This window comes from Molossus molossus, unplaced genomic scaffold (genome assembly GCF_014108415.1).
Source record: "Molossus molossus isolate mMolMol1 unplaced genomic scaffold, mMolMol1.p scaffold_m16_p_19, whole genome shotgun sequence".
Classification (NCBI taxonomy): domain Eukaryota; kingdom Metazoa; phylum Chordata; class Mammalia; order Chiroptera; family Molossidae; genus Molossus; species Molossus molossus.
In genome coordinates, this window is record NW_023425354.1 from 30645157 (window position 1) to 30713248 (window position 68092).

General features: G+C 56.9%; 4 protein-coding genes across 4 annotated transcripts; all 4 read right to left on the minus strand.

Moving 5' to 3' along the window:
• Positions 1-10681: 10681 nt before the first annotated feature.
• LOC118634074 (keratin, type I cytoskeletal 14) lies at positions 10682-15030 on the minus strand. Its single transcript, XM_036268387.1, has 8 exons — positions 14455-15030; positions 13178-13260; positions 12456-12612; positions 12139-12300; positions 11929-12054; positions 11619-11839; positions 11486-11532; positions 10682-10934 (listed from the first exon to the last, which is right to left on the minus strand). Exons 1-8 carry the CDS (start codon positions 14980-14982, stop codon positions 10837-10839), a joined length of 1422 nt encoding a protein of 473 aa, XP_036124280.1. The 5' UTR covers positions 14983-15030; the 3' UTR covers positions 10682-10836.
• Positions 15031-33564: 18534 nt separating this feature from the next.
• On the minus strand, positions 33565-35972 carry LOC118634078 (keratin, type I cytoskeletal 16). Its single transcript, XM_036268391.1, has 6 exons — positions 35451-35972; positions 34881-34963; positions 34583-34739; positions 34308-34469; positions 34090-34215; positions 33565-33789 (listed from the first exon to the last, which is right to left on the minus strand). Exons 1-6 carry the CDS (start codon positions 35970-35972, stop codon positions 33565-33567), a joined length of 1275 nt encoding a protein of 424 aa, XP_036124284.1.
• Positions 35973-42926: 6954 nt separating this feature from the next.
• On the minus strand, positions 42927-47873 carry KRT17 (keratin 17). Its single transcript, XM_036268390.1, has 8 exons — positions 47395-47873; positions 46348-46430; positions 45830-45986; positions 45063-45224; positions 44359-44484; positions 44047-44267; positions 43931-43956; positions 42927-43151 (listed from the first exon to the last, which is right to left on the minus strand). The coding sequence occupies exons 1-8, from the start codon at positions 47821-47823 to the stop codon at positions 43057-43059; spliced, it is 1299 nt and encodes a 432-aa protein (XP_036124283.1). The 5' UTR covers positions 47824-47873; the 3' UTR covers positions 42927-43056.
• Positions 47874-49809: 1936 nt separating this feature from the next.
• Positions 49810-56457, minus strand: LOC118634107 (keratin, type I cytoskeletal 42). The gene is made up of 8 exons (XM_036268421.1): positions 55984-56457; positions 53740-53822; positions 53473-53629; positions 52263-52424; positions 51542-51667; positions 51084-51304; positions 50026-50075; positions 49810-49907 (listed from the first exon to the last, which is right to left on the minus strand). Exons 1-8 carry the CDS (start codon positions 56440-56442, stop codon positions 49810-49812), a joined length of 1356 nt encoding a protein of 451 aa, XP_036124314.1. The 5' UTR covers positions 56443-56457.
• Positions 56458-68092: the final 11635 nt, after the last annotated feature.

Genomic DNA, 68092 nt, shown 5'->3' on the forward strand with positions numbered 1-68092 from the left:
GGATTTAAAGCGGATGGCTTCAGTACAGGCCTGCTCCAGTCTCAGCACAGAAGAGGTCCAGTCGCAATAATGACAAGGATGGGGTGGAGGTGGAGGAAGACAATGACAATGAGAACTAAGTTGTTATCAGTGGAGCACACCGCCCAGCCGGTGTGGCTCAGTGGTTGAGCGTCGACCCAGGCACCAAGAGGTCGCCAGTTCGATTCCCAGTCAGGGCACATGCCCAGGTTGTGGGCCCGATCCCCAGTGGAGGGCATGCAGGAGGCGGCCAATCTATGTTCTCTCTCATCAATGTTTCTATCTCTCTCTCCTTCTCCTTTCCTCTCTCTATAAAATCAATAAAGAAAAAAAGTGGAGCACACCCCTGGAGAGAAAAGGGGACCCATTCAGGCACAGCACTCAGCTGGGGGCTGGGGAGGCCTCACCAGCGACACAGTGTGATGGGCACACATGACACATGAGGAGCTGTTGAAACAGTGACACGACCTGGCCCTTGTGGTTCCTTGGAGAAAGCAGGTGCTTGGAGTTTGATGGGTGACACTCCCCAACTCCAGGGCAGCTTTCAGTCCGATGGGGATCACTTGTCGTCTTGCCAGACACCCCTCTTCCAGGAGGATCTATCCGGAACCAAGACGGTGGGCAGTGCCTGGCCCATAGAGCCTTGTCCCCACCCCAGGGCTGGGAAAAGTGAGAGCGGAGGGGTGCTGGCCGATCTGTCTCCTCTCTGTCACAGCAAATCCTCCATGACTTGCTCGCCACCACCCTCCCCAGCCCCTCCTCGGTCTGCACTGTAGCATTTTCCAGTTCTCTCATTGGTGCCACTTTCAAGGTCACCTCCAGGCCTTCCCAAGTGCTGCTCCCTGTTCCCAGAACCCTCACCGTCCCCAACACACACACACACACACACACACACGCACACCAACTATCACCTGGACAAATCCAATGCATCGCTCAGGTCTTATCCAAGCACTTTCTCCATGGAATGTTCCCTGAACTCCAAGGCTGGTTTAAACACTCCTGCTGTGTGCCCCAAAGCCCTTGGACTTCCCCAGAGTGCCACTCAGCATGTCGTGTTGTGGTTACTCACTGGTGGTCTCCGCCGTGAGACTCTCCAGGGCAGAGCCTGCGCCTGCCTGGGTCACTGTGTCATCCCAGCAACTAGCTGTGCGCAGGTGGGGAGCAGGCCCCAGGAGTAGGTGCTGAACGAAGGGGTCAGGGACTTGGTAAAGGTAAACAATGGCTGCCCTTGGGACTCCCAGTGAGTGGAGAGGTCAGAGGAGCGAACCGTCCTCTCCGTCCCTACCCCACCTTTGGACCTCAAACGGGACTCTTTCCTATGGGTTTTGTGTTTTCTTGATTTGCTTCCCTGAGATTTCCCTCTGTCTTGATGAAAATGTCTTCTGACCGTTCCCAGCATGCCCTAGTCATGCTGAAGGGGACAGATGAAAGGGATCATGGTTTGCTGGGTTTGGCCTGAGTCAAGGTCAAAACGGCATGTCCCTGAGGCTCAGCGCGCTGGTGGCAGCAAAGACGGATGGAGAGATTCCTGGGAGAGAGTCCCGAAAGTTCGGGAAGATCAGAGCCATCTGCAGACGTCTGAGTGTCAGACCCGCATAGCGTGGGGCGGAGAGACTAGTGCCGGTCCTGTCTCGCATCCTCAGTCCTTCCTTAGTTGTTCGGCCACTTCTTCCTTTAACAAGCTCCAAGTGCCTCCGCGGGGAAACAGGCCGGAGATAGCCGCGCTCACTCTGAGGCTGTTGCCGGGTTGTTTCAAAACAGCTCTTCCCTGCTCTCGGAAGCCCATCTCCGACCTGAGCAAGAGCTAAAATTGTTCGAGTGCGGATAGAAGGTGCTCGGAGGGCAAATTCTGAAGCCAGGCCAACTTAGGGCGGGCTACTTCCCTTCTCCGACCTCGGTTTCCTCACCTGTAAATTAAAGCCCCGTTATCTACTGCTCATAGTTGTGAGAAATAAACAGTATGACGCACCGAGTCTGCCCCACGCGTCACAGAAAGCCTCTCCGCCACCGTCGCTGTCAGGATGCCCGTCCCCTTCCTGGCCCCTGTCGCCTCCTGTCACCGACTGCGCTCTGCGCCATTCAGCAACTCCCACCCTGCTGACCTGTCTCCAGCACCAGACTGTGCGCCCCGTGGAGAAAGACGCCTCGTCTGTTTTGTTCTCAATGTTATTTGTTTTCAATCCCTGACACAGAAAAGGCACCCATAAATCGTAGTTGAATGGACGAACAGATAAATGAATGATGCAAAAAAGGGATTAGAATAGCAGGAGACCCCCATTCGATATGTTTGGAAAGAGGCGGTGTTGGGGCTCCCACCCCAGCCTTGCCCCCCCTCACTGTATCTTTAACGGCACAGTACACTGTTTCTCCTACTTTTTATTTGTTGTGGCTACTGGCGGCTCATTTCCTTGAACTTCCCTTTCGGAATCACGAGAATCCCCTTAGGGAGGCCGAGTGGTTCTCAGTTTAGTAAGAGGAGCAGAGAAGGGAACCGACTTTATTCCTGTTTGGGCCTGAGATGGGGAGAGAGCAGCAGGCCCCGAGGCCAGGCGGCCCAGCAGCAGCCTTGACATGCAGCAGAGACTCGGGGGAGGAGAAGTCGGGGGATCAAAGTGCTGGAATAACAGGTGTTGGAGCCAAAAGGATTTTCAGAAACCATCGGCTGTCACTCACCCTCCACGATGCTCTCATTCACCCTTGTCTCCCTTTGGGAAGCACAGACCCAGGGCCTGCTCGGGTGGGAAACCGAGGCCCCAGGGAAGAATCTACATGTGCGAAGTCACCTTTTTCTCTGTTTTTTTTTTTTTTTTGTATAGTCATTGCTTCCCACAAAGCGCATTTCTGATGGGCCTCTGCTTACAGGATTTGCTCTCTCCATATTCAGTTGGGGCTTCATCATCACTGCAGGCCAGAGAGCTCAGGAAGAAACTCCAGCTTTGAACCAGGTCAAGCTGGAGTTGAGTCTTTGCTTGGTCCCCGATAAGCTGCGTCACCTCCGCGAGCTAGAGTTTCTCCATCTAGGAAGGGGCACGACAACCCCTGCTTCGTTGGATCAGACTCCCCAGGTTCAAATCCTGGTTCCACCCCTTAGAAGCTATGTGATCTTTTCTGGCAAGTAATTTGATCCCACTAGTCAAGTTTCCTCATGTAGAAAATAAAAAAATGAACAGAATTATGAGGTTGTTGGGAGGACTAAATTAGGTAACAGATATAAAACTCTTAACCCAGTGCCTGGCCTATGTAAGTCCTCAGTAAGTATTTGTCCCTGCCCCTTCCTCTGGTGGACGCTTGTTCTTATTCTTTGTCACCCAGGTCTTTGAAGAGGAATTCTCCATGGGAGGGCTGTGCCTCCATTGTCCACGCCAGAAGTTAGCCTCCCAGCTCCCCCGCAGCTGGCGCCCAGACACCAGGCCAGGCTCTCCCACTGTTATGAGACCACCACGCCCTGGCCGGAGCCTGCGGGCTGGCAGCTGATGTCCTGCAGGAGGTGCCCCGCACATCCCGTTGGCGGGAGTGGCCACAGAGACATCCAGCTCTCAGAAGCAGCGATGCCACAGGCGTGGCAGTAACACTAAGTGGAATGTGCCACCAAGTCTGTGCCCACAGATGGCGCCAGGAGTGGGGCCTCCTCTGGCCGCACAGCCAGCCCTCACGCCGCATTCCTGGGGGGTCTTCCTGGAGAGTCTATGACTTACCCGAGGTCCCTGAACTAACTGGCTTCAGGGAATGGGTTCTGGTCTCTGCAGGTCAAAACCCCGACTGATCCACGAGTTAGTAAAAGAAGTGGTTGCGGGCATGAAGGTCCTGAGAGATCCCCGCCTGGGTGTCTGTCTTGGTCTTGTAAGGCTGTCATAACGCACACACAGACGGGGTGACTGAAACAACGGAAGTTTATGTCTCGTGGTTCTGGAGGCTAAAACTCCAAGTGCGGTTTGGTCTCCGAGGCCTCTCTCCTCGGCTTGCCAGGGGCCACCTTCCTGCTGTGTCCTCCTGTGGTGTCTGTCTGGTGTCCCTCTGGGTCCAAATCTCCTCTTCTTGTAAGGACACCAGTCAGACTGGATTAAGGCGCAACCGAACAGCCTCATTTTAACTTAATCCCCTCTTTAACCCCTTTCTCCAAATAAAGTCACATTCTGAGGTACTAGGGGTTAAGGCCTCAGCATATGAGTTTCGAGGGACACACTCAGCCCATAGCAGGGTGTAAAAGACATGGTAAGTTCAGCTCGTCCGAAGGGATCCGTCTTCACCCCCACAGCCTCTACTCACAGCCCCACATCGCTGGGTAAGAACTGTCCCATTCCTCGGAGAAAAGACACAGATGCTCGACTCCTTTTCACTGACACCGACATGTCGCCCTTCAGAAACCCCGTGCTGCCCTCAAGGGCCCCGGGGTCCACCGCCTCGACCATCTGCGCTCTGAGGGTCACCGTCTCGCCTGGACTCCCGGCTGCTACCCATGCGCCCTCGGCCTTCGCCAAACAGCACGGAGATCCTTCTAACACCCTGCACAGAGGGTGCCGCTTCTGTGCTCGAAGTCCTGGGTCTCGGTTATGCTCACCACGGCGAGATGTCATGACCACCTCAGAAATCTCACTGGCTTGCCCTGGCCGGTTTGGCTCAGCGGTGAGAGCGTCAGCCCGTGGACCAGAGAGTTCCAGGTTCAGTTCCCGCTAAGAGCACGTGCCTCGGTTGTAGCATGTCCCCGGCCCCGACCGGGGTCGTGTGGGTGGCGATCAGTCTATGTGTCCCTCTCACATCGATGTTTCTCTCTCTCTTCCTCCCTCTCGCTCTATCTGAAGATAAATGCAAAAATGTCCTCGGGTGAGGATTAAAAACAAAATCTCACTGAGTTAATGGGACCCCCGCTTGCCCCTCCCCATGGAGGAGCAGACTGGCTGCTCCTGGTTGGTAGGTGCCCTGCAGCCTCCCCTCGGCAGTGGGCTCAGGCCCCCAGCTCCTCGGGCATCTGCCGTCCTGAAGCCCTTCGCTTTCAGCTGTGCTGTTGGAGGTTCCCATTTCACCGAGCATAAAAGCCGAGCTCCGTGGAGGGACCCGCAAAGCCCACTGAGGTGTAGCCACCCCTGACCTCTCTGACCTCACCGCTGCCTCACTCACTCACTCTGTCCCAACTGCAGTGGCCTCCTTACAGCCAGAATACACCTTTACGCACCCAAACCCTGAGTCACCTCCCACCACAGACCTGCCTGACGTCCTCTTCACTCTGGCAAGTCGTTAAGTTTCACCTTCCCAATGACCCTGACCTTGGCCACCCTGTTGGCACTGCGGTTCTCCTCCCCGTCGCAGCACTCGGATCTCCTCACGCTTCCTCTCGTCTCTTTGCACTCATCGCTTTCGAATACACTACAATAACTCATTTACTTACTACATTTCTTGATTTCCCCTCCCCAACCTGGAACGTAACTTCCATATAGGCAAGAATCTTTGTCTCTTTTGTTCATTAAATAGTGTTTGTCACAGAAGGAACTTAATACAGATTCATCCAATAAAAGTTGTTGAATGAATGCCAGGAGCATCAGAATGGTTATCTGGCCAGGGCCTGACAGTGGTGAAAATATAACTGATATGAAAGTTTGGGGTCACCCGGCTGGTGTCGCTCAGTGGTTGAGTGTCAACCCAGGTACCAAGAGGTCTCCGGTTCGATTCCCAGTCAGGGCACATGCCCAGGTTGTGGGACCAAACCCCCAGTGGGGGTCATGCAGGAGGCGGCCAATCGATGTTCTTTCCCATCGATGTTTCTATCTCTCTCCCTCCCCTTTCCTCTCTCTCAAACAATAAAGATATACATATGGGGTTGTAGAAGCCTGTGGCACCCCGCGGTGTATTCAGTGGGCAGTCAGAGGACCACCGAGATCCTGATTCAGTCAGAACTCCATTTTAAGTAACAGAAACAATTCTCCCTTTCCAAACAGAAAGGGGTTTCATACAGACCATTGGCTGCTTGTAAAATCGTTAGAAGGCTCGAGGAGCAAACTCTGCATTGAGTCTCTGGGACTGACTCTCAGGTGAGTAGAACCAGTCCCTAGGGGTCTCCTGGTCTGCCACCCTGAGGAAGCTCAGGGCGCAGGAGCACACCGCCAGATCTGTCGGCTCGCAGACCGTGCAGTGCCCGGTGTATCGATACCGACAAAATACAACCCCCCACCCCCGCCCGCTCTCTCCCCACTCTAATCATGTCCCACGGAAGTGCCTCTACTTTAAACACCTAGATTGTACCTAGAGCCATAGAGGTGAAGGAGTCTGGAAAGACAGGTGAAGACGACCAGCCTCGAGAGCCCAGGGAACTCTCTAGAAGAACGTGGGAACTGACCAGAGCTAGGCCGCCCTCTGTCTGCCAGCCTTCTCCGCCACGAAGATGGGCAGAGGCGACTTCGCTCTCCCGACCAGGTGCGAGACTTCCTTTAGGATGGAGGCATGTGGGGGACTGGGCTCCGCGGACAGCGTGGTTCTGAGGCTCATGCCTGGAAGCTGTTTCTCAGGTCAGCAGGCCACATCCTGCCTCAGAAACGTCCTCGTCTGGGCAGAGGCAGCGCTCCGTGCTACTGTGTTGTTTGGGGAGATAGTAGATTTTGTCTTCAGCCCTCCTAATGATTCTTTGTGTTATCTAGAGCACTTATGAATCCCTTACTTGTCCAAACAGCCAGGGTCCTTCAGTTGGCTGCAGCTGGGACTCTGACCAGTACAAAGAGTCAGGCGGCAAATGGAGTTTTGACTCTGCTGCTTCTCGCGGGCCCACTGGGACCCTGGACCCATCCCGTGGTTATCTCCCCGCATCTGAAATGGGAGAGGCATAGTCAGTAAATGGCTCCCTGGCCCATGGAGTAGGGGTCATTTTGGTAAGAAGAGCCCACAACGCTACATCTCTGCGAGAATGACAGAGATTCGTGCCACGTAAAAGACTGGATAGATTCGGGGTTCATGACTCTGATCGCCTCTCAGTTGACTTGCCATTTTCCCGGTGCAGCAAAAGGGACCGGTGTTAGGGAATGATTCTTTTGCAAGTTACCACATGGCTATTCCAGTTACAATCACTGATTCAGATTTGGTCTACTTTCTAGAACAGCTCACTCCAGTCCCTGGCACCTGACAGGGAAATTCTTCTCTCTCTATCCCAAGAAGCAAAGAATGCCGGAATATGTTTGCTTTTACCTACAGGGAACGCAGTACATTTTTTTCCCAGGATGTGCAGAAAAATCTGATGTGGGAGCTACAGAAACAGTGCCCCAATCACACTGAAGGATTGCCCCAGGGGGACAGCTCTGCTGCGGGTGCCTCAAACCCCTGCTGCCGCTCGGATCTCCCTGCCCGCACCGCCGTGACCGCTGCCTCAGCTCTCTGCGTCCGCCGAGCCCCGCCCGCCAGATTAGAGCCCACTCAGAACCTCCCCCACGCCCACCAGGCCACGTCCTTGCTGCAAGGGAGGCTGGGAAACCGAGGTTCTGGCTCCTCCCTGGGGATCCTCAGACTCAAGATGGAGACTTCCCCGAGTAGGGGTAGGGAGAAGATGTCAAGTGGGAGGAGAGGAAGCCAGCTGGGCGCAGGAAGGCACCCTGGAAGAGAGTGAGCAGTGGCCCGTGAACAGTGGAGCGCCGGAGGGGAGACCACACACTTGCTGCTCAGACTTCCCGCTACAGCCGTCTTGAGCGCAGGGACACCGTCCAGCTCCCATCTCCATAAATCCCAGGGTCTTCGGGTTCTCCTGAGTTTCTGTCCCTCAGTGTCCTAAGTTTACCCTACGTAACCCCTCCCCCATGCTTTGGCTTATCTGTGGCAAACTGTGTTTTCCGAAGATCAGTATATCCATTCCACAGGCTGTTCTTTTGTGGTGTTTTTTTTTTTCTTTTTTGGATAGAGTCGGGAGAGAGGGAGGAAGAGAGAGAGAGAAACATCAATGTGAGAGAGACACATCGACTGGCTGCCACCCACACGACCCCAACCAGGGCCAGGGACAAACCACAACTGAGGGACGTGCCTTAGCGGGAACCGAACCAGGACTCTGGTCCGCAGGCCGACGCTGTGACCGCTGAGCCAAACCGGCCAGGGCCACAGGCTGTTCTTCAGTGTGGCATTGATACTCCTTGAGATGTGGCCTGTGTGTGTTCTATTTCCACTGAATAAACCACTGCAATCATAGCAGCTTAAAGCAGCATCCATTGTTAGCCCTCACTTCCGCAGACGCAACTGGGTTTCAGTGCAAAGGTGTTGGTCAGGCTGAGTTCTCACCTGGAGACTCGGGGGAAAATCTACTTCCAAACTCCTTCTTGTTCTTGGAAAACATCTGTTCCTTGCAGCTGGGAGGCTGAGGTCCCCTTTTCCTTGACCCTCAGCTTCTAGAGGCCACCCCCACTCCTTGTCACACACCCCCTTCCATCTCCAAGCCACTGATGGCACGTGAAGTCTCGTGCTTCACAACTCGAACTCCCGACTCCTGTGACAACCCGAGAAAACTTCGCTTTTAAAGAGCTCATGTGATGACATCAGGCCCCCTCTCTCTGTGTTCCCTCCAGACAGTGATGGCAGCCATTCAGGAGGGGGAGACGCTCACCCACCACACCTGAGCCTAAGAAATCTCACGTTACTGTATGCCCCTAAAGCAGACCTTCTTTGGGGGTGAAGACTTCCATCTGCGCTACCCCCGGGGCCAGAGTGCAGCCGGGGATTGTTACCAAGTGCAGAGTATGCTGGGCTCAGCCCTCCCTGACTGCTGATGTTTTGCTCTGTCCAGGCCACGAAGCCTCCCAAATGTGGACTGTCCCCCAGATGCCATGCTGCACCCGAGCCAGATGCCTGGCTAGAAACGCCAGTCCCCAGGGCCAGGCTCCCCTGGGAAGTCATAGCACCCCTCCCCCAGGATTTTCTCACCTCTAGGGCCACAAACCATTGCTTCCCAGTCTCTGAAGGAGCAACTTCAAACCCCCTCCTCCTTGAATTGTCCCCCCATACACCCAAAACTCTAGTCATTCACTCTGGAATGGCCCACCCTCACCCAGCAATCACCCCAGATCAACCCTTTTTAATGCCCAAACTCAGGTAAAAAGATGTCCAGGAATTAAAAGGACACAAAGCAGGCCTCTCTACCTGGAGTGAAGATGGGGGTCACAAGAAGCCAATATCACTTTATTCCTCTTCCTAATAACCCACCCACTTGGGTTACCATTTATAGAGCACCAATGATGTGCCAACCACAAGGCTAAATTCGTCACCTGCATGAGATCATCGAATCCTCCATCTGCCTTATATTCTAAGGGTTTTATTCCCCATCTGTGTGTGTGTGTGTGTGTGTGTGTGTGTGTGTGGTATGTGCCCTTAGAGGGAACCAAACCCGGGACTCTCTGGTCCGCAGACCGACGCTCAACCGCTGAGCCAAACTGGCCAGAGCTTATTCCCCATTTTTCAAAAGAGGGTTTTGGCCAAACTCTTCTAGGCTAGTCAGTGTAGGAACCGGGACTCCAACCCAGAATGTCTGATCCCAAAACTTAGCCCCTTTGCCCTCAAAGACTACATCTTTCTGTAACCCCAGTTCCACCCTCGGCTCTTCCTAGAAGCTTCATTTGTGCAACTCTCTCCTAGCTCGGGGCGGTGAGCCCTGCCCACCTTTGGAATCTCCACTGTTCACTCAGCTGCGGTCCTCTTCTTACCCCCTCCTTCTTCAGCCCCCCAAAAGAAAAGACGTTCCCCACCAGAGGAGGCTGCTACAACCCTGGCTCTTAATGTGTACTCTCTCCTGGGATTCCCGTATCAACACCAGGAGGCGGAGTTTATGCTTACTGGACAAGTGGGGAAACTGAGGCTCTTCAAGATTACAGAGCTAATGCAGAATAGAACCAGGGCTAGAAACTAGGAAGTCTGTTCCCAAAGCCTTAAAAGGGGCCTTGTCATGGACAGAGCATCAGCACGCAAAGAGGGAGCTGCCCCCGTGTTGCCCGCAGAGCGTGCCCTGAGCCTGCACTGTGCCATGTGAGGGACCTCACACGCATTCTTCCAGGAAATCCTCACAACAGGCCCACGTGGAAGGCACCACCAGGATGCTTACTTTTCACACGTGGAAACTGAGGCTTGAAGATGATCATCAACTTGCTCCATGTCGACTAAGAGCAGTCAGGATCCAGACCCAGCTCTGGAAGCAAGAGCCAGTGGACGGAGGGAAACAAAGTTCTCAGCAAAGCGTGTGTTCTTACTAGGTTCACAGACTTCCGATGAGGAAGCTTCAGGAACCCACACACCTCGTGAACTGTATGCAAACGTGAGTGTGCTTCTGGGGAGGTGGAAAGAGAAGAGCTACAGCTCCAATGTTTTCTCAAAGAAACCCTTCATGACAGTTCCCAGCACAGTGCCCAGCACACAAAAGATGCTCAATAATATCTGGAGAACGAATGAACAAACAAATGAATAAAGGAATGAGTGAGTGCGCCCCCATGCCTTAGGAGACACCACACATGACCTGGCACACACGTCTATCTGCACCTTTCGAGAGGGTGAAAGCCATCCCAGGACCTGAGCCCGATCCTCTCCCAGGCCCTTTCTCCCAGGCCCGGAGGCAACAGCCAGGTGCTATGACGAGCTCCAAAGAGATGCTTCCCCCGCTCTCTCCCGCCTCCACTACTGACAATGACCAGGCAGAGGCAGGAGTTGTGCAACTCAGATAACAAAGCTTTATTGAATGCCAGGAGAGGGTAAGGGTGAGGCAGGGTTTAAACGTGCCTGGGGGGTTGCAGGAGAGGGGATCCCCCAGTGAGCGCTGTGTCCACACGGTAGAGTGTGGGGGGTGCGTTTCCTAGGCCTGAGCAACGCTGAGCAGCCTTAGTTCTTGGTGCGAAGGACCTGCTCGTGGGAGGACACCACCTTGCCATCGTGCACATCCAGGACCTTGGTGCGGATCTGGCGACTGGAGGAGGACACTGGGCAATAGAGGAGAGAAGGCGTTAGCAACAGTGACTAGGCAATGAAGACATCAGACGTGGGAAGGCCAAGGAGTTGGGGGAATGAAATGAACTGTCTCCCTGCTGCCCTCTCTCCTGGTTATCTCTTCATTCACTCACTGCTCTTGAACTAGCGCTGATACAATCGGCATGTTTCTTTCAAATTAAGGTCCCCTGTTGTCAGAGGTACAGGCTGTGTCCTGAGACCAGAGCCTCCTAAGAACTCAGATAGAACTGGTTGGGTCCCAATTGACCCAAACAAACCCAGACCCATGGCAGACAGAGCCACGCAGGGCCCTGTCCATGGTGCTGACCACTAAAACCATGTGGTCTGCCACAGACACTGGTGACAAAAGTAAGAAGTGGGGAACCACTAGCTCCTAGCACCGAGAAGGGTTTCAATACTGGTTTATAAGGGATACAAGGTGCTAAAACTCTAGCTCAACCTCCCGAGAAGCCCCTATCCAACACCTGAGACCTGCTGGGAGACCAGGAGTGGTCCTGAGGCTTGATGAGGAGGAAGGTCTTACCATCTCTGGATGACTGAGAACCAGAGGAGAAGTGGGAGGAGGAGAGGCTGTGAACACAGAAATGGGAAAGATCAGTAAACACATGAAAAGGGACAGTGAAGGGATGGACAGGGAGGGAGGGCAGGGCACTCACTGGGCGTCCTCGCCCTCCAGCAGGCGGCGGTAGGTGGCGATCTCCTGCTCCAGCCGCGTCTTCACGTCCAGCAGGATCTTGTACTCCTGGTTCTGTTGCTCCATTTCGCAGCGCAGCTGGGCCAGTTGCTCCTCCACGCTGCCGATCATCTCCTGGATCTGGGCCAGCTGCATGCAGTAGCGACCTTTGGTCTCCTCCAGACTGTTCTCCAAGGATGCTTTCTGTGAGGGAAAGAGGAACAGAGAACATTGAGTTGGTCAGTCTCTTCCTCCTAGAGATGGGCCCGCCCCAGGCCCAGCAGCGCCCCTACCATGCTGAGCTGGGACTGCAGCTCGATCTCCAGGTTCTGCACCGTGCGCCGGAGCTCGGAGATCTCGCTCTTGCTGCTCTGCACCAGCTCGGAGTTCGTGGCCACCTCGCGGTTCAATTCCTCCGTCTACAGAAAAAAAAAAAATCACTCACCCTGGATGTTCCTGGGAGGCAGGTCCCCTGGGTCCCCACCGCCCCAAACAGCACCCACCTTGCTGAAGAACCAGTCCTCGGCGTCCTTGCGGTTCTTCTCCGCTATCTTCTCGTACTGGTCGCGCATCTCGTTCAGGATGCGGCTCAGGTCCACGCCGGGGGCGGCGTCCATCTCCACGTTGACGTCTCCACCCACCTGGCCTCGCATGGAGTTCATCTCCTGCACAACCGAAGGACAGTCCACAGTGGGAGCCTCTCTATGGCAACTGATTGGGGTTCCCCAGCGAGAGGTATTCCTGGCCTGAACATTGTCCTCCACCATCTCAATTCCATCTCTTCTCTCCCAGAGAAGCTGGCTTTTCCACCGACTCTCACCTCCTCGTGGTTCTTCCGGAGGTAGGCCAGCTCCTCCTTCAGGCTCTCGATCTGCATCTCCAGGTCGGCCCTGGCCAGGGTCAGCTCGTCCAGCACCCGGCGCAGGCCGTTGGTGTCGGCCTCCACGCTCATGCGCAGGTTCAGCTCCGTCTCGTACCTGGAATGACCGGAGAGAAAAGGAATGAGACACCCAGCCTGACCACACTGAAGGCTTTGTTCTCTTCCCCCTGCAACCTCTTCCCATAGTTGGCACCCTGTGGGTGGTTTAGGGAACCGATCTTGAAATGGCATGGTTGGACACAGCACCCACTGATTGCTCAGATCTGAACATTCCTGGGGTGGGAGGTGACAGGGAATAAGGCAGTTTATCTTGCTACAGAATTCAGGGAGGGGAGATGCTTCTAGCTTCAGTTACAATAGCACACAAGGCCTCCAAATATGACTACTTCCTTAACTTCAGGGGCACGTGGGGCGTGGGGAGTGCCTCTCCCTGAAACGGGGGCTCCCTAATCTGGCTGTGGATCAGAATCACCCAGGGAGCCTGTTAAAATAACTGAATCAGAACTCCAAGGGTGGGGCCCAAAAATCTTCTATCTTTATAAGCGCCCTAGCGGGTTTTCACATGACCATCCTGGCAGTCATCAGCTTGTTTGGGGAACACTGTTCTAAAAACACCCCATCCTGGGGCGCCTGGACACTCTGGGCCACCACGGCAAACTCACTTGGTGCGGAAGTCATCGGCAGCCAGGCGGGCATTGTCGATCTGCAGGAGGACATTAGCATTGTCCACAGTGGCCGTGAGGATCTGCAAAGGGAAGGGCACAGGTCATTGGTCAAATGGACGTCACCAGCCAGGCTTCGCTGCAGCCAGCGTTAGGCCTTTGCTTTCACGCCCTTGCCTGAGTCCCCACCTCCTCCCACAAGCCTTCACCACGCAGCCTAAAGGGCAGCCTCCGGTGGTCCGGCTGGGACCCAGGATGTCGCTGGCTCAGGGTCAGGGGGCGGGAAGAACGTGCCCTGGCCTCAGAATCAAAGGCTCTTGAGTTCTGGTCCTGGTTTTACCACTGACTTGTTGCGAAACCCAAGGCGGCTCCCGGGGCTTCCAGTGCCCTGGCTACAGATGAGACCCGATTGTCCATGCGACCCTCTCTGCGCAAGCCAGCCCTGCCAGGCCGGCAGGCACACCCGTTCCTTCTCAAGCCCACCGATGGGGCCTCAGGTGGAGCCTTTGCAGAAGATGAGACCCGTTGGCACAGGGATCAGAAAAGAGGAAGCAGAGGAGGAAGCCTGACTGCACCCTGGGTTGGCCGAAGTTCCCTCCCTCATCACCTCATTTCCCTAATCCACGGAAGGAGGCACCAAGGGAGCACCGTCCCAGGAAGGGCTCCTGGGGGGTTATGGGAGCGGGGGGTGGGGGCTGGAGTCAGATGGCAAAAGCCTCCCCAGGCTCCTTCCTGCGCAGGGCACGTAAGGTGGGCTGCCACTGATTGTGGGTTTTCCCTGCCCCCCTGGCTGTGGGGAGGGGCCGGCTGGTGCCAGGGCTCATGGGCGGCAGCAGCCACAGCCCAGACTAATGAGCTAATGAGTAGTTTGGGTGCCGAGCCCGGTCCCGTTACAGCCTCACTCCTCCCCTGTGCTGGAGAACAAGTAGCTGTCTTCTGCCCTGGCAGGGGGGGCACAACTTCTAGCCTGGGCTCTGCCATTCTTTTGCTGTGTGCCCTTGGGCAGGTCACAGCACCACGCAAAGCTGTAACTTCTTCCTCTGTAAAATGCATGGGTAAGAATGCCTGGTCTCACACGGTCTGAGGACCGGAGCTCAGGAGGCCATGAGCAAGGCAGGGGGAAGGGAAACCACCTTCCCACTGCCCAGCTCTGTTGGGGCATCCAGGGCCAGGGTAAGGGACCTGTCCTAGGAATCTAAAGGTGCCAGCGGCCTGTGGCATCTTTGCTCTAGAGTCAGGTAGCTGGAATGGCAGCTCCTGCTGCCTGGCCCACCCACCTTGTTCCTCAGGTCCTCGATGGTCTTGAAGTAGGGGCTGTAGTCCTTGATCTCAGTGGGCCGCTGCCTCTGGTACCAGTCTCGGATCTTCACCTCCAGGTCGGCGTTGGCCTCCTCCAGGGCGCGCACCTTGTCCAGGTAGGAGGCCAGGCGGTCGTTGAGGTTCTGCATGGTCACCTTCTCACTACCCACCAGGAGCCCATCACCACCGCCAAAGCCACCACCCAAGCCAGCACCCAAGCCACCAGCAGCATACGATCCTCCAAAGCCACTACCCAGGGCTCCACCAAAGCTGCTGCTGCTGAAGCCACCGCCATAGCCGCCCCCCAGTCCATAGCCGCCCCCCATTCCAAAGCCACCCCCGGAGGAGTAGCGGGAGGAGGAGACCGACATGCCGCCACCAAAGACACTGGGGGCCCGGCAGGACCCTCCGGCCAGGACAGAGGACATGCGGCTGGAGCCACCACCGATGCCACAGGAGCCCTTCATGGAGCTAGTGGAGGAGAACTGGCGGCTGCAGGTGGTCATGGTGCCGAGGAGGGAAGTGAGTGAGCGAGTGAGTCGGCAGGGAGAAGAGAAAGGTGCTCAGGTAAGTTGGAAAAGGAAGCAGGTGCTTTATAGTCGTGAGTAGGGGGCGGGCCTGGCATTTTCCATTCCCCTTGGCTTTCATCACCTACTCCCAGCACCAACTCCCAGCCAGATCCCTCCTCTCCTCTGCCTTGTCATGTCTATCATATTTTACTGGAAACTCATTGTTTGGGGTGTTTGGGGTTTCTTGTCCCGCCAGGCATGATTCACATGAGAAGGTGTGGGCCTGCAGGCTACGCTTTCCCATCAGGCCCTGGGAGCTGTGGCCCTCAGGAGCCCACATGCTGGGCTCAGTCAGGTGGCAGGGAGCAGGGACTCTGCATCACAAACCTGGTGAACTGTTAACTCCCCATTAACTACGTGAGACTTACACAACCCTCTTACAGGAAACTCACAACTCAAGGTGGCCCCTGCCTAGAGGGACACCAGCATAGGAAGGTCACATCAAACGCAAGGGTGCCCCCTCAGCATTACCATCTATAAAAGGAGACGAGAAAGTCTGGGGCCCTCCAGGTCTGACCTGCTGGACGGTGCCAAGGAGACTGTCACATCCCTGAACCATGCCCAGCCAGTCTCAGGCTTCCACCCTGGCACCCCACTAACGGGAAACCCAGGCAGCTCTCCCCAGCCCTGAGCAAAGACCCTAAGATCCTCCACACACCTGTGGACGGGCCCACGGTGCCAGCTGCGCAGTCTGGGGCGTCGCAGGCACAACCAGACACGTCAGGAGAGAGCATGCAGCCGTCAGTCTTGGTCCTGCCACTCACCCCTGTGTGGCCCGGGATCTGACGCTGCTCTGAGCCTCAGTTTGCTCCTCTGCAAAGTGGAAGCAAGCCCCATGCAGCCCGCCTGCTGCAGTCAGCTCCCAGACCCAAGGCAGCCCCGGATGTGAGAAGGTTCCCTGAGCCCAGTGCGGCTCCAAGTGGCTTAGCACTGCGGTAGCCTGCTCTGGGCTCCCAGCTGAGCAGCACCGGAGCAGGCCTGGAGGGGCCTTCTGCTTCCAGCCAGGGCAGCCCTGGAGGGAGGGGCTGGCTCCGGTCCCCTACGAAGCCCCTTGTGGAGCCGACCCCACGGTTTTGGGGCAGAAGGAAGGAGGAAGTGCAGGTACCTGGGAGTGGACTGGAGGGTCCCTGACTCCTGAGGCCCTTGGACCATTTCCAGAGGTCCATTTGTTCTGCCTTAAAGGTTTGACAAGGGGACCTCAGCGAACCCACGTCTCCCAGACAACTCAGGCACCCCTTGGGCCCGCCTTCCGCCAGCCCCTCGGCCCCACAGACCCCACAGGCGTCGGCAGGAATGCGGTCGTGTCTGGCGCTGCCTGACACGTCCTATCTCCCCAGACAGGCCCCAACAGACCCCGCTGGAGGCTCCAACCCTCTTCCAAGGATCAACTGCTCCCAAAGAGAAGCGGAGCCTCCCCCCGCCCGCCGCCGGCCATCAAAGCAGATGTTCGGAGCTGCCCCGCCCCACACGCCCGGCCTAGGAGCTGGGCAGACAACGCCAAGGCAAACAGCAGGCTGCCGGCTCCCCCAGTCTGCCGCGCAGAGAACTCACAAGGATGTGAGTAAGCCAGGGCCCCCCTGACAGACACCCCTCATCTTCCACAGGACGGTCCCCAGCCCAACTCAGCCCTGTGTGTCCCCCGTGAGTGGCAGCAGGGACACCGGCTGAGAGACAATGCTGTGTTCCTCAGGAGGCATGTTGCTGTTGGCTGGGGGGGCGGGGGAGGGGTGCTCGCCAAAGGAAAACTGCAACATCCAGAGGGACCCTGGGAGACAAGTGGGTGCAGAGCCCACCCCCTGCCTCCCTCATTCCTCGCCTGATTCCTAGTCATGGAACCCAAAATGGGCTCCCCCTTGCCCACCCACCCCCCAAGGGGAATTCCAAAAGATAAAGAGGGTAGGAATCAATTTCGTGTGAACTCATCACACCGTCCGAGGAGAGACCTTTGCCAGCCCTCTTCTCCCCACAGACCCTGGAACCCACGGTGGAATACAAGTCTGATCTCCCCCCACCTGGATTAGAACCCTAACTCAGATCCTGAGGCCAAGCCCCTTCCTCTGCAGACGGGAAACCGGGTGCCAATGCCCAGCCTGGTGCCATGACATGTTGAGGAGGGGCAGTTTCTGGAGCAGCAGGGGTTACTGGAATGAGGGGAGGGTCTGCGGGAGCCTGGAGCACCCCCACACCACTGCACTCCTAGGTAAGCTTTGTGTGGTGCCTTCACCTGACCCTCCTCCAGCCGCCTGGGAAGGAGGGTGCTGGAGACCTGGGGCGGTGCCTCCTGCGGTCGGTGAGTCTCCCTATACCAGCCTGTGGTGGGGAGACCCACGCCAATCCAAACAGATGAATGACTGCATTGTGCGCGGAGGACCAGGCGGGGAGCCAGGCGATGGATCTGGAGGAAGAAGGGGACCTCAGAGCAGCCCTGTCTGAGGAGGGAGGTACAGCCAATGCCCTAGAGCCCCAGCTAATGGAAGACACTGTCCCTGCCCTTAGGAAGCCCCCAGCTGACAGGGACGAGAGCTTACACTTCAAAACTACGTAAAACATCAGCAAACACAGGAAAAGTGCAATTCACGTGCCTTCGTTTCCCGGGACTGTGGTAGCAAATTACCACAAGTGTGGTGGTTTAAAGCAACAGAAAGTCATTCTCTCATGGGTCTGGAGGCCAGAAGTCTGACTCCCTCTGGCGCTGGGGGAGACTCCTCCCTTGACAATCTCGGTTTCTGGTGGCTCCTTGCATTCCTTGGTTTGCGGCAGCAAAGCTCCGGCCTCGGCCTCTGTCTTCACGTGGCCTTCATCTCCACCTCCCTGCATTCTCGTCCATGTCTGATAAGGACACTCATTGGGTTTAATGCCCACCCTAATCCGATGTGATCTCATCTCAGCTCTTACCACAATTACGCCTGCAAAGACCCCTGCTCAAATGAGGTCACATTCTGAGATTCCAGGTGGTCATGAGTTTGAGGGGGACACCATTCAACCCTCTACCCCATCAAACAGGCTGGCACCCGTCCACGCGCAGAGGCAGTGGGGGGACATGGCAAAGAGACGGGGGGCATCTGAGATCTTGCTTCCTGGCATTGTCATCACTTTGGGCTCAAATCAACTTATAAAAGCTTAAAAATAAAGAGAGAGCCCAGCCAGTGTGGCTCAGTAGTTGAGCATGGACCCATGCACCAAGAGGTCGCCAGTTCGATTCCCGGTCCAGACACCTGCCCAGGTTGTGGGCCTGATCCCCAGTGGGGGGGCATGCAGGAGGCCGCTAATCGATGTTCTCTCTTATCGATGTTTCTCTCTCTCTCTCCCTCTCCCTTCCTCTCTCTCTCTCTCTAACATCAATAAAGAAAAAAAAATTTTTTTAAAGAGAGAGAGACAGTTATGCTAAGAGGTGAGTGGGGCCAATCTGGAAGGCGGCAGGGAGCAGCTGTTAGCTCAGAATACAGGGGCTCTGGGGTGTGGGCAGCAAGGAGGCACGGAACCCCCGGATCTCCAGTCCACCCTTCCCACCACCCAATTTCCCTGGCTCCTTCACAAATACACACCTGCTCTGGGAGAGAGACCTTTTTAAAAATGTATTTAATTTTTTATTTTGAAATAATTTCAGACTTTTAGAAAGAGTTGTGAAAATATTTCTGATTTCACCCACACAGCCTTCACCCAGCTCCCCCTGGTACATCGTACAATAACCAAAATCAGTAAATCAGCAGTGAGCAATGCGACACAGTAACAGACTCTATTCTCCTGTCACCAGTTTTCCCATTAACGACCCTTTACTGTTGGAGGATTCAATCCAGGATTCTACATTCTTCGTTGTCCTGTCTGCTTAGTCCCCTCCCACCTGCGCCAGCTCCTGCCTTTCATGACCTTGACATTTTTGAAGAGTACTGGTCAGTTATGTTGTAGACTATCCCTCAGTTTGGGTTGTTCTGAGATTTTCTCATCATCAGACTGAAGTTATGCATTTCGGCAAGAAGACCACAGAAAGGATGTTGTGTCCTTTCTCAGCCATATAAATCACATGTTGATGTCTTATGGCTGGTGGTGTTAACCTTGCTCATGGGCTGAGGTGGTGTTTGTAGACTTCTCCACTGTGATGTTCCCGTTTTCCCACTAAAATGAATAAAGACCTTGAGAACATACTTTGAGACTAGGCAACGACCCTGTTGTCCCTTAAACTTTCACCCACTGCTTTTCATGTCCATCAGTGGAGCAAAGAGCTCTGGACGCCCAGGGCCCCATTTTCCTGGACAACTAGAGGGACTCTGGAGCCTAGGAGAAACGTGGGGGGAGGGGTGTCCAGGCTCAAGAAAGAACCCTCTCCCTCTCTCGTCCAGCCCCCAAGTCAGACTGGGCCTCCTCAAACCCTCTGCGCCCCAAGTCATCCCCATGCAGGCTTCCCTTGATCACTGATATCTAGAGTCTCCGTCTAGGCCTCCACAAGCCCCAGGGAAAAGGAGGGGACACTCAGGGTCATCCCCATGTCACAGGTAGGAAGTCTGAGGTCCAAAGAGGCTCATAGACAAGTGACCAGTTGGAGGCCTCCTTGTGATCCTCAGACCCCCGGGTCCGCGCAGGCTGGACCCCTTCTCCTCTCCTGGCAGAGTCCTGAGTCACCGGCCTTCCTTCCCTGTCCCGCCGCACTGTCCCTTTCCCAGTCCCCTTGGTTCATCCTTCTTCCCACCAAAGTCCACGGCAACCGTGTGTAGCCAAAACAAAGTCTCCTAGAGCTGGTGCTGTCACTAGCAGAGACAATAGCCTGGGGCCTGAGCTGACCTGGCCCTCAGCCTCTGCCACCAGAAAGGCAGGACTCGCATGGGGCCAGGAGCAGGCTGGCAGGCAGGAGCCTGGAGCACCTCCCCAAGGCCCTGGTCCCCTTTCCCCTAGAAAGCTCTGCCACCCACTGGTTTCCCAGGCCAGCCAGCCCATCTGGGCCAAGTGTCCTTGTGACAGCCCAGGCTGACCCAACAGACAGGCCGAGCCAAGCGTTTCAGTGTCCCTGGCCTTGTCTGAGCCCACCAGCTGTGAGAGCTGACAGAGACTGACCACCCCGCATTATAGATGCAGAAGCTTCAGAGGTTGAGGAAACCCCCAAAGTCCACGGCAAGGAAGCTGCTCAGCCAGGATTCGATCCCAGCTCGGCCTGGCTGCAGACCTCACTTTCCAGTGCCAGGTCCCTTCCTGCTACTGGGTCCGCAAAAGTCAGAGCCCAAAAGGACCTCCTTGGTCATCTAGAAACCGAGACTCGAAGAGGGGAAGGGTCATGTCCAAAGCCACGCAGCAGAGCCTGCTTTGAAAGGGCAAAATGTTTGACACATGCCACCCAGGAATCTGAGCTAGGCATGGTGAGAATATGTGGGGTAAAAGAGCTGCGCCTGCACCCCAAAATCACATTCAGGTTGTGAAGAACATGAATGGTTAGACGGCCAAAGGCTAGCGACAGAGAGGTTCACTAGCCGTCTATTAGCTCCCTGTTCGGGGAAAGAAAGGTTTCAGTCCTGCAGCCCCTGGCCCACGGTGCCCACTGCGAACCCAACAGCCCAGGCCCACTGCTGACCCCGTCCATCCTTCTCCCAGCCTCTGCCTGAATTGCCCCTTCCATCCTTCTTTCCTGCCCAAATGCCTCTTGTCCTTTAAGGCTGAACCTCAGTTCCACACACAGATTTAAGATATGATTTAATTTTTTATTTTGAAATGATTCTAGACTTTCAGAAAAAGTTGCAAAAGTAGCAGAGTTCATGAGCACCTTTCACCCAGCGTCCCCTACTATGAACACGGGACAATAACCACAGTACAGACGGCGCGGCATAAAGCAGAAGCTCAGTGAAGGACAAAAATAGAAGAAGGGGGATGGAGGGAAAGAGAGGAAAGGGAAGGTGGGAAGGGAATGCGAAAGGATGGATGGATGGATGGATGGATGGATGGATGGATGGATGGAGGATGGGTGGATGGATGGATGGATGGATGGATGGGTGGATGGATGGGTGGATGGATGGGTGGGTGGATGGATGGATGGATGGGTGGATGGATGGGTGGGTGGATGGATGGGTGGATGGGTGGATGGGTGGGTGGGTGGATGGATGGATGGGTGGATGGATGGGTGGGTGGGTGGATGGATGGGTGGATGGGTGGGTGGATGGGTGGATGGGTGGATGGGTGGGTGGGTGGATGGGTGGATGGGTGGGTGGGTGGGTGGGTGGATGGGTGGATGGGTGAGTGGATGGGTGGGTGGGTGGATGGGTGGATGGGTGGATGGGTGGGTGGGTGGGTGGGTGGATGGGTGGGTGGGTGGGTGGATGGGTGGATGGGTGGGTGGATGGGTGGGTGGGTGGATGGGTGGGTGGATGGGTGGGTGGATGGGTGGGTAGATGGGTGGATGGGTGGATGGGTGGGTGGGTGGATGGGTGGATGGAAAGAAAAATGGAGGGTGATAGATGGTGGGTGGGTAGGCGGGTGGGCAGGTGGGTGAACAATGGTGGAACACAGGACAAGGACAGTTTTTCTGCCCGTTCCAGGGTGGGCAAGGATCCTAGAGGAGGTTTTGACTAAGCAGATGCTGAGTAAGCAGAACAAGTGAGGAAGGACATCCCACTTGCTGGGGAAGCGCCTGGGCAAATGCGGAGGCGGGAAGCGTGGTCTGAGGGAAGCGCAGCTCGGGCATTGCTGAGCCCACAGCTGGAGGCTGGGTCTGCCCACCGGAACTGAGAGCGGAGGCCGGGGACAAAGGTCACACTCAGACTCTACCCTGACAACGCTGGGGGCACCGGAGGGGCCTACGCAGGGGAGTGACCGTGCCAGGTGAGTTTTACAAAGGAAAACCCGGAAGGAAGATGTTGCCATGATGCAGGTAAGGGGTGGTGTGGGCTCAGACCTCCCTTCTCCGGGAAGTCCCACCCATCACCCAGGTCACCTGCCTCAGTGGTCTTGCCCGCCCCCCAGAGCTTACTACAGTGCTTCTGGGGGCCACAGAACTCTCTCCTTTAGCAGGTGCTCGGCATGTTGATTTCCTGTAATTGCTCTGGTCTGATGGAGGGACGTCCCCTTGCCCTTGGGAGTCCAGTCTGACAGGGGAAGGCAGTGAACCGAGAGCTTCTCTGCTCCATGGGCCAGGGGAGCCCGAGCCGGGGAGCCCGAGCCGAGGAGCCCCAGGTGGGGCGGGTACTACATGGAAGCCTTCTTGGGAAAGCTGTGTTTGACTCAGGTTTTCAAAGAAGGAAGAGCCTGGCGGGGTGGAGTGGGCGAGGGCATTCCCAGGCAGGGGCGTGACTGTGGGCACTGGAGGGAAGTCAGCACCTGGGAGACGGAATGGCTGTGTCCGGAGCCCTGAGCTGTAGGGGCAGCAGGCAGGGCACAGGGGGAGGCAGGAGAGGGGTCCTGGGAGTTCCAGAGAGAACAGGCATGAACTTCACCATCACAGGTTGGGGAGCAGATTCAGCATCAGGCAGCCCCCCCACCCCCGGGCAGACCCTGCGTGGGATCCAGGACGCGGCAGGGCCTCCAAACCAGTCAGAGGGGGCGCCAGTCTGGGCTCCCCACTCAGCAGCCATGTGACCTTGGCCAACCACTGCAGCCCTCCGAGCCCGTTTCCTGTCAAGTGGGCATAACCGTTTCTACCGCCAGGATCCTGGAGAGCAGTCAGTAGTCATGGCAAGTGGCCAGCCTGGCACTGAGCACAGAGTAAACGTCTGATAAAATCTCCCTGAAATTAATCCCTACAGTACGTCCAACTGGGGGCAGGGGTGATTGCAAATGGAGAACAGGCATCAAAAGTCAGGCAAAGACAGAGATGAAGAACAAAGAGGAGTCCAGGAAAGTGCTGGGGTGCGGGAGTGACGAGAAAAGGAGGGGGACCTCTAAAGAGTTGCTGAGGCCAGCAGGCCGGGTGACGAGCTGCTGAGTCTGTGAGGGCCTGGCCGGGGTGGAGTCTACGGGAACAGGCAGGCCCGCAAGCCCTGCTGGGGAACAGTCAGCAGGACAGTTTGGGTGTGAGGGGAGAAGGCCTGGGAGCTGCCAGCAGGCCCCCATTGGAAGCTGGAGGCCCAGCACTGCTTCCCCTGGTGTGGGAACGAGGGTGATGGAGAAGCAGCGGCTCCGGTGTCCAATGAGGTCTCGAGGCCGGAGGAAACCTCACCAGTCATTCAGCATCACCCAGGACTCGCCTCTTCTCCTCCCAGCCCTGGCTGGGCACTGGGGGCAACATCTGCACACGTGCGTGCACACACACACACACACACACACACTCGGCTTTGCTCTTCCTTCTGGCTTCTTCCACAAGACTAGAACCATGGCTGAAGGCAACCCTGAACTCACCCTTCAGCCTCATGGCCAAAGATGATCACATCAAGTTTGCAAAGCCCCAGGAAAGACTTCTGAGTGGCCTGGCGCGGCCAGTGGCTGGACTCCTACCAACCCTGCAGAGTTAAGTGGCCACCCCCCCCCCCCCAAGACCAAGGAGGAAGGCGCTGGTATCAGAAGGGGGGGGGCACAGATTTCATCCAATCTTCGTGAGCTAAACAGCCACCCCAAAGCGTGTCTACTGCAGAAGGGAGGTGGCAGTAACGTAGGGAAGAAGCTGCTATGCCTGACCTCTAGCCCTGGGTTTCCTGGCAGCCAAGACAAAAAGGGAAACATGACAGAATGTCAAACTCTCACCAACTAATAAAGAGACACATGAGAGTCAAGAGAGACAAATATCTTCTAAGAGCTGAGGCCCAAGAAGGATCTGTTCTCATAAAAACTTAAGGACTCTAAGAGCTTCAGTTTAGCCCTGGCCAGTTTGGCTCAGCGGTTAGAGCATCGGCCTGCAGACCAGAGTCCGGGGTTCAGTTCCCACTAAGAGCATGTACCTCAGTTGCAGTCTGTCCATGGGGTGAGGTCGTGTGGGTGGTAGCCACCCGATGTGTCTCTCTCACATGGATGTTTCTCTCTCTCTTCCTCCCTCTCACTCCCGCTCTATCTCAAGTTAAATGCAAAAATGTCCTCAGGTGAGGATAAAAAAAAAAAAAAAAAGAGCTTCAGTTTACTGAGCCCGCCCTGTCAGGCACTGTACTGAGCTGCCGCTGATGTTCTCCTTAAACCCTTGAGAAAGCTGTCACTGTCTCCAAGTTATAGACTTAGAGAGGTGAAGGCGGGGAAGTACCCCTGGGCTGAGCCGCTCCCAGCTGTCACTGAATGTGTGGGTGTCCCAAAGGTGCCGAGGTGTTCCATAAAGCTAGGTCTCCTACCCCTGGCAGCATCACAGTCCACGTCCTGTAACCACCAAGCTCTGGCCACGTCTCCTGGGCACTGACTGGCCAGATTTCCAACTGTCAGCACCAGAGACTGTTGCCTGAGGGCCTCTGACCACCAGACCCATCCTGCCTATGGGGAGGTAGGCTGGGGTGCTGGGAAGTTACCGCCACCCCCTGCCTGAGGGGCGCCCTCACCCTGTGACTGATGGGATCGGAGGACAAAGGTCCCAGCTCCCTCGTCTTTGGGGAAGGATTCTCAGGTGCATATTCTTCACTGTCTCTTGGGATTCCCCAGCAGGATGAAGCTACAGGTGTCTGCTGTGTTCACCTGCTTGATAGCACACCCCTTATTAGCTTCCTTCCCTTCCCTGTCTACCTGCCTGCTCCCTAATGGTTGTCACGTTTTCATGAGACACCACCCCAAACCCTCCTTGCACTTGAATTTTTGCCTGAGAGTCTGCTTCCGGAACCCACTGAGGCTCCTGAGTTTTCCAGTTAAACCAGCAGTGGTATGCTGGTAAATATTTAACCTAAGGGGCTAATGGAATATATATACATTATATATATAATTTTTATCATAAATTTTACTAAAGAAGAGATCTATAGCATTCAATTTACAAACAACAAGAAGCACTCTTCTCTGTAGATTCCTCGAAGCCAATTGCTTCTCACAGGACACGTTCACCGACTCTTGCCAAACCCTCGCCACCTGCGGTTGCCGTGAGGAAGTGCGTGTCGTCCTGACGTGCGTGCCAGCGGAAGTCTGTGTCCGCGCTGAGCAGTGAGACGGTGGAACAACAGAGACGCTTCCGAGTGCTGTCATTCATCGGTGACACGCGGCCTCCGAGCGAATCAGGTAGCAGATTTCAAAACCTGAGAGGAGATTTGCAGTCTTTTCGCACCTCGTTAGCTCGCCACAACGCAGTGGCCACAGACATGACACTTTTAAGATGAAGCTGCATTATTTTAAACATTTTTTTTCTTACAGTGTTGAAGTCTAGACTTTCCGAAGCCCAGACAATCAGTCGAGGCCTGGTTTGTAGCATTTACCGTTTCCATGATGTACACCCCACTGCCTTTCGGGGAGCAGGAGGAGGGGAGGGGAGGGGAGGCGTCAGTCCAGACAGGACTGACATAAATGGAAATGCACAGAAATAAAAACATTTATCCATTGTTCTGTCCCCCGGGATTTTATTCTCCCAGGTTCCTTTCTGGCCTTTGTCATGTGAAAACATGACAAAGATGCTTTTCAGATACTTAAGGAGCTCGGATCTGGTAAGCACAGCCCACCCTGCACACACCAGAGGCACCTTCAGGAGAACAAAGTATGCCATTCCCTCCTAGGCGCTGGAAGTCAGAGTCTCACTGAAGGCCAGGGCAGCTCCCGATTGGTCACTGTAGCCCCCACCTCGCTCACGCCCCCCAGCCCAGCACACCTGGCCCGGAGCAGCCTCTTAGTGGGCACAGCTGAGTTCTCCAGGCTCCTGCAAGAACTTGCCTTCTCTGCCGCCCCAAGCGAGTCAAACCAGGCCAGGAAGTGAATGGGATATTCAACAAATTAACTGATTCTTTGGTTTTAATTCTTTCGTTTACTTGCTTTGTTCATATAGACGCATACACAGTTGCATGTACATGTACAAACGTGTGCGCACGCCTTTCTTCCTTTCCTGTAGGTTATCCCCTCTTCCTCCCTCCTTCCCCTTCACTCACATCAGCCTCCCACCCTTCCCGCAAGGTAACCCCTGCTAACGACTTTTACCCTTTCATAGTGTCGGCGCGCATGTAATTACACACACACACATCTGCATTTACAGAATCGGGAGGTTGGTTTTGCTTACACGTGAGATCAATATCCTACGTGCGCTTCTCTGCATCGTCCGTTTCCCCCTCCCCAGCTTCTTGAGGCATCTCTTCTTGCCTCCTGACGTAGCTCCAGTGTATAGATGGTGAGGACTGCTGACTGTTTTATAGTGTGATGGGCCACTGTTGGCCCGACTGGACGCTACGGATGGTAGTCACTTTGCTTTCCATTTCCGGTCACCTATAAATAACGGCACTTGTGTCCTTTTATCCTGGTCTTTTATTTCTTTGAACCTATCCATTTAATAATGAAGCCCTTAAGTATCTGAAAAGCATCTTTGTCATGTTTTCACACATAATGAGGCCAGAAAGGAACCTGGGAGAATAAAAACCCGGGGGACAGAACAATGGATGAATGTTTTCATTTTTGTGCATTTCCATTTATGTTATCACACCATTCATATGGCAGATGACAGCTGGAAGGACCAAAACATATCTGTTTCATGTGTAACGATGCTATCGTCCCAGGGAAGACAGGGATGCTTCCATCCCAGCGATGAGTTAACGGAGAGCCAGGTCCGAAACGGACTCTCCTAAACAGCCCTCTCTGCTTTGACACCCCTCTGTCCGCTCAGAGCCCTCCTGGAGTCCTGGACAACTGGGGAAGAGGGGGCGCAAAGCTGCATTGGCCCATGGTGGTCACCACACAGTCTCTCTGGGAGGCCCGATAAAGAGTTCATCAGTACCAACCATGGCGGTTGCCTTGTATGACAAGTGCACATAGACTCCAAAGAAGCCTGTTCTCAAGAAATTTGCTTCTGCCCGGCTGGTGTGGCTCAGTGGTTGAGCGTCAACCCATGCACCAAGAGGTCGCCGGTTCGATTCCCGGTCAGGACACATGCCCAAGTTGTGGGCCAAATCCCCATGGGGGGTATGCAGGAGGTGGCCAATCATTCTCTCTCATCAATGTTTCTATCTCTCTCTCCCTCTCCCTTTCTCTCTCTCTAAAATCAATAAAGAAAAAATTTAAATTAAAAAAGAATAAATTTGCATCTGAGGTTTTGTGGAGACTAGAAACAACAGAGGCTTCTACACCAAACCCATGGTTTGACTCCACAAACCTTTATTGATGTCCCTTATGGGCTGGGTGCTGGTTAAGGGTTGTGGGGACTAGCAAAACAGAAGCCTCATCCGTGTTTATGATCCAGGGAGCCGTCAGAAGGTCTTAAACAAGCAACGGCAGTAGGAAGGCAAACAAGAAGCCCCTTATCTCAGGAGGGGCGCTGTGGTTTTATAACTCTCAGAAACAATGGACCCAAAGAAAGCAAAACCTTACGAGCTCACTGCTAATTCATTTACATGGGCAGATACACTTTATAGGCTATCATTAATTCTCACTCTAGCCATTGTTTAGGGCTTTATGCAATTATCTGAAACAATCTTTCACAAACTTTGACACTAAGTCAAGAATGAAGAATCTGAGGGTGTGTGCAAAGTAGACAAGTTACAAGGAACATTCAACAGCTCTCAGCCTCCTCACCTCAGCATCGAGAGCAAAATGCAGTCTGACTGGGGACTTGAATCTGTTTGCGGAATCCAGGCAATTTGTAGATTGGGAAATCCATCCACAGATGTCTAGAAATCAAGGCATTTGTGGATGGAAAGGCTGGTTCCCTTACTGAAGGGGAAGCTCATGTTTCTGCTTTGGTACTGTTCTTCTTCAAAGGGGGTCATGTTTTGTCCAGCTGGTGTGGCTCACTGGTTGAGCATCCACCCATGCATCAGGAGGTCACCAGTTTGATTCCCGGTTTGATTCATGCCCAGATTGTGGGCCCGATCCCCGGTGGGGGGCATGCAGGAGGCGGCCCATCGATGTTCTCTCTCACTGATGTTTCTATCTCTCTCTCCCTCTCACTTCCTCTCTCTCTGAAATCAATAAAGGAAAAAAAATTTATTTAAAAAACAAATAGCCCTGGCCGGTTTGGCTCAGCAGTTAGAGCGTCGGCCCGCAGACTGGAGAGTCCGGGGTTCGGTTTCCGCCAGGGGAGTGTACCTCAGTTGCAGTTTGTCCCCAGCCCCAGTTGGGGTTATGTGGGTGGCAACCAGTCAATGAGTCTCTCTCACGTCGATGTTTCTCTCTGCCTCTTCACTCCTCTCTCCCTCCTGTTCTATCTGAAGATAAATGCAAAAATAAAAATAAAAAAATGTCCTCAGGTGAGGATTTAAAATAAATAAAAGGGGTCATGTTTTGTGTCTACAGGATACAGCAATGAACAGGAGAAACGTGGTCCCTGCTCTCAGGGAGTTTTACTATCTACCTGGGACTTAAGAAAGTTTTTCCCCCCTTAATCATTGGGACCTCGGTTTCCCCCTCCGTCAAATGGAGGCCTTTCTCACGGAGCTTCCCAAGGTCTACCGATGAGTGCAATGCACTCTGAAGACACCAGCACAAGCAGCTTCTGTAAAATCGCTGCCCTCACCCTGGCCGGTTTGGCTTAGCGGTTAGAGCATCAGCCTGCGGACCAAAGAGTTGCGGGTTCGATTCCAGACAGGGGCACATACTTCAGTTGCAGTTCAGTCCCTGGCCCTGATCGGGGTCGTGCAGGAGGCAACCGGTTGGATGTGTCTCTCTCGCGTCGATGTTTCTCTCTCTCTCCCCCTCCCATTCTATGTGAAGATAAATTGAAAGACATCCTTGCGCCCTGGCCAGTTTGGCTCAGCGGTTAGAGCGTCGGCCTGCGGTCCGGAGAGACCCGGGTTCAGTTCCCGCTAAGGGCACGTACTTCGGTTGCAGTTTGTCCCCGGCCCTGGTTGGTCGTGCGGGTGGCAGCCACTCGATGTGTCCCTTCACGTCGATGTTTCTGTCTGTCTCTCCCTTCCTCTCCCTCCCTCCCACTCTGTCTGTACAAAAAATGGAAAGATATCCTCGGGTGAGGATTAAAAAAAAAAAAAAAAAAAAAAAAGAAAGACATCCTTGGGTGAGGATTTAATTAAAAACAAAAATCGCTGCCCACGCCCAGGCATGCTCTGCATGCTCTGTTCCGACCTCTCGTTACAGTGGCTCAGGAGCAGGTGCTCCCGCGCAGTGACCCAGGCCAGGACTGCCTCGTGCTGCCAGGGTCCTTCCAGAACTTCGGCCTTAACAGTGACAGATGAGTCAATTTACAAAAGAGCTTTTTAAAAGATAATGCTCAACGTTGGTAAGCTTGTTTTGAAATTGGCACTCAAGTTCCCTGCTGGCAAAATATGTATATTGGTACAACTTCTCATTAGGTCAAGTTGGCAACACGAATCAACCTAAAGCCTCCATCATCTTCTTACCTAGTCATTATTCTTCTGGGAATCCAGCCTCCAGACACAATGAGAAGCATTGTAAAAGCTTTATGGGGAGAGATGTTCATTGCTGCATTATTTTAAATGGCAACAATAATAATAACAACAACAAAAACAGTGGAAACAGTATTAGCAGTGTACAGAGGTCTCTCCTTATCCTCGGTTTGGCTTTCTGTGGTTTCAGCTACCCACCATCAACCATCATCCAAAATATTAAACGATGCGCTGTTCTGAATAGGGTGATGTCCCACTCTGTCCTGCCCTGGACACGAATCATTCTTTTGTCCAACATATCAGCACAGTATATACCACCCATCATCTGTTATTAAATTGGTGTCGTGGTGTCACAGTGCTTATGTTTAAGTAACCCTTATTTTATTTAATGATGGCCTCAAAGCACAAGAGTAGTGACTGGCAATTCGGATAGGCCAAAGAGAAGCTGTGAACTTTATCATAGGTATGTCTGCATGGGAAAAAATTAGCATGTATAGGATTTGGTCCTATCCGTGGTTTCTGGCATGCACTGGTGGTCTTGGAATGTATCCCCTGCGATAAGGGGGGACTACTGTACAACACTTGTAATAACACACGGAAGTGCTTCTTTTATAATATTAATAAAAACTGAAAGCAAAACAATATAAACATTCCATGCAGTTATAGTTATGTTTTATATACTAAACAGAAGAATTATTAAAGCTATGGTTAATAGAGTCCAAGAGATAAGAGAAAATATTTCATTTTGACCCAAGAACAAGAGATTACAAAAAAAGTATCCAGAGCTATAGGGTATTAAAAATATATCAGATTTTTTAAAAACTCTAAATAGTAAAATTAGACAGCAAAGTTTTGGAAAATCTCAGAAAGTCAAAAAAAGGCACGGTAGATAGAAAGTAGAATGAAATACATAGCAAAAGAGGAGTTCTAGAAAGAGAGGAAATGGAGAAGAGGAAATCATCAAATAAATATTCAAGAAGAGCTCCTAGAACTGAAGAGCATGGGTTTCCATACTGAAAGTTTCTGCTAAGTGCCCAATCCAACAGGTGAAGACACAGCTGCATCAAGGCAGAGCATGTGATATTTTATGTGCTAAGAGAAAGAGAAGAACCCAAAAGTTTTGAAGGAAGGAGTGGGAATAAATAGTACATAGAATCCACAATTAAAATAACTTAGACCTAAGAGCAACACTATTGAGATGTCAGGAAACAGGGTAACAATACCTTCCAAATGCTGAGGGAAATTATTTCCAGACTAGAATTCATACCCAGCCAAACTATCAACCAAGAGTGAGGGTAGTGAGGGTAGGTTAACCATATTTTCAGACATAAGAGGTCTGTGAATCCTTTCTCAGAAACAACTAGAGAATGTGCTTCACTGAAATGAAGGGGAAAAAGAAAAAAGAAAAAGGAAGACATGGGGTCCAGGAAACAAGGATGCAACACAGAAAGAAGAGATTCCCAAGAGGATGGCGAAGTGAGGTTCCAGGGTGACAGCAGGCCTAAAAAGCATCCAGACAGACTGAAGCAGGAGGACAGACGGCTCCAGGACGGGCAACTTTGAAAAGATTAAATTGATGCAATAGGAAGTGTTCAACATACAAAGGGGAAATTTATACTTCCAGCAGTGAATGAGAGAATAAGTTAGTGATAGGTACATATAAAAAAAAACCTAAACAGCCCTGGCCAGTTTGGCTCAGCGGTTAAGAGCGTCGGCCTGCGGTACAGAGAGACCCGGGTTCGGTTCCCGCTAAGGGCACGTACTTCGGTTGCAGTTTGTCCCCGGCCCTGGTTGGTCGTGCGGGTGGCAGCCACTCGATGTGTCCCTTCACGTCGATGTTTCTCTCTCTCCCTCCCACTCTATCTGTACAAAAACGGGAAAAATATCCTCGGGTGAGGATAAAAAAAAAAACCTAAACAAATTGAAAAGAGATATGTACTCCAAGAGAATTTAATACAGTATAAAATATGATCTGACTGTGAATAGTATTTAAATAATGCAACAATAATAATGTAAACATTAACATTTATCTAATGAAAACATGAATATATTGAGAGGATGGGAAGAAGGAAAGTGGGGAGGACGGGGGAGGGGCAGTGCTGTGTAAGAGAGCTAAGTCCCATCCTTCACAGCAGGAAGTCAAGCATTAAACACTAAAACTAAAAAAATCAAGAAATGGTAGCATAAACCTGTTGTTTAAAAATGAGGTAGCCCAGCTGCAGTGGCTCAGTTAGATGAGCGTTGTCCCGTGCACTGAACGGTTGCCAGTTCGATTCCCCATCAGGGAACGTACCTGGGTTGCGGGTTTGATCTCCGGTTGAGGCATGGACGGAAGGCAACCAGTCGATGTTTCTCCCACATCCAGGTTGCTCTCTGTTGCTCTCTCTTTCCCTTCCTTTCTCTAAGCATGTCCTCAGGTGAGGACTAAAACAGTATGTGACCCAAATTGGGATGGCTTTAATTTTTCTTTATTTGGGGGGGGAAGATGGCTCTTTTTTATCAAAGGTTTTTATTATGTTATACATACATAGCTTTGATTTTTTTAAATTAAAAATTGTTAAATATGGAAGGCCTCTACAGCAGGTGAGAGGTGTGGGACATAGCAAACAGTCAGGAATGGCTGACTCATGGGTGCAGGGCAGGGGAGGGCAGGACGGATGGAATCCAAGAGGGTAGAGACGGAAGGGCCGGGCATCAAAGGGGAAAGGGAACATCCCAAGTGGTTAAGCAGAGGAGTCCTGATCACATCCTTGTTCTTGATCTTGACCGGGTTATTATTAGAAAGGTCCCTGGGCAGAAACAGGAGTGGGAGAGATGGACAGCAAGGGGCCCTGGTGAGTAGGCTGTGGCCAGTTCCAGGGACAGCAGAAGCCGGTCTGCACGTGGCAGTGGTTTGGGGGATGAAGAGGAGATCGTGGGTGACAGATATTTCCTAGGGGGTTCATCAGCACGAAATGTATGGGCTGAGGGGAAGGGGGGAAAGGAAGAAGTTGATAAGGGTGACGAGGAGGCACAGATTGGGAGGAAAAAAACTACCCATGGACACCATCCCCAAGGCAAAAGGCTCAGCCTTCCACCATCCAACAGAAAAATCATTGTGTGCAAAAGTGAGGAGCCAAGGGGCGGAGCTAAGAGCTCCAGCTTCAGAGTCTACGGGTTCACATCCCTAATGTGAAAAGAAAGGCATGGACTCCCAGCCAGATAGCCCTGGGTGTGAGCCACATCGCGCCACTTACTATCTGTGTGACCTCGTGCAAGTTACTTAACCTCTCTGGTCGTCTCCATTCCACAATGGGCCTGACCACACCCAGTTCACTGAGTTTCAAAGAGGGCCTAAGGCAGTGGCTCTCAGCGACCCCTTTGGGGACCAAACGACCCTTTCACAGGGGTCGCCTAAGACATAACAGTAGCAAAATTACAGTTACTAAGTAGCAACAAAAATAATTTTATGGTTGAGGGTCACCACAACATGAGGAAAGAACCTCTGTAAAATGCCTCGCATGAGGTCTGTCAACATGTGTGAGCTCCCTCCCCCTGTGTCTCCCCTCCCGCTCCCACAGTGGCATGGAGGTCTTCCCAGAAGACCCTACAAACTCGAGCTTTGCTCTTTCCAACATCCCTTGGACTGCGAGGTCCCAGAAGGTTCCTGGGTGGCACCTTCCACTCCATCATCAGTTTAAGAACAGAGACCACACAGGTTTGCATCAACCAGAAAATCAGCTTTATTCACCCACCACCAGCAGGGAGGGAGGGGAGACAGGTGGGACCCGCGCTGGGGGAGCAGGGCTTGGCCCAGGCCTTCAGGAGATGAGGCTGACGGGTGGGCGGGAAGCTCTGGGAGAGGCCGCTCAGGCCTTGGAGAGCTGCTCCTTGAGGATGGGCCGGGTCTGGCGGCTGGGGGAGGAGGAGGCTGCGGGAGATAAGAGACAAGGTGAGAAGGACTCTGGAGGCTCAGCTGGTCCCACACAGGGAAGAGGAGGGCTGGGGGCCCTGGAGGCCCTGGAGGCCCCGGGACCCTTGGGATACTTACCATCTCTGGAAGAATAGGATTGGCTGGATGTGTACTGAGAGGAGGAGAGACTGTGGAGGAGAAAAGGCAGAGCAGTTAGAGGTGCCCGGAGCAGCAGAGGGCTGAAAGTTTGGGGGGCGGGGGCCAGAGCACTCACTGGGAGTCCTCGCCCTCCAGCAGGCGGCGGTAGGTGGCGATCTCCTGCTCCAGCCGCGTCTTCACGTCCAGCAGGGTCTGGTACTCTAGGCTCTGCTGCTCCATCTCACAGCGCAGCTGGGCCAGCTGCTCCTCCACGCTGCCGATCAGCCCCTGGATCTGGGACAGCTGCATGCAGTAGCGGCCTTTGGTCTCCTCCAGGCTGCCCTCCAGGGATGCTTTCTGTTCGTGGGAGAGAGAACGAGGGTCATCGGAGTCATTGCTGTCCCTCCAGGTCTCTGGGCATGTTTTCTGTGAGGTGCATGGATTTTTACCCCTGTTGGGCTACTGATGGGCCCGACAACATGGAGCAAAGTTACTCCACCATTCTGGGCCTTGATTTCTCCATCTAAATAATGGGTACAATGACCCCTTCAGTCCCACTCTTGGGGAAAGAGAGGTGGAACTGAGTTGTGGTGGTGTTGAGGGGTTGATGGCCATTGCTGGTGGCTTGAGGGCTGGGGCTGTGCAGGTTTTTCATACCATGCTGAGCTGGGACTGCAATTCGATCTCCAGGCCCTGGAGCACCCGCCGGAGCTCAGACACCTCGCTGCGGCTGCTCTGCACCAGTTCGCTGCTAGAGGCCACTTCTTTGTTCAGCTCCTCAGTCTAAGATAACAAAAAAGAGCAGAAGGTGTGAGGCGCTCCGGAGGCTCCCTGGCCGGGAAGGCCTGCGGGAAGGCTGAGGACCCAAGCCCCACCTTGCTCAGGAACCAGGCCTCAGCATCTCTGCGGTTCTTCTCTGCCATCTGCTCATACTGGTCTCGCATCTCATTCAGGATGCGGCTCAGGTCCACGCCAGGGGCAGCGTCCATCTCCACGTTGACATCTCCACCAGTCTGACCCCGCAGGGCAAGCATCTCCTAGGAAAGGATGGCGAGAGGCAGTCAGCTTGGCTGACCCCTTTCCTGACCCCAGGTGCCTCTGCAACCCCACTGAACCAGCCTCCCACCAACAACGCCAGCAGCGACCTCACCTCCTCGTGGTTCTTCCGGAGGTAGGCCAGCTCCTCCTTCAGGCTCTCGATCTGCATCTCCAGGTCGGCCCTGGCCAGGGTCAGCTCGTCCAGCACCCGGCGCAGGCCGTTGATGTCGGCCTCCACGCTCTGGCGCAGGGCCAGCTCATGCTCATACCTGGCAGACAGAGGTCAGGGCATCAGGTTCTATCCATGAGGCTCTGAGGCTCCAGACCTGCTGGTCCTCCTGGACAGACAGCCCTACTGCTTGCCCCCTGCCCTCTGCCTCTGCCCTCAGCCCAGACACAGGGATGCTCACTTGGTCCTGAAGTCATCAGCTGCCAGCCTGGCATTGTCAATCTGCAGAATGGGCTGAGCGTTCTCAATGGTGGCTGCAATGATCTGCAGAGGGGGTGAAGGACAGGAAGCAGGGTTAACCAAGATCCTTCTGTGCAGGGGTGAAGAACACAGAGGGGAGAAAGGAGTCTCCCCAAATTTGGAGGTTGCCGGGCTGGCAGGTCAGGCCCTGTGCTCCTCCAGCCAGGCTGGGGTGCATTCTCCGCCCAGCTGCAGGTATGTGGGGAATGCACCCCACCTTTCCTACCACCCCATCCTGGGCCCAAGGCCGAGAGAAGCTGAGCGTGCTGTGCAAAGCAGGCTTGCAGGGAACGAAAGAGTCAGGGCTCCAGGCCCAGCTCAGACACCTCGATGCTGAGACAGAACCCTCTGCCTCCAGTCCTCAGAGTGCCCCTTGGCCACTCCCCCAGGGCCGGCCTCAGGCTCCCTGTTTGTAAAATGGAGATGCTAGCAAGTGCTTTTCTAAGGACCACTGCGGCTGTGACCTCTCTCAATGCCCCACCCACCAGAGCCCCCCACCTGGCGCACCCACCTTGTTCCTCAGGTCCTCGATGGTCTTGAAGTAGGGGCTGTAGTCCTTGACCTCACTGGGCCGCTGCCTCTGGTACCAGTCTCGGATCTTCACCTCCAGGTCGGCGTTGGCCTCCTCCAGGGCGCGCACCTTGTCCAGGTAGGAGGCCAGGCGGTCGTTGAGGTTCTGCATGGTCACCTTCTCGTTGCCGGAGAGGAGGCCGCCATCGCCACCACCGAAGCCAGCACCAAAACCACCACCGAAGCCGGCATCAAGGCCACCACCGTACCCTCCGCCGAAACAGCTTCCCAGGGCCCCACCAAAGCTGCTGCTGCTGCTGAAGCCACCGCCATAGCCGCCCCCCAGGCGACAGGCGCCCCCAGAGGAGTAGCGGGAGGAGGAGACCGACATGCCTCCGAAGGCACTGGGGGCCCGGCAGGACCCTCCGGCCAGGACAGAGGACATGCGGCTGGAGCCACCACCGATGCCACAGGAGCCCTTCACGGAGCCGGACGAGGTGAACTGGCGGCTGCAGGTGGTCATGGTGCCGAGGAGGGGAGTGAGCGAGTGAGCGAGTCAGCAGGGAGAAGAGAAGGTGCTCAGGAAGGCTGGGAAGATGCTGGGGCTGCCTCAACCCCAGGCACCTTTATATGCACTGGGGAAGGTGGGGCCCTCCCAACTGCTGACACCGTGTTCCCCTCGGGATGTCATCACTGCAGGTCCCGTCCAACTCCCCACTCCGGATTACTCAGCCTGGGGTCGACTCCCCTCCCTGCACTGCTCGGAGTTCCCACCCAGCTTTGGGGCGTGTGGGGCCGAGAGAAGACACACAAAAGCCAGTGGGTCGTGACTCAGGCTGGGCGGCAGGACTCAGCTCCTGTTCCTGGAGCCCGAGGGGACAGCAGGGCCTTGGCACAGGAGGCTCTGTGGCAGCTGCTTCCCCAGGCTGTGAGTCAGCCCATGGAAAGACTCCCTGCCCCACGGTGACAGCCTCGGCCATGCCATCCCAGGTGGTCCCGGGGTGCAGCCGCGGGGGTCTGCATGCCCGGACCTCGACAGGGGAGCTGCAGCCCTGCCTCGCTCACTGTGTGACCTGAGACCCCTCACCTGCCCTCTCTGGGCCTGTTTCCCCTCGGCAAAGTGACAGGCTGGACTGGGTGACCTTGGAGTCCTTTCTAGTTCTGAACATTCTATCACTCTCTTTCCTAGAGGCTGCTGTGAGCCCGGGACCTCCAGAGGTGGTGTGTGCCATGGAACCAGCTGACATTGGGGCTTGAATCCCAGGGCTGCCCTTTACCAGCTGCGTGGCGTAGGCAGTCCTGTAGCCCCTCTGGGCCTCAACTTTTTATCTGTAAAATGGGGGACACCACCAGCCATGGAGGAACATGCATGAAGGACCCCAATGACCCCTCCCCAATGGCCAGCTCTGACCCTCACCAGCCCCTGCAGGCCCCCACCCTTTTATCCCAGCACAGCTGCCCCTCACTTACCTCCGCGGCCCCACCTGTTCCCGGCGCCTCCCTCCCACACCCTGCCCTCCTCTCTGTACTCCATGATGCCTACCCTTTTTTTTCTCTTTTCTTTATTGATTTTTAGAGAGAGGAAGGGAGAGGGAGAAAAAGATAGATACATTGATGAGAGAGAACAGCGTTTGGCTGCCTCCTGCATGCCCCACACTGGGGATTGGGCCCACAACCTGGGCATGTGCCCTGACTGGGAATCGAACCAGCAACCTCTTGGTGCATGGGTTGACGCTCAACCACTGAACCACACTGGCTGGGCATCATTCCCACCCTTTGAGCAACCACCTCCAAGGCACTGCCCACCTGGTCACCGGCACCCACTGTAAACTGTGATGGGAGGGAGTTCCTGTCCTGCCACTAGAGCCACGAGTGACCCCTGACCCCTCCATGGGCTTTCGAGTCCCCCACTGTATCCAGGTCAGTTCCCAACAGTTTCTCTCCGTGTCCGCGGAGTCCCGGCTGGGTTTGACAGCTTCGCTCATTCCTCTGAGCGAGGTGGGAGGGGGCTCTCTGGTCACCTGTCAAGCTCAGGCACTGTACATGTGCCCTCCTGTGCCACATGGCCCTGTGAGGGGCCTGTTCCTGCCACTCGTTCACAGACGGGGAGCTGGGAGGGTGAGTGGGTTTCCCAAGACCCTAGTCAATGGGGAGCTGAGGTGTGAACCCGCCTGTCTGTCTGTCCAGCTCGAGGTCTTTCCACCATCCTGAACCCCCGCTGTGCACCTCCAACATACATCATTGTCCTGAATTCATCTTGTGAAGTAGAAGGGAAACAGAGAGAGGGTGATTCCCCTAAAGTCACTAGTCCGGGGCTAGAACTCAGAGCTCGGGTGGTCTCCTGTCCCACGGTGCCACCCAGGCAGGGACCAGGGTGTCCACTCTCATCCGCCTCCCCACGGTGCCTGGAAGGAAGGGACCAGGGTGTCCACTCCCATCCGCCTCCCCACGGTGCCTGGAAGGAAGGGACCAGGGTGTCCACTCCTATCCACCTCCCCACGGTGCCTGGAAGGAAGGGACCAGGGTGTCCACTCTCATCCGCCTCCCCACGGTGCCTGGAAGGAAGGGACCAGGGTGTCCACTCCCATCCACCTCCCCATGGTGCCTGGAAGGAAGGGACCAGGGTGTCCACTCTCATCCACCTCCCCACGGTGCCGCCCAGGCAGGGACCAGGGTGTCCACTCCCATCCACCTCCCCATGGTGCCTGGAAGGAAGGGACCAGGGTGTCCACTCCCATCCACCTCCCCATGGTGCCTGGAAGGAAGGGACCAGGGTGTCCACTCCCATCCGCCTCCCCACGGTGCCTGGAAGGAAGGGACCAGGGTGTCCACTCTCATCCGCCTCCCCATGGTGCCTGGAAGGAAGGGACCAGGGTGTCCACTCTCATCCGCTTCCCCACGGTGCCGCCCAGGCAGGGACCAGGGTGTCCACTCCCATCCACCTCCCCACTGGAGATCTGCCCAGAGTGGGTGTGACCGTGGCCCATGGCTGAAGGCAGGATGGAGAGGGCCTGAACTCAAAATCAGAGGGTTCCTTGGGGTGTCTGAGGATGGCCCACAGAGCTGGCCACTGTCCTTGCTCAAAGTGCCTCGGTCAAGGTGAGGAGCAGAGGGCTTGCCTCAGCCCCAGCGCTCTTGGGCGATACCACCTCGAAATCCTCTGCCTGAGCACACCCAGGCTTTGTCACCACCAGTCGCTGGGCCTGTGGGTACAGGGCCCAGGGTATTAGCAGAGCTGGTGCCCAGCACAAGCCTTTAGGACTAGGGGCCTGGGAGACGCTCCCCTCCCCTACCCCCAAGTGGGCAAAGAGGCCTTGCAATTTTGCACAAAAATCCTACCTCCTGTCCCAGGTGTCAGGATGGGCCTGGAGTTCAGGTCCAACCACAGAATCATCACCCTCAGAACTGGAGATGACCTTCGAGGTTGCCGAAGGCCACCAAGCTCCAACCAAAGAGCGTGAAAGACTTTTCCCAGGTTGCACAGCATGGAGGCAGAGGAGCAGAGATCGAACCCGGCCTCTGGCAGCTCTCTGTCTGTCCCCAGCACAGCCTGTGCCTCCCTTCTAGTGGGCTCCCTGCCCCTCCCCCGTTCGGGAGGCAGGGGTGCACACAGGCCCAGCGCTGCAGGTCCAGGGAGCTGCCTGGGCTGAGGCTGAGGGAAGGAGCTTACTGACCAGCCCATCAAACCACTCAGCAGCACCGCAGACCGAGCACCCACCACGTGCCCAGCACTGGGGACATTGGGAAGGGGGGTGACATGGTCTCTGACCTTGGGACTTATCATGTGACCTGGAGAGAAAGCTAAGCAGGGAACACAGCACCAAGTGCAGGAAACCCTGCGGTGCTCCGCCCCCGAGACCCTCTTCAGACGGTGGCTGAACTGGGTCAGGGAGCTCCAGCTGGGCCTCAGAAGGACCAACTTGGCAGAGAAGAGGTGGGGAGCATTGCACCTGCCCAAAGGGTGCCAACAGCAGAACACCAGGCCTGGTGGGCACAAAGCACCTACTTCCACCCAGCTGGCTCCCCTCCAGACACAGGGTTCGCCTCCTCCTCCTCCCACCCCATCTCAGGTGTGAGATCATCTCACGGCAGAGTCGGCCGGGAAACATCATTGGCCAATGCCACGCCTCGGCTTGCCGGGATTCCCAGAGCTGACTGATCACCAGCACCCCGTCCAGATCCCCCGCCCTGCTCTGGCCACTGCTTCAGCATCACCAGGACAAGGCTGATCTGGGGATGGTTTTCTTTCAGGTAACCAGTCAGACCCGGGGGTGGAGGGCAGGGGAAGGAGGCCCCAGGGAGACTGAGGGCAGAGAGGAGGCAGCTGCAGGGCCCTCGGCCCCTGGTGGCAGCCAGAGCCACGGCTCCAGGGGACGGTGAAGAGACACAGGCTGGACGAGCCAGGACAGAGCAGCCTGGAGTCGAGCAAGCAGGGACCAGCTAGTGGACAAGTCGTTCTGCCTCTCTGGGCCTCGGTTTTCTTCTCTGGAAATGGGAAGACCAGTACTGCTCCATAGGCATGTTAGAGGCGAAATGAATAAACACCTGGCGCAGACTGGTGGTCATACTGCATTTATTCAAAGCTGTTTATAAAGCACCTGCTACGTGTACTTGGACGCAAACAACGAGAGAAGCCCTGGGGGCATACCGTTTGGAGAGAGAGGGGCAGAGACCATCCCAGTACAGCTGCTCAGGCTGACAGGGCGAGGGGCCTGCAGGAGGGCAGGCTCCCTGGGGGTGAACAAATGTCCCTAATCCAGGTTCTGGCCCCACGACTGGTCCCAGGATCTGGGTGAACCTGAACACCAGCTCCCCCATATTTGACTCCCGCCTTCCGGGGGCAGGGCTGTCAGAGCCCCCCCAACAGTCTACGTCATCAAGAGGCCCTCGGGGAAGCCCACGGCTGGGTCAAGCTCGGTTACAGCCTCAGCCCTGTGCCCGGGGCAGAACTGTCCTGGCTCTGGTTCCTCTGTTCTCCTGAGCCACCCACAGCGTAGGGTGACACCGGAGACCAACACTGCACGAGGGCTGAGGGCGCATTGTCAGCCTGCCACTGTGCTCACCACTCCGAGGCCCGGGTCCCGCGGGGACCAGGCAGGGACCAGGCAGGGACCCTGTGTTCTTGCTCCCCCGCCGTGCTGACCGGGGCACAGCGGCGCAGTACCATGGACAGTGTGCCTGCCATGCGGCTCCCTGCGGGAGCACTGCCAGGTCACCTCCCGGGCCGGCAGAGGAAAAGTCACAGGGCTGGCTTCCAACGGCCGGGCCTGAGCCTGGGACACAGGTGCCTGTGTCTTCATCCTACGGAAGTGGGTGAGGCGGCATCGGGGCAGTGACTGACCGGTGCGCTGATGGGGCCAAGCATTTTGTGCAGTGGGCGGGTGGGACAGATGAGCCGTGGGATCCTCTGTAGAGCCCACAGCTGGGTCTCCCAGTTCAGCCACGGCAGCGTCCCCAGCAACCTGGGTCAGCGTGGGTGCCTGGACAAAATCAGTCTCCCACGCCATCTTCCAGGAACCAGAGGCCCCCAAACCTAGTCCCTCTGCCCTGTGGGCCCCACCCGCCCAGGCCTGAGCTGAGCACTTCTGGGAAGAGTGGGACTTTCCCTCACAGGGCCCAGGACTGTCTCCAGCGACCTCACCCCAGCCGGCGGCTCAGCTCTCAGTGCACCCGCTGTCCTCCACCACGGCCACTTTGTGGGGCTTCTGCCCCAGGCTCTCTTGCCCGCCCCGCCCTCTGACCCCTCCTCAGCGTCTGCAGCAGTAGGAGTGGCCCCTGGAGTCTGTGAAGGGAGACCGCTGCCCAGGGGCCTGAGGTTGGGCTCGAGACGGGCTCTCGGCCCCTCTTCCCAGCACAGCGGCTCCGTCCCTGACGTGCCCAGCGAGGGCTGAGTCACTGCTCCTAAGCCTTGGTGTCCCCACTCACACGGCGAGGCGCCTCTTCCCAGGGCCGTCCTGCTTCCTAGTACGGTTATTCAAACAAATGAGATCACCCTGCAGATGAGCCAACCTGGGCCCAGGGCTGGTTCTGCTGGTTGTGGCCGGATGTGCGGCGGGGGCCTGAGGGGTACAGTGCCGCCTGCCTGCCCTCCATCCTTGCCCTGACTGTTGCTCAGACAGCGGAGGCACCGGCCTCCGATGGAGCGAAACCCGCGCACCCAGCCTGTTTGGAGAGCTGCGGCTGCCACGTAGGCACAGGCTCTGGACGACAGCCAGTCGGCCCGTCTCGGGGAGGAGCCCACTGTCTCCACAGTCCCGTCGCAGGGCCAGAAGGGCTGTGAGCTGCAGTGCATCCCACCCCTCGCTTACTGTGGCTTCTGAGATCCAGACAGGACCTGGGACCTGCGCAAAGCCCCACCCCAGCGGCCCACTTCCCAGACAGCGCTGGTCAACTGGCCCACCTGCTCCCGCCCTCCCCATCCAAGCCCCACCCTCAGTCTCCAGGCACCAGGATGGAGCAGGTGTTTGGATACCCGGTTTGATTGTATAGCAGCAGACTACCGGGCCTGTCAGGAGGGGGCACCCTCCTCTCATTAACCCTTTCCACCCACTCCCACTTCTCGAAGAAAACCAGGAAAGCAGACTCGCCCCACCCAGTGGTTTCCGGATTTACTCAAAGGCCGACCTCAGGGGTCAGGCTCCTCCCCAGCTGTTCATCGCCTGCCACCAGAGGGGAAGGGGCTGGGGCCCAGAGGGTGCTGGGTGTGGTTTGACAGGGCTGCCCCTGCCTCTTCCCCAAAGTGATTTCCCAGCCACCCCCGTCTGCAGGCTTCTGGAACCGAGGGGGGACAAAGTGCCAGGGAGGGTGGTGCTGCTCCCCAGGTACAGCTCACACCCACACCCACAGCACCCCCACCCCGAGCAGCACTGACCATTTAAGGAAACACTCCTGGGAGAGAACCCACCTTTCTCCCACACCACCCGGGGTTCACAGCCTTCTCCAGAGGCTCAGGCCTCCAGCTCCTATCCCTGGGGTGCGGCCATGGGGCCCTAACATCCAGTCTGCCCTCCCCCGTGCCTCCCCTGAGAATTCACTCTGTCCCTGCCACCCCTCGCGCCCTCTTGGAGGAGGGATCTTAGGGAGCAACTGACAGGATGCTCCATCCCATGAGACTCTGGCTCCCACACCTGAATTCTTCTCGTCCACTTATGGCTCAGCGAGGGGAAGCAACTGCCCCTGGTCACAGACCTACTTGCAAGTCAAGAAGGGGCCACCTACGATCCCCATACACTGACCCCCCCTGGGTCTGGCACTGCCTGGACCACCCTCCCTCGGATCCCTGGGCCTGGGGAGATGCAAAGCCCCCACACACACATAATAAGCTCTGCCCAGACCTACTCTTTGCCCTGGTCTGAGACTCTAGTCAACCACAGTGGGTGTCCACGGACTCCTCCCTCCCCAACCCCCAGCCCTGCTTCCGTCCACCCATCCCTCTCTAGGGCCCACCTCAGTGGCCACAATCAGGATGCAGTTCATGTGAGTCAGCAAGTTTTATTGGTCAGGCGGGAGGTATGGGAAAGAGGCTGGAAGCCACCGGGCTAGGGCCGGGCAGGTCAGAAGCTGCAGGGCCGATGAGGGGCCCGGGGTGCTCGCCAGGGAGCAGAGTCCTAGCGGGTGGTCTGGTGGACCTGCTCGCGGGAGGAAATGACCTTGCCGTCCTGGACCTCTTCCACAATGGTGCGCACCTGGCGGGTGGTCACGGCTGCGGGAGACAGACACTCAGAGGTGGGCATCGCCGAGAGGCCCTGGGCAGCCCCGCCCCTGAGAGGAGCGGCTCCTTCCCCCACCGCCACCTGGGGTCACACCTCCGCTGGCTCTTCAACATCACACCCACACACGCATCCCTCCTGGCCTGTCCCTCCGCTGGTGCCCCTGCATGAGTCCTGCCTCCCAGGGGGGTGGTCTAATTCTGACCCACTCATCCTTCTGCAAGAGAGGTGCCTCGCAGACTGGCTGCTCCCCAAAATGGGTCTATCTCCACTTCTCTGCAGGGCATGGATTGTGCTCCTGTCTCCCCTGTAGCCTGGGCTCTCCCAGACAAGAACCTGGTCCCACCACCTCCATCAGACTAGATGCCCAGGGCTAGGACTTCATGTCCCCATCATACTGGGACCTGGAGGACAAGGACCAAGTCCCTTTCTCCTGTCAGACTAGAGCCCAGAGGCAGGACTGCGTTTGCTCATCTGCAGGGTCTCAGAGCAAAGATCATGAGACCATGTCCCTCTCTTCCCATTGCATGACATTCTCCGAGCCAGGGTCGTGTTTTCCCCATCAGACTGGGAGCTCCTGGATAAGGACCGTCGCCCTGCCCTGCTCCCATCAGACCAGACAGTGTCCCCCTCATCTGATTCCCCTGAACCCTAAGGGGCCCCTCCCCCCACCCCTGCTAAGGATCAGCCATCATTTCCTACAGCTCCTGGGGACCCTCCCTCAGCAAGGAGCTGCCCTGTGCTGCCCGCCCTCAGCTACCAAGATGCTTACGTTCTTTGGGCTTGTACTGAGTCAGGCTGCAAAGAAAACGGAGAGAGGAGATCAGATGTGGTCTGAGAGGTCCATGCCGCCCCAGGCCCCCAGCCCTGGCCCCAGCCCCCACTCACTGGGCGTCCTCGCCCTCCAGCAGGCGGCGGTAGGTGGTGATCTCCTGCTCCAGCCGCGTCTTCACGTCCAGCAGGATCTTGTACTCCTGGTTCTGCTGCTCCATCTCGCAGCGCAGCTGGGCCAGCTGCTCCTCCACGCTGCCGATCAGCCCCTGGATCTGGGACAGCTGCACGCAGTAGCGGTTCTCCGTCTCGGCCAGGCTGCCCTCCAGCGATGCTTTCTGCAGGAGGGCGGGAGGAGCAGGGTCAGAGCAGGTGGTCAGTGCCCCCTCCAGGGCCTTGGGCCCGCCCCAGGCCCAGCAGCGCCCCTACCATGCTAAGCTGGGACTGCAGCTCGATCTCCAGGGCCTGCACCGTGCGCCGGAGCTCCGAGATCTCGCTCTTGCTGCTCTGCACCAGCTCGGTGTTGGTGGCCACCTCGCGGTTCAGCTCCTCCGTCTGCAGGCAGAACACAGGACAGTGCAGTGAGCCTGGGATCCCTTCTCCAAGTCAGACCACCCCCATGCCCTCCACATCCTCAGCCCAGGGCCCATTCTGTGCCCAGACAGGCATTTGGGGCTTCCCCCATAACACCACTGACCTTGTTCGCCTTCCTGACCTCCCCTGGGCCTCTAGGTCCTCCTCCCAAACCTGACTGTGGGGACGGTGCCTTCTCATCAGCTCCCCACTTCCCAAAGCCCAGAAACTATGAAATGATGTTGTTTTATGTTTAATTCCTACACGTGGAAGGCACGAGAATAGGCCCCTGGTGCTAGTTCCCAGCTTCTTAAAGGAGCAGTGGAGCTGGGGTCTGTGTCCTCTGGCTGTATGCCTGAGAGGGGCTCCCGCCCCCACCCCCAGAGCCTAGCTTTAGCCAAGCTCCAAGCCTGCTGCTGCAATGGGTGAGTCTGAACTCCGAGGGCTCACTTGGCTCACTGAGGAGAAGGTGCCCCCAAGATGCCAGGCCCCTTGCTGTCGGGACTTGGTTCTTGCACCCCGTCTGCTGGGAGAGGCCTCTGGCCCGCAACGGCCCCCACCTTGCTGAAGAACCAGTCCTCGGCGTCCTTGCGGTTCTTCTCTGCCATCTTCTCGTACTGGTCACGCATCTCGGACAAGATGCGACTCAGGTCCACGCCAGGGGCGGCGTCCATCTCCACGTTGATCTCGCCACCCACCTGGCCTCGCAGGGAGCTCATCTCCTGTGGAGGACGGGGATGGTGGTGTGGGCACACGGGCCTGTCCGGTCTCTCACCCCAGCGCGTCCCACACAAGCTCTCCAGACCCCTCCAAGGACTCCTCCCTCATGCTGCCTGTCCTCTCCCCCTGACCTCCTGATGACTTCTGTTCACCTGCTCCGGATGAGCTCTGCCTCCACCATCAGACTAGGGCACCCGAGGTTAGGTTCTGTGCCTCCCCCTTTAGACTGAGGGCTTTCCAAAGATAAACTCCCATTCTTAGGTCTGTGCCCCCAGAATATCCCCTCTAATTTCCAAACTTCTACATAGGGCCCAGATTCAAGGGTTTGTGCTAGGACAAGGGGGAGACCTCTTCACTTATACCCTGTGCTTGTGAGGAAGGCTCACGGGGCGGGGGACAGAAGAGGCCTCTGTGGGCCCCTGGGGGGTTCCTAGGATTCAGGGAAGAAGGAAGGAGTCTGGCCTACACGCTGGCTCTGGGCCCCCAGGGATCAGGGCTCCACAGACAGGGCAGCCCGTCAGGTGACCAGCCCTGGGCACCTGCTCTGGGCTCTTCCCCCAGCCTCAGCCTTGGCACAGCCCAGAGCCCTGCGCCCCCTCCACCTCACCTCCTCGTGGTTCTTCCTCAGGTAGGCCAGCTCCTCCTTCAGGTTCTCGATCTGCATCTCCAGGTCGGCCCTGGCCAGGGTCAGCTCGTCCAGCACCCGGCGCAGGCCGTTGATGTCGGCCTCCACGCTCACACGCAGGGCCTGCTCCGTCTCAAACCTGCAAAGGGAACCGGAGGCTTCCATCTAGATATGTGGACCGGCAGGACCCGGTCCTGGCCAGCACCCTGCTTCAGCCAGGCTCCAGGGGCTTATGAAGAATGAGGAGGGGGAGGAGTGGAAACAGATTCCAGCCCTGGGGACTGCCCCCACCTGGCTTCCTACTCTCCTCCTCCCTGCCTCCTGCCTCCTCTCCTTATATTCCATCACCTCTCCAAGCCCAGCCACCTTCAGAGTTTGCATCCTGGACTCAGAGGTAAACTCCCCCAACCCCAGCTCTTGGCCTACCCCACAGCAATGGAGCAGTCCCTGGGCGGGGAGGGGTGCCCCAGCTCCTCCCCAGCTCACTGGGGAAGGCTCACTTGGTACGGAAGTCATCGGCAGCCAGGCGGGCATTGTCGATCTGCAGCAGAATGCTGGCATTGTCCACAGTGGCCGTGAGGATCTGGGGAGATGGGAGCAGGGTCAGAGCGCGGGCGCTGAGGCGGACCTTCCTGCCTGGGCGCTGTGACGGGGCTGCCTTCCCCTGGGGGCTCCCCTCCCGCCCAGCCTCTCCTCTTAGTGAGCTGCACTCGTTTACGGTGTGGGCCAGGAGTCGGATGCGCTGAAACCTGCCTCCTGCTCCCCGAGGACCTGCTCCCCAGCGCAGACCCCCAAGCCGGGCTCTGCCCTGCACCAGAACAGGTGGCTGCAGGGAGTCTCCCGCTGTCCCAGGATTCCAGAAAACAGAGGGGATGTGGGAAACCCCCACATTTTATAGTTGGGGAGATGGTGCCCTTGAAAGTTTCCCCCAACAAGGAGGCTAAAAGAGTCCTCCCTAAAGAGTATTTTCTAATCAGAAGACACGACCCCGCTAAGCCTTGACCTAGGGTCCAGCAGGCAGACCTGCCCTCCAAGTTTGCTCGGCAGGAGGGAGGGGAAGCCAGAAAAATCCCCAAATAAGGCTCACAAGAGGCCTCCTGAGGCCCCACCCCCTATCTCCTGTCCCCGCCTCCCAGCAGGTGCCATCTGATGCTCACTCAGACCCCTTACTCCACCATCGCCCCAAATCCCCCTACTACTCCAAGGAGAGGTGCCCACATGCCCAGCAGCCTCACGAGCTTCACCCAGCCCCCTCGTGTCCATTGCCTTATCCTGTCACTGTACAAGGTGCAAGAACTTTGTGCTGAAGAAACTGAGCCTCAGAGGAGCTCCCCGAGGCCTGCTTGTCCCTAGCCCAGACTACTGCCCCCGAAAAAGAATAACATGAACCACAGAGCAGCCCCACGGGGGCTCCCAGAGGCCAAGCTGGAGCCAAGATGTCCTCAGCTCCCGAGGCCCTGGACAGCCTCCAGGCTGGATTCCAGGTTTGGGCAGGAGATGGGGGAGAAGTCACGGCCCCCACAGACCCCTCCCCCGGCAGGCCGTACCTTGTTCTTCAGGTCCTCGATGGCGTGGTAGTAGTGGCTGTAGTCAGGGGCGGGCCCCGGGGCCTGCTTCTGGTACCAGTCTCGGATCTTCACCTCCAGCTCAGTGTTGGCCTCCTCCAGGGCGCGCACCTTGTCCAGGTAGGAGGCCAGGCGGTCGTTGAGGTTCTGCATGGTGGCCTTCTCACCTCCTGCCAGCAGCCCGTCAACACCCCCAAAGCTGCCGCCATAGCCACCGCCAGAGCCGAAGCTGTAGCAGCTGGAATAGCTGCTGTTCCCGAGGGCGCTGCCCAGGCCGCCGGCAGAACCCAGCCTGCAGGAGCCAGAACCCATGCTACTAGACAGCCGGCAGGAGGTGCGGGACGGCCCGCCCAAGCCGGAGGAGCCCTTGATGGAGCTGGAGGAGGTGAACTGGCGGATGGTGGTGGTCATGGTGGCGGCAGCGACTGGCAGCACAGAGCAAGAGAGGAGAGAAGCCCAAGGTGAGTGCTGCCGCCGGGGCTCGCTGCCTCCTTTATAGGCCGACAAGTGGGCGGGCGTGGCGATTACAACAGGCTTGCTCTTCTGTTTCCATTCCCGTGGGCTTCATCACCCCTGGCGATCTGCCAGCGCCCGGGTGGCTGTGGGCCCCCTCCCCTCCCACCAGCGGGGCTTTGCCTCATTTCTCCAAACCCCTTTGCTGGGCGTCTGAATATGTGAGTGTGCGTGTCTCTGGTCTTAAGCCGTCACCTGTGATTCAGGCAGGCCCTGCAGCTACACTTTCCCATGACCTAATACGGAGAAGGAGAGAGGCAGGACGGCACCGTCACCAGGCCTCCCAGGCAGCTACCACCCTAGCCCTGCCCACCTGGCCCCTGTGTCTGGTAGGGAGAAGGTTGGGGAACCCGGCAGCCCCAGGCTGAGGTTACTGTCCTTCAACACACCCCGCACCACACAAGGTCCTGGACCTCGGCTGGGCGCTGGAGAGACCGCGAGGAGGGAGCCCCCGTCCCGCCCTAGAAACGGGACCTAAACCGCCAGGCTCAGCACACAACACAGTAATGCTGCCAGGTCTCAGAAGACCACCCCATCTTATAGATAAGGAGGCTGGGGCTTGAGAGGGAGTGTCCCACTGCCCCACATACGGCAGAACTGGGCTGGCAGGGCTCTGTCCCTCATCCACGGCACCCTCCCCCCGGGGCCCCGAGCCCACTGGCCCCTCTGCACAGCCCTGACCCGGGAAGCACCCCAGTTCTCTGACCTGCCCCATTCCTGGGACTCCCTGGTGACCCAGTTGAACCTTCCTCCCCTCCCTTGAACAGGTGGATGGGTCCTGGGCTTCGGTGGGTGAAGAGAAGCTTAGCTACAGGATGGGGAAATGGCAGCTGGGGGGGGTGATGTGCTAAGGGGGGGGAGTGACATGGTAAAACGGAACTGTACCCCACGAGGCCCAGGGTAAGGTGAGGGGCATACACCTTAGGTGGCAGTCTGAGGACACTGCCCAAGAAGCTCTTCCTGACACCCTCCCAACAGTCCCCACACACGGCCTTCCCCAGAGGCCCCTCACAGTCCCCGACATGGGTCTTCAGGACAGACCCTGAGACGCCTACAGCTCTGCCCTGCCCTGCCCACCACCCTGGCCCGGCCTGAGTCCCAGGGTCCCAGCAGGCTCGCTGGGCGGAAGATGGTCGTGTCTCGGGCTGCCGGTGGCTTCCACTTCCCAGACAGGCCCAGACAGCCGCCGCCAGTCGCTGTCAAGCCACCAAAGCAAACAAGACGCCCCCTACGCTCAATGCACCGCAGCCACCCCGCCCCACACACGCCCGAGCTGGGCAGAGCCGGTCTGTTTCCTGGGCCGCTGCCACGGCTCACCATCAATACCCCGACCACTCCTTCAGAAAGCCTCTACTGGCCTCTCCCCCAGACCCACCCCGGCGAAGGCAGGGATCCCGTGACAGGCACAGTTCCTCGGGGGGTCTGAGGGCCCTCCCAGGGACCAGCCTCGGGCGATGGGGGCCCCAGGCTGACTCTCAGAAACCTCCCCATCCCGAGCCCTCAGTCCTCTGGCCTCCTTCCCTCCCACCCTCCCCGAGCCCCACGCCTGACGGGTGGGTAGAACAGGTTGGCAGGTGACAAGAGCCACCCAAAAATTCAACAAACTCTCCTCCTCCTCCGGTCCTCAGCCCACACTGCCCCAAGCCCATAACCACTCCAGATCACACACGGCATTGAACTCCAGGCAAAGCTTTAATAGTGGCCACTGGGGCAGACGCGGGAGGCCCCCTCCGCCAGGGGCTGCAGGAAGCAGGCGCAGAAGGCAGCGGCCCTCGGGCAGTGGCCCCGGCAGGCGCTCGGGGCTCAGCGGTAGCGTGCTCGGAGCTGGAGGCGACGGCTGCCCCGTGCCCTTCGAGGCTGGGCTGATGCGAGTGGGGAGGAGCCTCAGTGGGTAGAGCGGTGGACCTGCTCCCGGGTGGAGATCACCTTGCCGTCCTGGACCTCCTCCACAATGGTGCGCACCTGGCGGTTGGTCACCGTGGCTGCGGACAGCAGAGGAGGGCAGAGCCGTGAACCTCAGGCCAGAGCCCCTCCCCTGTCCCCACGCAGAAGGGTCCTCAGATTTCCCACCTCCTCTGGGCAAGACAGGGCGGCTCTTACCTTCCCTGGTGGGCTGCGAGGCCTGGAACGAGGAGTACTGGGTGGCCAGGCTGCAGGAAGGGACAGGGGGACCTGTCAACCCAGGGGTGCTGGCTGGGGGCCCAGCACCCTGGGAGGAAAAGCAGCCAGGGAGGCTGGGGACAAGGGGAGAGAGGTCCCAGCAAATCAAAGAGAAATCGCAGCTGGGGGTGCACAGAAAAGAATGACCACCGCCAGGGTCAAAGGGCACAGGCCCAGTGGGCAGGAGTAAGGAAAGGGGACACCCCAACAGAAGGCCAGAGGCACTTTGCAGCTCACCAGGCATTTACAAGGAGAAGCTACGCAAGTGGTTTTTCCATATCTAGAAGGGCCCAACTAACAGACTCGATTAAAGCAAGAGAGACCGTGGTTAGACTACAGATGGACTTCCGTGTCATCAGGAAACAAAAAAGCTGGAATACCTGACTAAGCACAGAGACTCCGGTTGTTCCAAGCCCCTTTACCGTAGGGCCCTATCCACCCTCCTAATTTCAAACCTGATCACCATCCTGCTGCTCATCGCATATCGGGTAATGGCGTCACCAACCACAAGTCATGGGAACCAGAAACCCAGGGTCATCGTCACCTACACCTTCATGTGCTCACTACACACTTACTGAGTCCTGCTGCGAGCCTTGCTCACCCCCTGTCCAGGCCTCTTCCTGCCCCTGCCCTGCCCCTGCCTCACTGCAGGCCTGCCCGCTCCCTGTGCAGCCTCCTCACAGGCCCTCCTGGCCCACTCTGGCCTCCCCGATGCTTCTCTCCCTCTGCAGCCAGAGTGAATGTCCTGAGGCATCTTGATCATACCCATCCTGTGCAAAACCCCTCCGTGGCACCCGAGGCCGACACCATCTAGCCAGCGTGCTGCAGCGTGTCCCTCAGTGCTCCTCCCACTGGACCCGGCCGGGGTCTCAGTGCCCCCCCGCAAGCCTCCACCCCTCCTCCGGACCTTGCTGGTGCTGCCCCGGCCACTCACACGCCCCTCCCTGGGTGAAGTGGCCCCAGCCCACTTGAGCAGGTGCCCGAGTGCCCCCACTCACTGGGCGTCCTCGCCCTCCAGCAGGCGGCGGTAGGTGGCAATCTCCTGCTCCAGCCGAGTCTTCACATCCAGCAGCACCTGGTACTCCTGGTTCTGACGCTCCATGTCACAGCGCAGCTCCCCCAGCTGCTGCTCTATGCTGCTGATGAGCCCCTGCAGCTGGGCCAGCTGGGCCCCGTAGCGCGCCTCGGTCTCCGCGAGGCTGCCCTCCAGCGATGCTTTCTGTGGGCCAAGGAGTAGGTGGGTGGGTAAGACCAAGATGTCGGGGCCCTTCCCTTCCCAGAGGGGGACCCCACCTTTTGGGTTGTGGGTGCAGACAATAGGTAGGGAGGTAACTAGGGAGAGAGGGGCCCGTGGCACTGTGTGTAGTGGCACTGTGAGGGAGTCTCTGGTTCTCTGAGTGGGGGTCTCCCCGCCCTGGGGTGACAGGGACACGGAAGGAAGGGACGGAAGCCCTACCATGCTGAGCTGGGACTGCAGCTCGATCTCCAGGTTCTGCACGGAGCGACGGAGCTCGGTGATCTCTGTCCTGTGGCCCTGCAGGGCCTCGGTGTTGGTGGCCACCTCGCGGTTCAGCTCCTCCGTCTGGAAGCAGGCCAGGCCACCAGGCCTTGAGCAGGCTTGTGGAGGTGGGACCGAGGACAGGGACCACCCCGAGCCCAGACCTCCCAGACTTGCTCCACCAGCGCATTGCTGGCCTCTGTGGGGCCCCAAACACACCTGCACTTGGACACCCTCTGGCCCACAGGGGGGCTCAGCGGGGCTCACCCTGCTTCGTGGTCATTACACTGGTCACTGCTCCTGAGCTGTGAGCACTGCGCAGAGACAGGCCCTGGGCTCTACTCTCTCTGTGCCTGTTGCTATCCAGGGACTGTCGCTGCTCAGTGTGCTTCCTCAGGACATGAGCATCCAAACACACACCTACAAAGGCCTGTGCAGGAGAAGCCCTCGCTGGGGTGAGGAGACCTGGATCTGCCCCCCGGTCGCCGCGGAGGGTGGTGTGAGCCAGAGGCCTCTCTGAGCCTCACAGACGCACCTGAACTCGAGGGCTGGTCCAGCTGGTTTCCAAAGGCCCTTCCAGATGGAACAGGCTGTGGAGCTACCCATTTTCCAGCCACACTCAGCACACAGCACCTGCACGCACACGTGTGTGCACACCTGCTCACGCACGGCCACCCACCTTGCTGAAGAACCAGTCCTCGGCGTCCTTGCGGTTCTTCTCCGCTATCTTCTCGTACTGGTCGCGCATCTCGTTCAGGATGCGGCTCAGGTCCATGCCGGGGGCGGCGTCCATCTCCACGTTGACGTCTCCACCCACCTGGCCTCGCAGGGCATTCATTTCCTGGGCAGAGAGGAGCGCAGGAGCTCACCCAGGGCCACCCTGGGGAGAGACCCTGGGGCCTGCCTTCTCCACCTTGGGAGACAGGTGTAGATGATGGGCAGACACAGACCAGCCGACAGCTCCTCACCCTGAAGGTGGAGGCAGAGGTCATGTCTCAAATGTGTGGGGCTGTGGATATCAAACATCTTCCCCAAAACACATCCAGTGTCCCTCCCCAGTGAGTGCAACCCTGTCATGGCCGGGGTGAGCCAGGAATGCCTCACCGCCCGTCACCGGTGCCAGCCACGCAGCACAGCGGGGAAAGCAGCCCAAGTCGGTCGGGAGGACCAGACCACACCAGGAAATGCAATCCCTACAGCCAGCCTCAAAGCCAACTGGAGACACGTTCTGGGCTCCTGCTACTTGGGGACTGGGCTCCCCTAGCTCAGGGCAGCCCAGAGTCAGCTGAAAAGGAAGCCACAGGCTCATGAGTCCCCCTGCAGGACCTTGGGTTGAGCCTTGGCGTCCCTGGGATCCAGAGTTCCTGAAAAAGAAGGTGGGAGAGGTGGCAGAGTGGTGGGGCTGGACCTGGACCTGGACACGGGTCAGACAGATCGCAGGGAAGATGCTGTGCAGCCTTGGAAAATTCCTTACCCTCTCTGAGCTGTTTCTTCACTGGTAGAGGGAAAAGCAAGCACCCTTCTCCTAGCTCAGGTGTCGGTATCAGCTGAAATAATTGCTGTTAATCACTTGTAATGTGCTGGGCAGATGTTCGTTGTTATGACTATCACCATTATAATTAATTGTAATAATTAGCATGCATGTTCTTAGACTGATGTGCTCATTAGATAGTTAACTGCCACCACACAGTGGGCTATGCCTTAAGGAACATGGAAAGTATCTTTGTGGGGAGAAGGCCGTCCAGGCCTCACCCAGGGCCCTCTGAGGGTTGCCCAGGTGAGGGCCAGGAACCCAGCCTGGGTGGGCACCGGCCCAGGAAGAGTCAGCTGCCGCAGCCTTGCTTATCCCCAGGCAAGTTTCCCTGCCTGCGTTCCCACGTTGGCCTCACCTCCTCGTGGTTCTTCCGGAGGTAGACCAGCTCCTCCTTCAGGTTCTCGATCTGCATCTCCAGGTCGGCCCTGGCCAGGGTCAGCTCGTCCAGCACCCGGCGCAGGCCGTTGGTGTCGGCCTCCACGCTCATGCGCAGGTTCAGCTCCGTCTCGTACCTGGGAGGGGGAGGCGTGAGCCGTGGAGGACCACAAGGCCCACCTGCACAGAGCGCTCTGTGATGTGCAGAGCTGGACCCGCCGCCACAGCCCAGGAGGCCCAGACTCACTTAGTGCGGAAGTCGTCGGCTGCCAGGCGGGCATTGTCGATCTGCAGCACCAAGCTGGCATTGTCGATGGTGGCCGCCAGGATCTGGGGACGATGGCGGGTGCTCTGAGCAAGCCCCTCCGCAGCCCCCGGAAGACCTGCACCACCCCCTTGTAGCCCTTCGGAGAGTGTGCCAGAGTGAAGGATGGTCCCTGTGGTGTGGTTTCCTCCTCGGAGGGCCCTGCTGGGGGACTCACAGAGTGGTGGGGCACAATGCCCAGGCACAGGTAACCATGATGCCAGGAGAGAGACCCTCATGTACCCCTCAACAACCAAGGGGGTCATTGCCCAAGCCACCAGGACCTCACTCCCTCTTTCCCAACTAACTACCTCTAGACTCAATTACCACCTCCTCCAGGAAGCCCTCATCAAGCCCCCACCTGGGCCCCTCCTCCTGGACACACCTCCTCCCTGCCCATCTCTCTTCCAGGGCACTTCTCCCGAGTGTGACTTTTCCATGGCTTTTCATTTCCTCCTCCAGTGAACTCTGAGTTTCAGGAGACAAGTCCATGTCTGTCTTTTTCCCTTCAGACTCCCCAGCCCTGGGCACAGGACCGGCCCACAGTTGGCTCCCAAGGCCAACACCAGTTTAATTAAGTGATTAATTAGTTAATCGATGAGATGATGACGGGCCCCACTGTAAACCTAAGGCAGAGTTTTCTTTTCCCACAGGGTCATCGGGAGGTTGGAATGAGAACATGGAAGATTCTGAAAGGAGCAGAGGGTTAGTTATTATTACTGCTGCCGTCACTGTTATTGTGAGAAATGCCCAAGACAGCGAGGCCCAGAGGGAGCAGGCCAGTGGGGTTGAAGGTGGGATGATTCAAGGCCAAGGGCTGACACGTAGAAGGTCTAAGAGGGGAAGGCCCGCCAGGGGAATGCATCCCAGTAGGCTCGTCTGGTCTGGGCAGTGACCTGGTCAGGCCCCGTTTCCAGACTGAGTCCGAGGGCCAGTTTGTGACCCACCCCGGGCCTCAGTGGGCCAGTCCCCTCACCTCCCTGTTCAGGATGCCAACTGGGTCCAGCAGGGGCCATTGCGCAAATCCCTGAGGGGTGCAGTGACTCAGAGGGGAGGGGGCCGGTTGCAGGGTGCACCGGGGTGCGGGTGAGGAGCTGTCTGGCCCGGAACAGCATCGAGAACACACTGAGTCACCGGGGCTCCCCTGGCTCCCCTGCCCAGGCCAAGCCCAGGACCCGATCCGGCAGTCCCGGCTGCTCTGCTCCCGGGGGCAAATGCAGGAAGTCCCGCCTGGTGCCAGCAGCACAGGCAAAGTCCCTCGAAGGCGGCACCACGCCCGGTTCTCACCAGGAACTGAGCAGGCCTGACCGCTGGGGACCAGCCCGGCCCCACCCTGCGGTCCTCCAGCCTGGCTCCCTGCTTCTCTTCCACCAACCGCTCACCTGCCCTGGGGGCTGCAACCCTGCAGATGCCTCCAGGGCCCATTTGTGCAGAAGACCCAAGTGCCACACTCACGGAATGCCAAGGCCATGTCCTTAGAGGTCATGGGTGTGTGAGAAACAGAGAGAGAGAGAGAGAGTTGTCTCCTTCATCAGACTAAGAGAAATTCCTTCTCTCGAGCTTCTTCCTTCAAGGACTCTACCCCTAATCTGCAAGGAGAGACAGCCTCTGCCCTCAGGGACCCCCAGAGTGATCTTCATGGAGGGAGTGAGGAGGACCCACAACAAAAGCAGCCATGAGAACATGCCAAACTCAGTGAAATTAGCACAACGAAAAGGGCATAGATTGAACCTCAGCGTGTTGAAGGGATCCCACGGTCTGGGGATAAGAGGCAAGTTCCATCCATCCAGGATGACTGCCTGGAGGAGGTGAGGCAGGCAGACAGGACCAGAGGGGAACAGTTTCGAAGCCTTCCCTGCTTACATTCCAGCTCCCAGCAGCCAACACCACACTCTCCCCCACCTCCGTGCCTTTGCCCACCCTGTTCTCTCCTGCTGCCTTCAAGGTTCTGAAGCCTTCCTCGCTCACTCCTCCATCACCCCCCAAATACACTCCGCACAGAAAGAGAGAACTCCAAACAACCTCCCTGCCCGAGATGTCCTCCAGGCCTGAGACCAGCGAGTGAGTGAATGATGGAGACGCAAGAGAGAAATGTTCACAAAGGTCCAAAGTTGGGATGACTGAGCAGGTACTAAGGATGGGCAGCGGGCAGAGGGCAGAGGGCAGGGAGCTGCCTGGTCCACACACCTTGTTCTTCAGCTCCTCGATGGCCTTGAAGTAGTGGCTGTAGTCCCGGGCGGGCTCGGGCCCCTGCTTCTTGTACCAGTCTCGGATCTTCACCTCCAGGTCGGTGTTGGCCTCCTCCAGGGCGCGCACCTTGTCCAGGTAGGAGGCCAGGCGGTCGTTGAGGTTCTGCATGGTCTCCTTCTCACCTCCCCCCAGCAGGGCCTCTGACACACTGTAGCCGGCGCCATAGCCCCCGCCCAGGTTGCAGGAATAGCCCCCACTATAGCCCCCGCCTAAGCCGGCTGTGAAGCGGGATGAGGTGACCGACATGTTGCCGCAGCTTCCAGCTCCCAGGAGGCTGGGGGCTCGGCAGGTGCCCCCAACTCGGACCGTGGACACCCGAGAGAAGCCCCCGGTGGGCACACACGGGCCCTTGAGAGAGCTGGAGGTGGAGAACTGGCGGATGCTGGTGGTGGCCATGGTGTCCACAGGTCAGGAGCAGTGCCTGGTCTGGGCACAGACCCTGGCGGCCCTTTATAGCCAGGCTACAGGGGGGCAGGGCCCCTGGCCCTTGAAGTCAGAGCCAAAACCCCAGCTGTGTAATTTGCTTCTGTATCAGCCGCCCAGGGCCTGGGGCTCAGGCCGGACCTGCTGAGTGCATCCCCCAGGCCCCCTCTCCTGCCTGAGCCTGGCCCGGACCCGTGGCCTCTTAGGAGCCCATTGTTCAGAAACAAAGGTGGTGTTGGAGCTGCAGCCGCGGGGTAGGGTGATGCTCCATCCTCAGCAGCAATTAGGCCTCTGAGCTCATTCTTGGGGGAGTTGGAGAACCCAGCCCTGGGAGCCAGAAAAGACCGGGAACAAGGCTCCACAGGCCTGAAGCCCAGAGGCTGCTCTGCCCCCAACCCAGCATTCCCGGTCCCCGGGGACAGGGTGGAGAGACTCAGGGTGACTGACACCCTCGCTCACCTCCAGTGGGCCTTGAGGAGCCCCCAGGCTGAGAGGGACACTCTACCTCTGACCTGGGGAGCCCTCAGGTCCTCGGAGTGCTCCCAAGTCTATGGCCCTGGCCTGGGGCGCCCCTTATCTAAGGGGAATAGACACACAGCTGACCTGAGAGAGCTTCGGATCCAAGTCTTATAGGAAGTCAATTCATGAGCCTCAGTTTCCTCGTTTGCAAAATGGAGATGATTCCTGTCTCCCATGGCCTCTGAAGGAATCTGGGGAGCCAGTGACATCCGCCAGGCTGGGGCTGAGGGGGAGGATGGGGCCAGGTGAGGGTGACCACTCCTGCTCATTTTTCTAGCACCAGGATTCGGGGGGCAGGACCTGTGGGGCAGGGCGCCCCTCAGTCAGCTCTGCGCCTGCGCCCTGCAAGGGAGCAGCCTGATCCCACATCCGGGCGGTTGGCACCCGCCACCACCCGACAAGGGGATTACCAGCCTAATCTCTGCGGCGCTAATGATTTAGGCGCTGCCAGGACACTGGCGTCTGCATGGGGCCTGTCTGAATGGGGAGCTTCCCAGGGCAGCGGGGGCCCATGGGCAGGGGAGGGCCAACCTGTCTCTACGGGAAGCTTGCGGGTGGCCTGGGCACCCCGCCACACACAGGGACGGGGGGGAGTTGGGTGTTCCATGCCACCAGAGCTCCTATGATGAGACTAGATACTGGAAAGACTCCTGCTCAGATGGAGGGTGATCTCTCATGAAAGGTGTTCCTTGACTTGAAGAGTGGGGACAGCACGAGCTATCTAGGAGAGAAGGCACGAACCCCGATCTTATCCTGCTTCTGCCCTGCCTAAGAAATTTGGGGTTCCGAGGGTTGCTGAGGGTTGGAGGGAAGGGGCCCAAAGCCAAGGTCAGACCACCAGGGCTGTTTCATGAGGTTAGACATCAGGAAGGACTTCCTGGCACACCAAGACCATCTTGGGGGAAGAGAGGGAACCAAGAGAACCTGAGGTCACCCCGGGGGGCCAGAGGCAGGCCTCGCACCAGCTGGTCACCCTCACTCAAATGGCATGCAGTGAGGAGAGACCCTCCCCATCCCCCCATCCCCACACTGCCAGGAGCCGGCTGCCCCAGGGGCTCCTCTGCCCCTCCCCCTCCGGGCCAGCCTCACTCCCTCTGAGAAGGGACTGCCCCTCCCAGCAATCCCAGGAGCAGAGCAGGGACCTGGGGAAGGGCCAGGCCTGAGACACCATCTGCCCTTCAGTGTCCGCCCTGGAGCTCACCTCCAAGGCCCCCAGACCTTCGCCTTGAGGCCCAGAGAATCTGTCCTCCGTCCCTCCTCCCTTCAAAGTCACCAAGGCCTCTGCCTGTCACCATTCGCGCCTCGCCGGAGGGCAGGCAGCGAGCTCAGCTCTGGGCCTCTGCCTCCCCACACCAGCGACTCCCAGACCCTTCGCTGCACCTGCGGAGCCCTCCCGGCACAGACGGCCGGCTCAGGCCCTCTCGCAGGCGACAGGGCAGATCCACTCCGGGAAGACTCTCTGGGCTTCCAGAGCGTAGGGCCGTCCCTGGCAGGCCTACCACAGACATTCCTCCAGCACAGCCAGGGACGGCCCCCACCAGCTCTTCCCCTCAATGCTCCTGAGGTTAGACATCAGGAAGGACTTCCTGGCACACCAAGCCGGGGGGGGGGGGGCACGGCTCAGGGCAGTCCTGCGGGCCGGGCGTTAGCAGCAGAGCCACGCCTGGAGCCAGGGCCCAAGCAGCTCCCACTCTCCCTGCAGGGAGGAAGACTTGGCAGGAGCCAGCCAGAGGGCCGCTCAGCCATGGCTGCTCCTGCCCAGGCCTGCCCTCCACCCCCAGCAGGGAGAGGCCCCTGGCAGCTGAAGGGCAGTGCAGGCCTACAGACCCCACGGTTGTCAGCAGCTTGGCCCACACGGAGGCTGAGGAAAAGGAGGAAGAGATCCAGCCCAAGAGGCTGCTGGGAATCCAGGGCAATGGGGAAGGGGACAAGGAGAGGCCCCAGGCCCTGGCCAGTTTGGCTCAGCGGTTAGAGCGATGGCTCAAGGACCAGAGAGTCCTGGGTTCAGTTCCCGCCAAGGGCGCGTACCTCGGTTGCAGTTTGTCCCCAGTTCCGGTTGGGGTCGTGTGGGTGGCAGCCAGTCAATGTGTGTGTGTCTCTCTCTTCCTCCCTCGCCCCCTCCCACTCTATCTCAAGATAAATGCAAAAATGTCCTCTGGTGAGGATAAAAACAAAAAGAAGAGGCCCAGAGAATAGCTCCCAGCATCCCCCAGGGACCTCACGCCAGGCCCAGGTCCTGAGGCTCCTGACCAGCGTGCTAACAGGTGGAAGAGACAGGCCCTGCCTCTGGGATCTGACAGAATCGGGGTGCCAGGGAGGGTCCCCGGGACTACACCCACCCCTGTGATGTTGATGGAAGGCCCGAGGCAGTGCGTGACCTGAGGGCCCGTGTACAGTGATGGTCAATAAACACACCTTGAGCCCTGGCCGGTTTGGCTCAACGGTTAGAGTGTCGGCCTGTGGACCAAAGGGTCTTGGGTTCAATTCCCAGTCAAGGGCACATACCTGGGCTACAGGTTCGAGCCCCGGCCCAGTCGGCGTCATGCAGGAGGCAACCAATTGATGTCTGTCTCTCACATCGATGTTTCGATGTTTCTCCCTCTCTTTCCCTCCCTGCCTTCCACTCTATCTAAAAGTCAATGGGAAAATATCCTTGGGTGAGGATTAACCAAAATAAATACATAAATAAATGCACAGTTGCTGTTGATGAAGGCCAATCCACATCTGCTCAGCCGCCTTGTCTCCTGCAGGCCTGCACACATTAACCGTCGCTCTCTAGGACGGTGCCCCCCAGCCCCACCCAAAACCCAGAGTAGCAGGTGCTCTGTGGGCGCTTGTTGAATTGTTGGGGTCATGGAGCCTGGGCACGTACTGGGATGGAGACAGGGACCCAGGAAGGGAACACCCGGCCACTGACCCTCTCCCCACGGGAAAAGGGTCCACACCAGGTGAGGTCAGGTAAGCGAGAGGAGTCTGGGACCTTGTTTGGTTAATGATAAGAGAACCCCAAATCCTTCAGGGGTCTCAAAGACCCGCACGCTACCCCTGCCACTAGGGTGCCTACCATCTCCTTCCCATTGACCCTGGAATGAGCCGGGCAGGGCCAGCAGGGAGCTCACAGGGCCCCGACCCCTTGCAGGTCCCCTCCCCTGACGTCACCCCGGAAGCATTCCTGTGGAAGTGCAGCCTCACCCGCCCGCTGCCCGGCCCAGATCCACCCACTAATGGTTTGTGTCTGGCTCCTATTGGGAGCCCTGCCCTCCCACTCCCGGGCCGAGGGCGAGTGAGCTCCCTGGGCTCCTGGGCCCTCCCCGTTAGGGGTCAGCAGGGGCCTCAGTGGTCCTGGTGACGCTCTGAGGGCCAAGCAGGCTCAGCCACTCCCTCTGCCTGGTTCCAGACCATCCTTCCGGGTGACCCCAAGGCAGGACACAGACACCTGTGGACACTCACCTGTCCAGGCAGAGCCGCATCATCGCCCAGGACCCTTCCCCAGAAAGGACCCAGAGGCCTGAGTGCCCCAGATGGGACCCAGGGCAGGAGGACAGGGCAAGGAGGGGGGCCCGAACCAGTAGGAATGGGCGGGCGGAAACGGGAAGGGGAACTCTTCCGCCTGCCGCAGGCTGCTCCAGGGGGACAGGCCGCCTCTCCCTCTGCCCTCCCTCCCTCCCCACCCCTTCCTCCCCTCCCGACCCCGCCCTTGGCCTGAGAGGTGTGGGGAGACGAGGGCAGCAGCTCAGGCGGGTCCCCCTCTCAGGCCCGGGGCTCACCCCCCTCCGCACTCAGTCCCGAGGGCCTGGAGAAGCTCCAGGCTCCTGCACTTCGGGCCCCAGCCTCCCAGGGCCCTTGAGCCTGGCTCACCTGCCCATCTGTGCTTGGCCCTCTTTGCCTTCTAGGCTCGTTACTCCACACTCACTGGTACCTGGGCTTCAGTGCTCTTGAAATTTCCTCCAGGGCCAGATGTGGCCCAGGCTCCCGGAGAGAGAGGCTCCGTCTCTCCCCGCAGACTGGACACTTCCTCAAGGTAGCAGCTCTGTTCACCCCAGCCTGGGATCTGGCTGGGGGTGGGCCTTGTGTCTCCTTGTGGGGACCCCAGGGATAGTCCAGCATGGCCTGTCCCCTTCTTCCTTCACTTAACACAGCTGGCAGGAGGGGGTCTCCTGGCTCTTTGTCTTGGTGCTGACCGCCCAGCCCGCCACCTGTGTCCCAGCTGCCTGACCACCAGGGGAGGGGGGCTGTGCTGCGCTGGAGGATGACCTGCGGGCGAGGAACGGGAGAGGGACAAGCAGAGGGGGAGGACCTGGGGAGGCAGGGTCAGCAGAGGGACGATCCAGGAGGAGGACCAGGGCAGGGAGGACTATGGATGGAGGATCAATGGCAGCAAGAGGAGGCAGAGGGGTCTTCAAACCCAGTGTTCTCATCTCGGGAGGTCTACTCTGGGAAGGGAGGTCGTCCATCCTCTCCAAGGGCAAAGCAGGCGGACAGAGCAGCAGCACACCCGCGAGAGGCCTGGGCCCCACGCCACCTCGCCCACCCAGGCCCCCACCGGCTCCTCCCATGAAGTCCTGCCTCCTCGCTGAAACTCTCCTCACCCACTGGCCAGGAGCAAGCTCCCTCTGCCCCTGCCCCTGCCCCTGCCCCTGCTGCCTCAGGGCCCAGCCCTGGGCTTTTTATGTAGTATTTCATGTGTGGAACACTCTCCCCAGCAAGTTTGGGGGGGGCCACAGCTCCTAACCTTTACAACCCCAGGGTCAGACCTACAGAACTGTGAATGCCATCACACAGACACCGCCGAGCCCGTTCCAGTACCAGTGAGTGCTAGCCACTCTCACTTGTGTTAGAATTATTGGAGGTGGCCTGGCCGGTGTGGCTCAGTGGTTGAGCATCGACCCATGCAGCAGGAAGTCGCCGGTTCGATTCCCGGTCAGGGCACATGCCCAGGTTGTGGGCCCGATCACCAGTGGGGAGCATGCAGGAGGCAGCCAATCTATGTTCTCTCTCATCAATATTTCTATCTCTCTCTCTCTCCCTTCCTCTCTCTCTAAAATCAGTAAAGAAAAAAAAAATTTTTTTTAAGAATTATTGGAGGTGGATCTGTTCCCCTTATAGAATTATAACCCTTTACAGCCAAAAGACAACTTCCTGTTCACCTCTGACCCACTGCCAGGTCTAACTCAGTGCTTTGTACACAGTAAGAGCCCAGCTGACGCTCGCTGGTGGGTGCAGGCAGTAAGAGCCCAGAGGTGGATTTCATTCATCACCCACTCACTGTGTTCATTGTGCGGCAGTCACTGGGCCAGGCGCTGGGAATTCAGCACTGAGTCAACCCAGCCCTGCCCATAATGACCGTGGGCGGGCAGAGACAGACACACAAACAGCCCATCACAGCAGTGCTATTTGAGCGGTGATGAAGGTATGTATGTATATACAGCACCTGGGAGGAGCAGGAGGGAGAAATTCATTCAGATCATGCCTCTGAGAACAGTTCACAGGGAGGGACGACCAAGCTGGGTTTCAAAACCAGGGCAGGGCTTTGCCAGGCGGAGAAGACCAGGGGAAGTCTTCCAGGCAAGGGGCACGCCTGGTGTGTTTGGGAACACCGGCTGACTTGTAGCTGGATCAGTATTTCCAGGGGATGCAATAGGAATGCTAAGGAAAACGGCTCTCATAAGGAAATGCCTTTGTTCAGCTGCTATTAGCTGAGCAGCTACTATGTGCCGGCCACTGTTCTAGGCTCTGCACATAAGGTGATGAACATGACAAACAATATCTTTGTTCTTATGAAGCGGACATTCTAGCAGGAGAAATGGGCAGTTATAAAACCAGGGAATGATACGTTCTCCAGGGAAACATGAAGGGGGATCTGAGAACTTGGGGAGGGCCCGGAAAAGGAAGGCCTCTCCTAGGTGACATTAAAGAGGGTCACTGAGCCTGGCTTGTGTGGCTCAGTGGCTGAGCATCGACCCACGCACCAAGAGGTCACTGGTTCGATTCCCGGTCAGGGCACATGCCCTGGTTGTGGGCCTGATCCCCAGTGGGGGACATGCAGGAGGCAACCAGTCAATGTTCTCTCTCATTGATGTTTCTATCTCTCTCTCCCTCTTCCTTCCTCGCTCTCTAAAATCAATAAAGAAAAACAGCCCTGGCCGATTTGGCTTAGCGGTTAGAGCGTCAGCCTGCAGTCCAGAGAGACCCGGGTTCAGATCCCGCTAAGGGCACGTATCTCGGATACAGTTTGTCCCCAGCCCTGGTTGGGTCGTGCGGGTGGCAACCACTTGATGTGTCCCTTTCATGTCGATGTTTCTCTCCTCTCTCTTCCTCTCTCTCCCTCCCACTCTATCGGAACAAAAAATGGAAAAATGTCCTTGGGTGAGGATAAAAAAAAGAAAGAAAGAAAAACATTTTTTTTTTAAAAGACAGCAACAGTGAGGTATCACCTCACACCTGTCAGAATGGCCGCCATCAACAAATCATCAAACAACAAGTGTTGGCGAGGGTGTGGAGAAAAGGGGACTCTAGTACACAGCTGGTGGGAATGCAGACTGGTGCAGCCACTATGGAAAACAATATGGTGTTACCTCAAAAAATTAAAAATTGATCTGCCATTTGACCCAGTGATCCCACTTCTAGGAATATACCCTAAGAAGCCTGAAATACCAATCAGAAAGAATATATGTTCCCCCATGTTCTTAGCAGCACTATTTACAATAGCTAAGATCTGGAAACAGCCCAAATGCCCATCAGTAGACGAATGGATAAAAAAGCTGTGGTACATATACACAATGGAGTACTATGCAGCTGTAAGACAGAAAGATCCCTTATCCTTCGAGATGACATGGAGGGACCTGGAAAGTATCATCCTAAGTGAAACAAGCCAAACAGAGAAAGACAAGTATCATATGATCTCACTTATTTGTGGAATATAATGAACATAACAGTCTGAGGAATGGGGTAGCCCCAGAGACGTGGAAGTGGGGTACAGACTGACAATCCCCAGAAGAGGGGGTGGTGGGGGAGAGATAAACCACAGAACTTATATGCATGTATGCATGAACAATAGACATGGACAACAAAGCTTGGGGCAGGGCAGGGAGGGGTGGGAGGGGGGAATCAGTGGGGGAAAAAGGAGAAACATCTGTAACAAAAATAAATTAATTAGTTAAATAAAAATAAAAAAGACAGCAACAACTGCCCTGACTGGTTTTGCTCAGTGGTTAGAGTGTTGGCCCTCGGACCAATGAGACCCAGATTCGATTCTGGCCAAGGGCATGTACCTCGGTTGCGGTTTGTCCCCGGCCCTGGCTGGGGTCGCGTGGGAGGTAACCAGTTGATGTGTCTCTCTTGCATCAATGCTTCTCTCTCTCTCTCCCTCTCTCCCTCCCTCCTACTCTGTCTAACGATAAATGGAAATATATCCTCGAGTGAGGATTAAAAAAAAAAAAAAAAAAAAAAAAAGACGGCAACTGATTTAAGGAAGGAGCCAGCACAGGGAAGGGCATTCCAGGCCAAGGTGAATGAAAGCCCTGGGGTTGGACCGAGGTAATCCTTTTCTGGGAACAGGAAGAAGGACCAGTGTGGCTGGGGTGGGAGAGCAGGTGAGCAAGGGAACAGGAAGAAGGACCCGTGTGGCTGGGGTGGGAGAGCAGGTGAGCAAGGGAACAGGAAGAAGGACCAGTGTGGCTGGGGTGGGAGAGCAGGTGAGCAAGGGCCAAGGCCGACCCCGCAGAGCGGTGATTCTTGCCCCTGACGTAACAGAGCCGCGCCCAGGTGATGCCAGGGAGAGTCAGGACACGCTGCATCCTCGTCAGCTTCTGCTTGTTTCCCTGCAGACTTCCCAGAGCCTCTAACAAGCGAGTGTGCATTGAGACCCCAAGGTAAAGTGCTAATGTTTCCCAAATGTACTCACCCCTGGAGCCACTTCCAGGAGGCGTGTCTGGAGCTAGGCTCCCTGGGAACCCACTTTGGGAATCTCTGACCAATTCCTAGGCCATGCAAATGGGAGCAGTGGCTGGCATGGAGGTTGGAAGGGAGACGGCGTGAAAGGCGGACTGAGGAGTTTGGACTTGACCCCACAGCGGTAGAGAGCCATTCAAGTGTTGCTGGACCCTGTTTCGTTTTACTTTACATGCATCTGTTTATAAAGATTCTCATTATACAAAAGGGTTAGTATCGATCTTGTCAATGCCTCCGTTTCCCGAGTAACAGTATCTCTCGCCAGCCACCTCATTCTTTTCAATCCAGCATGACCAGGAGCTATCATTTCTGCCTCCTGTCACTACCCACCACCTCTCTGGTCACCAGCTTTTTTATTATTTTTTTTTTTCTTTATTGATTTTAGAGAGAGAGGAAAAGAGAGATAGAAACATCGATGAGAGAGAACATCAATTGGCCGCCTCCTGCATGCCCCCCACATGTGAGGGGATTTGGCCCCCAACCTGGGCACGTGCCCTGACCGGGAATCAAACCAGCGACCTCTTGGTGCAGGGTCGACGCTCAGCCACTGAGCCACACCGGCCGGGCCCCAGCTTTCTTTGCTTTCCGAAACAGCGGTGAGACACACCTCCCTGAACACACCGGACGGTGAACTTTTGCATATAGCTCCTTAGGGGACATTTTAGCAGTGGGATTACTGGGTTAAAGCATAAATCCATTTCTTACTTCGATAGCTGTTTTCACGTTTTCTTCCAGAGTAGAATGAAACGCTATCTGGAGTTTGCTGTCAACTACTCTAACCTCCCCACAAAAGGTGCTAGGGAGAGCGAAGAATCCAGAACGGCAGCGTGTGGCCGTTACTGAACCGGCGGCGGGCGGACGGGCGCTCGTCTGCTACTCTCTCTGCTTTTCGGTGTATTGAAATTTTCCAGAGCAGAGAAAAAAATGTCGTCTCGGAAAGTTCTACGAATGCTCACTCCCAGCAGCCACGAGTGGGAATGACTTTCCCCGCATGTCCACCAACACTGGTCTCATGGAGCTCTGAAGGCTTGTCTGTTACTGTTTTCCAACCTTCTCCTTTTGATCATTGAAAAAGACCCCTCTGTTGCTTTGGTTTCCATTTATTTAATTATGAGTGAGACTGAACATCCTTCCCTATGTTTTTTGGTCCCTTCTTTTCCTTCTTCTTTCTTTTTATTTTTTATTTTTTTCATTCCTCGCCTGAGGATATTTTTCTACTTTTTATCAGACAGAGTGGGAGGGAGGGAGACAGACAGAGAGAAGCATCGATGCAACAGAGCCACATCTGCACAACCCGACCAGGGCCGGGGACAAACCGAACCGCAACCAAGTACGTGCCCTTGACCAGAATCGAACTCGCAAATCATTGGTCCGCGGGGCCGACGCTCTGCTGCTGAGCCCAGCTGGCCAGGGCTCCTTCTTCTTTCTTATGGACCAGCTGCTTGCCTATTCTTCACTGATTTTTCCTGAGGGGTCTTTTCCCTCCCGACCTGGGTGAGCGTCTGGTGAATGTGGGAATGAGGTCTTTGGCCCATGGCTTGCAAATGCGTTTTTCCCCATTGGTCATGGGTCTTCCATTGGTTGTAGTGTCTTTTTCCAAACGGGCGATTTCTTCTAAGTCATATGTGCTAATTAATTTCTTCTTTTATGCATCTAGGCATCAGGTCATTTTAGAAGGGATCACTTTGGTGATGAGGTGAAGGCTGGATGGGGGGCCAGGGCTGGAGTGACGGCCTGGGAGAGAGCTGGTGAGGGTGCGTGAGGGTGCGCGAGGGTGCCTGAGGGTGCGCGAGGGTGTGTGAGGGTGAGAACGGGACACCATGGCCCACAGAGAGGAACCAGGATGACTCTGCGTTCTCGGGGTCGAGCAGGTGGGTGTGTGATGATGCCAGGGGGATGGGAAGCCCTAAGGAAAAGCAAAATTCAGAAGAAAAAACAATTCGCTGCTCTCAAAGCACTCAGCACCCTGAGCGGTCACTTCTACTGTCCCCACCTCTGTCCCCAAAGGAAGACAGAGATAGCACGTGCTGCTCGATAACTGTGGGGATGAATGGAAAAGGAAGGGTCTGAGATGCCTCTGCCTGGTGGAACAGTCAGGAGCTAGAAGGAGACATTCACAGCTGAAGGGATGTTTCTCTCCCTAATTGCACCCCTCTCCCCAGGAGTGGATGGGGCTGGCCACACCTAGTCTGAGAGGGGCCAGCCCAGCCTGCCGCATGGAAGCCTGCAGCCCTTCGCGGCAGAGGACGGCTGTCTGGTCCCCAGAACCCTCCAGCTCCTAGGATGTGGCAGGCGGGAAGTCCTCCACCTAGAGGTGAGTGCGGGAAGTAGGGAGGCAGTGAGGTCACCAGGAGAATGGCAGAGGCAACTAGAACCCTGGGGGACTTTCTAGAAGGGCAGGCTGGCCCTCACAGAACTTAGAGGTTGAAAGAGTACCTCCAGAGCAGGTCAGGGGGCCAGTGACATTTCTGGGAGTGGTTTTGAAGTCACCACCTGGAGACAGAGGATGGCGACGCTGAACAGACAGTGCCTGGCCAGGGAGAAGAAGGGACGAAAGAGCACACTCTGGGGCTCCCACGTCTTGGATCGTCTCTTTCACCCCTACGCTCAGTAGCTCCCAAGGGTGAGGCCAGAATCCTTCCATCAGGACTGCAGGGCCCTGCGCTTTCCAAGAATGAAGCGGATTAAATCCCAGCTCTCCGGCGCGTAGCCGGAGCCTCAAATCTGTACCGGGAGCGCCCTCTGCTGGCCTCCCTGGGTCGTCTGCCTCTGCTCTGCCATCCTGGGAGGTATCCCTGGGGACTGGAGACTGGGGACAAGGGGGCTCAAGACATCCTCCCCTTGGGCTTCACACCGACCCCTTCTCCAGGGGCCTGGCTTCTCCTCACCATGTTCGGCTACTCTCTCTTTCGTCCCGTGACCCCCACAGCCCCAGGGATCCAGGCTGGGCCATTGTGTTCACTCCCCTGCCTCCAGGCCAGTGGACACCAAATCCCTTTCTGAAGCTGGCCTGTGCATTATGTCATACTTCGCCCCCCTCCCCCATTCTCTGTCTCAAAAAAATAACCTGCCCTATCTCTGGCACAAAGCCCTCCTCCCTGTCCCCAACTTTGTCATTCCATTAAACCATTCCCCCCAAAGTCAACCATCTTAA

Bases quoted from the DNA above. Each gene is read 5' to 3' on its own strand.
- LOC118634074 (XM_036268387.1), bottom strand. From the start codon at position 14,982: ATGACCACCTGCAGCCGCCAGTTCTCCTCCACTAGCTCCATGAAGGGC. The intron at 11,840-11,928 runs GTAGGGGCGCTG...TTTCCCTCACAG, and splicing joins TGCAGTCCCAGCTCAGCATG to AAAGCATCCTTGGAGAACAG. The intron at 10,935-11,485 runs GTAAGACCTTCC...TCTATTGCCCAG, and splicing joins TTCTCAGTCATCCAGAGATG to TGTCCTCCTCCAGTCGCCAG.
- LOC118634107 (XM_036268421.1), bottom strand. From the start codon at position 56,442: ATGGCCACCACCAGCATCCGCCAGTTCTCCACCTCCAGCTCTCTCAAG. The intron at 52,425-53,472 runs GTGAGGCCAACG...CTCTCTGCCCAG, and splicing joins TCCGGAAGAACCACGAGGAG to GAAATGAATGCCCTGCGAGG. The intron at 50,076-51,083 runs GTGAGTGGGGGC...CCCTTCCTGCAG, and splicing joins CTGGAGGGCGAGGACGCCCA to CCTGGCCACCCAGTACTCCT.
- LOC118634078 (XM_036268391.1), bottom strand. From the start codon at position 35,972: ATGACCACCTGCAGCCGCCAGTTCACCTCGTCCGGCTCCGTGAAGGGC. The intron at 34,216-34,307 runs GTGGGGCTTGGG...TTGTTATCTTAG, and splicing joins AGGCCTGGTTCCTGAGCAAG to ACTGAGGAGCTGAACAAAGA. The intron at 33,790-34,089 runs GTATGAAAAACC...TCCCACGAACAG, and splicing joins TGCAGTCCCAGCTCAGCATG to AAAGCATCCCTGGAGGGCAG.
- KRT17 (XM_036268390.1), bottom strand. From the start codon at position 47,823: ATGACCACCACCATCCGCCAGTTCACCTCCTCCAGCTCCATCAAGGGC. The intron at 45,987-46,347 runs GTGAGCCTTCCC...TTCCCTTTGCAG, and splicing joins GCCGATGACTTCCGTACCAA to GTTTGAGACGGAGCAGGCCC. The intron at 44,268-44,358 runs GTAGGGGCGCTG...GCCCTCCTGCAG, and splicing joins TGCAGTCCCAGCTTAGCATG to AAAGCATCGCTGGAGGGCAG.